At 44.9% G+C, this 68661-nt stretch overlaps 8 protein-coding genes and 1 long non-coding RNA gene across 14 annotated transcripts; 7 read left to right on the top strand and 2 right to left on the bottom strand.

The window, feature by feature from the left end:
- The first annotated feature begins 1927 nt into the window (after window positions 1–1927).
- On the top strand, window positions 1928–5352 carry LOC129599254 (uncharacterized). The gene is made up of 3 exons (XM_055497443.1): window positions 1928–2378; window positions 2470–3541; window positions 4678–5352. The coding sequence occupies exons 1-3, from the start codon at window positions 2021–2023 to the stop codon at window positions 5171–5173; spliced, it is 1926 nt and encodes a 641-aa protein (XP_055353418.1). The 5' UTR covers window positions 1928–2020; the 3' UTR covers window positions 5174–5352.
- An 81-nt stretch (window positions 5353–5433) lies between these two features.
- Window positions 5434–12027, top strand: LOC129599250 (presequence protease, mitochondrial-like). The gene is made up of 9 exons (XM_055497435.1): window positions 5434–6377; window positions 6934–7346; window positions 7806–8050; window positions 8399–8698; window positions 9073–9379; window positions 9624–9989; window positions 10388–10633; window positions 10873–11183; window positions 11389–12027. Exons 1-9 carry the CDS (start codon window positions 5806–5808, stop codon window positions 11710–11712), a joined length of 3084 nt encoding a protein of 1027 aa, XP_055353410.1. The 5' UTR covers window positions 5434–5805; the 3' UTR covers window positions 11713–12027.
- Window positions 12028–12496: 469 nt separating this feature from the next.
- LOC129599244 (uncharacterized) lies at window positions 12497–17988 on the bottom strand. Of its 4 annotated transcripts, XM_055497428.1 has the most exons (6): window positions 17973–17988; window positions 17846–17895; window positions 16985–17710; window positions 16139–16615; window positions 14369–15386; window positions 12497–14241 (listed from the first exon to the last, which is right to left on the bottom strand). In XM_055497428.1, the coding sequence occupies exons 3-6, from the start codon at window positions 17670–17672 to the stop codon at window positions 13686–13688; spliced, it is 2739 nt and encodes a 912-aa protein (XP_055353403.1). In that variant the 5' UTR covers window positions 17673–17710; window positions 17846–17895; window positions 17973–17988; the 3' UTR covers window positions 12497–13685. The 4 variants fall into 4 exon arrangements, with proteins under 4 accessions (XP_055353403.1, XP_055353405.1, XP_055353402.1 ...); XM_055497430.1 differs by lacking the exons at window positions 17846–17895; window positions 17973–17988 and having other exon boundaries at window positions 16985–17137; window positions 17225–17822; XM_055497427.1 differs by lacking the exons at window positions 17846–17895; window positions 17973–17988 and having other exon boundaries at window positions 16985–17822.
- Window positions 17989–18192: 204 nt separating this feature from the next.
- On the top strand, window positions 18193–20953 carry LOC129599252 (uncharacterized). 3 transcript variants are annotated; one of them, XM_055497438.1, is made up of 4 exons: window positions 18193–18461; window positions 18530–18600; window positions 18731–19064; window positions 19256–20953. In XM_055497438.1, the coding sequence occupies exons 1-4, from the start codon at window positions 18401–18403 to the stop codon at window positions 19840–19842; spliced, it is 1053 nt and encodes a 350-aa protein (XP_055353413.1). In that variant the 5' UTR covers window positions 18193–18400; the 3' UTR covers window positions 19843–20953. The 3 variants fall into 3 exon arrangements, with proteins under 3 accessions (XP_055353413.1, XP_055353416.1, XP_055353414.1); XM_055497441.1 differs by having other exon boundaries at window positions 19161–20953; XM_055497439.1 differs by having other exon boundaries at window positions 18193–18600.
- Window positions 20954–30808: 9855 nt separating this feature from the next.
- Window positions 30809–33003, top strand: LOC129599248 (uncharacterized). The gene is made up of 3 exons (XM_055497434.1): window positions 30809–31757; window positions 31854–32075; window positions 32174–33003. The coding sequence occupies exon 3, from the start codon at window positions 32174–32176 to the stop codon at window positions 32717–32719; it is 546 nt and encodes a 181-aa protein (XP_055353409.1). The 5' UTR covers window positions 30809–31757; window positions 31854–32075; the 3' UTR covers window positions 32720–33003.
- A 7624-nt stretch (window positions 33004–40627) lies between these two features.
- Window positions 40628–44963, top strand: LOC129599262 (uncharacterized). Its single transcript, XM_055497452.1, has 6 exons — window positions 40628–40885; window positions 40949–41171; window positions 41265–41531; window positions 42341–42434; window positions 42530–43285; window positions 44672–44963. The coding sequence occupies exons 1-6, from the start codon at window positions 40628–40630 to the stop codon at window positions 44880–44882; spliced, it is 1809 nt and encodes a 602-aa protein (XP_055353427.1). The 3' UTR covers window positions 44883–44963.
- Window positions 44964–45794: 831 nt separating this feature from the next.
- Window positions 45795–48269, bottom strand: LOC129599249 (uncharacterized). The gene is made up of 3 exons (XR_008691893.1): window positions 48105–48269; window positions 47559–48047; window positions 45795–46258 (listed from the first exon to the last, which is right to left on the bottom strand). It is a non-coding gene; the product is annotated as an uncharacterized LOC129599249 (long non-coding RNA).
- Window positions 48270–48468: 199 nt separating this feature from the next.
- On the top strand, window positions 48469–50710 carry LOC129599247 (uncharacterized). Its single transcript, XM_055497432.1, has 4 exons — window positions 48469–48670; window positions 48739–48923; window positions 49016–49082; window positions 49840–50710. Exons 1-4 carry the CDS (start codon window positions 48668–48670, stop codon window positions 50317–50319), a joined length of 735 nt encoding a protein of 244 aa, XP_055353407.1. The 5' UTR covers window positions 48469–48667; the 3' UTR covers window positions 50320–50710.
- Window positions 50711–55686: 4976 nt separating this feature from the next.
- LOC129599246 (uncharacterized) lies at window positions 55687–57291 on the top strand. Its single transcript, XM_055497431.1, has 2 exons — window positions 55687–56416; window positions 56591–57291. The coding sequence occupies exons 1-2, from the start codon at window positions 55894–55896 to the stop codon at window positions 57070–57072; spliced, it is 1005 nt and encodes a 334-aa protein (XP_055353406.1). The 5' UTR covers window positions 55687–55893; the 3' UTR covers window positions 57073–57291.
- Window positions 57292–68661: the final 11370 nt, after the last annotated feature.

Below are 68661 nucleotides of genomic sequence, written 5' to 3'. Positions count from 1 at the left end.
GGCGACGGGAGTGGATCCAATCGGAGCTGATGGTACTGGCATCGAAATTAATGAAGAAGTAATCTCCGTCAATATCCTGCACGTATCCCAGCCACTACTGACCGGTATCGCGCTGCACCAACACCGTGTTCCCGAAATTCAACTCACGCGCATCCGTAGGGAAATTTCGATAATACAGGGATGCTGCACTCATGGCGATGCTTATGCCGTGGCGTTAATGATAAGGTTATTGATACCGCACTTCGGTAATAGCAGTAATTAGGTGATTAATCCTACGATCACCGATAACCGATGTGCCTTTCGTGGTGGTGATGTTCTTACTTGACTGCAGGGTCTACACCTACTATATGCAGTAATGCATATTTATCAGCTGTTAGCAGCGCTACAGCGGTGCGATTCCATATTTTTTGAAATGAACTTTTGACAAGCTTTGTCTTGACAGATCTTAGAACAGAACTTAACTGTAAGGACGGGCCTAAGTCGAGGTTACGACAAGGAGGCAGAAAAAGAACGTTTGGCGCTCCGGTTTACATACAATGAATTAGGGTTGTCATCCCACCCTGATTTTTGAGGTGGGATGTGATGGGATTGTGAACGTGAAGTGATGGGAATAGTGGGATTGGTGGGACGAAAATAAAATGAATTATATTTCGGAAAAGAATTATTTTAATGTTTTCATAAAGTATAAATGTTGTAAAGACAGTTATCTTAATTGAGAAAGGCATTATCAATCAAATCAAATGGGCTGTGGTGGAAGTGGCGTAGCGTACCGTAATGACAAAAATGATAAAGGCCTTTCTTATAAAGTTGTCCCCTGGCACCGCTCGCCTGATTTTTAAAGGAAGAAAAGTTTGTAGCGCGCAAAAGTTATGCGGAATAACTGAAGTACAGTAAATTTTGGCACTTAAACACATATTTTCGGGTAGTGGAAAACCATCCCATCACTTCCCAATCCCATCATTCATCCCATCACATTATCACAGCCATAACTTTTCGGCATGATGGGATTGGGAACAGGAAATCGGCGTGATTGTGATAGCGTGTGATGACGTGATGACAACCCTACAATGAATCAGGATCTTTGACCCAGTCAAATAGCCTCTGTCAAAACCTTACTGAAGGGGCTTTTTGTATTACAAGTAACATGGTATTGCCTCGGTCTGCCCTTATTCATGCGTGACCTCATGCGTCTAAATCCTCAAGCTGTGCCGTATGTGCAAGCTTGTCGAGGAATCGAGGGCGTAAAGGAACAGGCAGCGCACACTTAAGACTATATTGGCGTTAGAACGATGGTCACTACACTTCAGTTATCGCGGTAACGATTATTTAAGGCAACACATCCAGTATTAACTCATCTTTTCACGGAAGTATATAGAAGTAAAACAATAAAGAAAATATAATAAATATGAATACACAAATATCTGACTTGTACCAGCCATGTCTAATTTAAAGTAAACTCGCAAAAACTATAGCGTGGCGCGCCGTACTATGGAGGTTGGCGCAACCCATAAATGTGCTTTCTTCGCTGTGTTCATGCGCCCATAATTTCTCGACAAGGCTGTACATCTGCCTCCACCGCAATTCACAGCAGTCCCCAGGAATTCAAAACGTCGCTTTTCTGTTGCAGCTGCATGAGTGTTGTTACACCTTGTCATAGTTATTTCGCGGCAATTTCGCCCAGTGCATCTACGAATAACGACGTAAATAGGGAACGCGTTCTGTGTTATGGCATTGTTGTTGCAGTGTAAAAGTATACGCTCATACAGGTCGCAAGACGAGCAGCATTTTCCTGCAGGAGATTTGCTGATAAAGCTTCATTGCAGATAAGCATTAATCTGCGCGATAATGTTATCGTTTGAAAAATTAGTCAACATGTACAGATACTGCTTTTGTTTTACGGCTGTATACGATCATACGAATAGAAAAGTCGATTTACGGGTACAGTGTGGTCACTGCGCTGATCACGGTGATACTATAAAAATTTGGTTTTCATTTTTCGGCATTTTTCCCTGTAAGTACGATGGAATCCAAAGGTGCTAGCCAAGCCGATCCGCTTGAAATCGAAACGTTCGGCAGCAGTTGCCAGTATGAATATTTGCCTTATGACTTTATAGGGAGAGGAGCATTTGGTGTTGTCTACAATGCCAAGGTTTCAGAACGCGGCAATTATACTGGAAGCGATATGGTGGCTGTCAAGACAGTTCACCTCGATGCTCGACACGACATCGTCTCGAACCCAGGAACCTGGACAAAAACGGTAACCCGACTGAAAAGGCTGCCGGAATTAGCTCATGAAAACCTGGTTGTTTGTCATCAAGTCCGAATTATTAAATCAGCTGGTGGAGCTACGGTCGAGATAATGATGGAGCGTTGTCACAGTAAGCCTGCTTGTTTTACAGAGTACTCATATCAACATAAAACCTGTAATTTTTCGTGTTATAACTCGAGTGTACAACAGCTTATGTTTAGGTGATCTCACAGTTTTCCTTAAAAAAGCAAAGGAAAACATTACCCCCTATGGGATACGCAAAGACGTTTACATCGGGCGCTATTGCAAAGAAATAACAGCAGGATTAAGCTTCTTGCATCAGCAGAAAATAATACACGGAGATCTGAAACCAGCAAATGTTTTAGTGAAAGACTTGCCTAACGGAAATAAAATGCTGTTAGTCGGTGACTTGGACGATTTAGTTCCCATGCAAGAAAGTGTCACCTGCTCCGGCGATATATCGCACCTGCGTGGCACCGTGCGCTACATGTCGCCAGAAATGCTGAAGAAATTCTGCCTATTTGGAGCAGAAACTCCAGGACGGATGACTGATATTTGGAGCTTAGGATGTATTATGCTGGAAATAGCCGAATGCTTCTCCAGTAGCAAGACAGATGAAAAGCTGCTCCAAAAGGATGGGAATCCGATAAATCTGAGCAATAATATTTCGAATCTCCGATTTGCCGAGTTCATAATGAATGGTTATGTACCGTTTGTGAGCGATGAAATACCGGGAAAGTTAGCGGCCTGTATTCGGCTTTGCTTACAAGAAAGTCCCAGTTCCAGGATATCTGCCGAGACGCTGCTGCAGGAATTCTCGGTATCGAACGTCATTGAATTTGATAACGGCACACCTGTTCAACGTGCTGACGTTGCAATTGTTTTAATGAACTGGAGTGCACAGCCGGGCACTGTTAAGGCGATAAAGTTTGACCCGGCGACAAGCCGAATTCGAGCTCTTGAAATTCCTATACCCGTTGGCATGCAGCTTATCTTTCCGCAGTTAACATTGCCGAATAGAGAAATAGTATTTCAAGCTGGCCATGGGGACAGCGAAGATAAACTGTTTAACATCTGGAAGGTATCGACTGGCACATGGCGTTCTTTTTGGGCGAAAAAAGTCGCCGAGTACGCAGCATCGTCACCTTGCTGCAGTCCAGTTGTAACCAGAGATACGATCTATTATTTTCAAAATAACAACTCGGATGACTACCACTTGGTGGCGAGAGACCTACGCAGAGGCCATATTAAGTTCATCAGACCAGTCGAAGGGTGAGCAACTCAAGTTATGGCACACCGACAACTCGCTGACGGTCATCTTGCTGACCGATAACTTGCTGACGACTATTTGCTGACCGACAAAATGTTGACCCGACAGTTAGATGAAACAACAAATCGCTGAACGACATTTTGCTGAACGACAGTTTGCTGACACCGACAATTTGCTGACGACATTTTGTTGACTGACAGAATGTTTACCCGACAACTTGCTTACTTAGTAAATTGTTGACCGACATTTTACTGACCGACGTTTTATGGAAATACCGAAGACTCGCTGACCACAAATTTAGTCTGTTACCCTCCAAATCCTTGTGAAACTCAATTTGGGTGATCGGATACCACAACCACTTCTGCTATTAACAGCTCCCGGCTTATGCAGCAATCTGACAAATCCAGTCGTCAATTTCTCCTTTTTTCAGCTCGAGCGCGCACGAGTGAATTTCATAAAACAATCTATCAAACGGAAGAAATTATGAAACCTAAGAAACCTAAGAAACCTAAGAAACCTAAGAAACCAAAGAAACCAAAGAAACCTAAGGAACCTAAGAAACCTTAGAAACCTATGATACCAATGAAACCTAAAAAACCTAAGAAACCTAAGAAACCTAAGAAAACCTAAGAAAACCTAAGAAATCTAAGAAACCTAAGAAACTTTAGAAACCTAAGAAACCTAAGGAACCTAAGAAACCTAAAAAACATTTTTAGCAGTTATTATTACATAGTTAATATTGACTGGGACAATACGCTAATGTGCGTTGGACTGGTCAGCAAATTATCGGTCAGCAAGTTTTCGCCTTCTACAAGTTGTCGGTCAGCGAGTTGTCGATTACCGACATTTAGCTGACCGACAAGTGAGCTGTCGTTCAGCAAATATTATTAGTTTCAGCAAGATGTCGGTCAGCAAGTTTGTAAATAAGCGAACTGTCGGTCAGCAGGTTGTGGTTGTCAGCAACAAGTCGGTCATCAAATTGTCGGTCAGCGAAATGAAGGTCATAGAGTTGTCGTGCTACCTCAAGGTATATACCTCTTCGTATTAGACTGTCACATAATCTGGAAGCAGCAGGAGATGGAAGACGTAGTTCGCATTTGCTTTGGCTGCTCCGAGTGTGATATCGTTTTCATTGCAGTTGGAATGTTGACGCAATAGCTGAATTCGAAAAGAAGATCGTGTATGCTCATCACAACGGGAATGCCGAATTCTCCGAGCTGGATCTCTATGATCCCATGGAGAACAGTTGGACATCCTTACCACAACTTTCACAGCAGCGAATTGGATTTAGTATGGCTGTCGTGGGCGGACATGTTTACATTCTTGGAGGAACGTTGAAACAGGCGGCAACAGCTTCATGTGTCCGCTTAAACATAAGCACTTCCACGTGGGTCGATATCCACTCCTTGCAAAAACCGCGGCATCGACATTCGGCTTGCGTTGTAAACGAAAGGATATACGTCTGTGGCGGTAAAAATGCAGCAGGCGAGGTTGAATATTCAATGGAAGTTTACGATACCACCCGCGACGGACCGTGGTCTACTGTCGAACTAGCCACACGCGATGAGAATCTCCTGCGCAGCACGATCCTTGACGTTGAAGATTCTATGATAGGCATATCTATAGCTCGTTAATATTACCCTGTTTGATAGCGATATTCTTCAGCTGCGTGTATAAGATTTTGTTTCTGTGTTTTCTATTATGTCATGCTTTAATATTCATGATCCAAGGGTGCACTTGCAAAATTAATGCCGTCATTTCCTGTTCTAAAAATTACCATGTAGTACCGGTATTGCCTGCGGTTATTCTTGAAATGCTGGTCCATGTTGCATCATGCAAGCTTTATGAGCGGTTATGTATAATAAATCTGCACTGCTGCGACATGAGTTTTTATAAATTACAAGTGCAACCTGTTATAGCACAGTGCAGGGAAAACAGTTGAACAACATTCACAGTCTGTGAATTGTAACTGCAAACAGTCAAAAACAATTCATGAATACTGTGAACTCAGACGCCAAACCTGTTCTTGATCTACTGAGTATCTGAGTACAGAGTATAGTATTAGAGTTTGATGCTTCGTCGAAACCAATCAATCAATGCAATCTTGGTCGTTTCCCTTGTATTCCTATCAGCAGAATTGTTGCTTTATTGGTTACCAAATTCTACATGCCAACATGATCGTCCCGCGTGATTATTCAGACAGGAAATAAAAGGCTGTTTGCCTGGAATCTAATTACTACCAAAACGTGTTACACGGTTAGCCAGAATGTCCGTGGTGCGGACGCTCCGCCAGCTGCCCGCTTTCCGTCTGCTGCACTGTCGAACGTGGCTTCAGCACAACCGCCTCGACCCGTACGTTCACTGGCCCAGTCGCCAGTCAAGCCAGAGCCTTACTCAGTTATCCGCAGCGCCGCTAGTCGAGTACCCCGCCGGGAAACGTATCGGCGGCTTTACGGTTCTACGCAACGAGACCGTGCCGGAGCTGGCGCTGACGGCAGTCCACTTGCTGCACGTCAGCACCGGCGCCCAGCACCTGCATCTGGCACGCGCCGACCGTCACAACGCCTTCGCCGTGGTCTTCCGCACTCCTCCCCGTGACAACACCGGTGTGGCACACATCCTGGAGCACATGGTGCTTTGCGGATCGCGCCGCTTCCCCGTGCGCCATCCTCTTGTACACATGCAGAACCGCTCGCTGGCCACCTTCATGGACACATCCACCAAGAGCGACCATACCATGTACGCCTTTTCCACGCCCAACAGGAAAGATTTTGTCAACCTCCTGGATGTCTTCCTAGATGCTACTTTCTTCCCCACTCTCAGGAAGGTCGATTTTCGGTCAGTTACTCCTGTCATGTTGTTGTTGAATCGGTTAATCACCATAAATTATTACTAGTACTGTCAAAGGTCAATCGGGATAAATAAAAATTTAATGTTTAATAACCATGCTCGTGCAGATAAGTACATATATGTAAAGAAATGTTTACAGGTACTCGTACGACTAATGAAATAACCATAATAACATTATGAACATCCAATGAACTATACTGAAGGCATCGAATTCCGAAATCGCTTTTTTCTGTAAAATTACGTATTGGATAATTATTTAATGACAATCAATGTTAATATGATTTTCGCCCTTAATAAAGGGACGAGTGATAAAACGAAAACAATATTATCGGATACCGTTACATAAAAATAGCATTACCAGACTTTCCTTTATTTAGTCTTGCCGACTGGAAATTGTGAAATTTAAAAGAAATAAAAAAAGACAAAACCGTGAACAGTTGCAGTTCATTTACCATACTGAATAAGGCACGGATAATGTTTTACCAACTGAATTGGATAATGCATGTTGTGAATGTTGTTTACCTTTGGGAATACTTTTTTGCAGGCAAGAAGGAATCCGTGTGGAGCCGTGGGATTTGTATGATCCAAGCTCGTGCCTGACCAGCTTTGCCTTCAGCGGCGTGGGTTTTATGGAGATGAAAGGTGTCTACAGAGACGCCGAAAGCCTGTACGCTCGCCGAATTCCGAACTACCTGCTGCCGTCGGGGACGTACGGCTTCGATAGTCACGGCGATCCCATGGAGATGCCCCACTTGACGTGGGAGCAGTTGCGCAGCTTTCACGCGGCCTACTACCATCCCACGAATGCCCGCTTCTTCAGTTACGGCAACATACCATTGGAGAGCCACTTGGACTTCGTGGAGACCGCTGTGCTACGCCATTATGATAAACAGCCCATCGATAGCCAGGTCCCGCCAGAGCCGCGCTGGGCACAGCCCCGGGAAGTAACCTTTCCCGGTAACTCAACAGTTAGAAATGAAAATTCAATATATTCATGTGGAACAACCTTGTTAAAATGAAATACGTTAAAATTAATTACGAGTATACAATCATTCAAAGATACGAATATCTGCTCTCCTGCGTGCAGAGAAATAAAAGTCGTGTTTATAAATTACTAGCCCTTGGTATGCATAGGATGTACGAGTACAAGATATGTGTATAAGATATTTGAGATGTATGAGATATGTGTCATGTACACTTTTAGACATGCTTTATAAAAAAATAATGAATTCTCTTTCGATTTTCGTTTTTCTTAATAAAACCGAATATGGGTTAACATTCACTTTAAACCGAATTAAATTAGTTCTACGTAGAAGGAACAGGAGAAAATTGAAAGACGAAGAATAAAAAGCCTCGTTTAAATTGAAGTACTGTTTGAGTGTACCACTGTACACTGTGCTGGTGAGCGTTTTGTAGGTCCCGTAAATTCGTTGGCGCCGGTTAACAAAAACGTGACGGTATCCGTATCGTATTTATGGCCGGACGTGCGGGACCCTCTCGAAACGTCATGCATAGCCCTGCTGGGAAAACTTCTCCTAAGCGGGCCGCAAGCGCCTTTTCAGGCCACGTTACTGCAGAGTAAGCTGGGTGCCGATTACTCACCGGGAACGGGAAATCATCTCGACGCCGTACGGGAAGGCTTCTTCAGTGTCGGCTTAAAGGTACGAATGATTACAGTACGAGGATGCGCGCAGTCGAACCGACAGTAAGTTTTTTCAGCGACACCAACCGACAACCACGCACACAAGCAGAATATTTTTTCACATTATAGCCGCCCGTGGATGGGAGGTACCGTTTGCACTGTATGCGTAGTACAGATGACAGCCATCCGTGGATGGTTGGCATTCGCTTGCACTATGTGCGCGGTTGTCGGTTGGTCTAGCTTAAAAAATTTACTGTCGGTTTGACTGCGTGCATCCTCGTATACGTATAAATCATCAAGCATTTTATGAATTGTGGTAAGTTGTATGGATGTGTGTCCTCATGAGGCAGCTGTGTTCGGTGTGCAGAACGTTGCGGAGGAAGATACACAAAAGATTATCTGTACTATTCGCTCGACAATCGACAGCGTCGTGAAGACAGGATTCAAGGCGGAACACGTGCAGGCTATCCTCCACGAGGTGGAGCTATGCCTGCCCCCAGTTGAGAAGACTTTCGGGCAGAACCTGCTACGCAGCCTGATACCGCTTTGCAACCATGACGCCGACCCCATCGACCACCTTCAAATCACCCTGCTCTTCGATCGGTTCCGCCAGGCGATGGCCGGCGATCCAGAATACCTGCAAAAAAAGGTTAAAGCGTATTTGCAGGTCAGTTAATTTACTTATGCTATAAATTGTGGTTTGGGGCGGGCCATCGCTCCCAAATTATTAGGCTTATTAGTATAAATTATGTATAAATATGTATAAGTTTAAATTATTTTTTTCTTAAATGACACAGAATTCAGATCGAATAAAAGACAGCTTTATTGCATTTGAGTATTACAGTGCGCAGGTCACTGCACACAGTAGCTGAAGCCTGAAGCCCAGAAGTGAGAAGCGGCTAATGCCGCAGCAGTAAATTGTATTTCAAAAAACGGACATTTGAATCTTAAAAGGATTATTCATTTACCAATAACGAGGACGAAAAAAACCCTTTAGGCTGCTGCAGGTGTCTAATTTTAAGCTGGAGTTTTTCTGTACAGGACAATGCGCACAACGTGACGCTGATAATGAAGGCAGATGCGGCGTACGGCGAGCACATGAGGGAGAAGGAAGGCCGATTGTTGGGGGAAAAGCTGTCGGTAAGCAATCCACCGCGGAGCTTGGTGCGTCGGGTAGGAGTGTTATCCCAAGCCAAGGAGTTGGAGGACGACCAGAAGAAGGTCCAGGACGTGTCCGTGCTCCCCACGTTGAAACTCTCGGATATCGAGCCGACGCTGCCGCGTGCCAGCATCCGGGAAATTAATGTGGAAAATACGCCGATATTCTGTGTGTCGGCGCCCACCAGTGGTAAGACAGCACAAATACCTACGCCATATATTGGTTGAGAAAAACAAAACCTAAACTATTTTGCACAGTTATTCCGTACTGTAATTGTTTTAATTGAAACGCCTGCTATCATGGTAAAATAGTTTATATACAACTGAGAACAAAGTTGCCTGTTGATTTGATCTTATGTTGAAACAAGTTTTTTTGGAAATATCGCACCTGATTCTGCTTTGTTGAGTATGTTTAGGTGTGCGTCAATTTGCAGGCATGACATATTTTCGCGCGCTGATTTCGACGGAAGGTCTGCCCGCTGAACTGCGCCCGTACGTGCCGTTGTTCTGTTGGATCGTTACGAGCATGGGCGCCGGCGAACTGGACTATCGCCAGCTTAGTCAACGCATTGAACTGACGACCGGTGGTCTGTCGGCGGCATTTCACGCCGCCCAGCGCTTCCCTTCTACAGGCAAGTACGAACAGGGCATCATCCTCTCCTCCCACTGTCTGGACCGCAACATCCCCGCCATGTTCGCGTTGTGGAAAGACATTTTCACCCGCCTCTGTCTGCAAGACTTGCACCACTTTGCAGTGCTGCTCAGGCAGATGCGCGACGAAACGATCGCCAGTCTCACCGGTAAGTTATTCGCGGTGCGCCTTAAGAACGGTAATTTAGCTTATTATAATAACAAGGAATTTATGGTTTTCGTGCATCGAGGTCAAGCCGTTTCGCACCGTTCCATGGAACAGCTGAACAGCTGACAAATTCAACGGCAGTCACAGTATATACTGTAATCGGCTTGATAACAACCGCGCGATCACATCTGGCGGGAAGAAAGCGTAACAACATAGAATTATAGCCGACGCGGTTGTGTTGTAATAATTATGCAGCTCTGAATTCACAACTTTGCAATTTACTGTTTCTTATACTCCGTATATTTTGAATATTTCTTGTAACTCAGTAACTGATGACTGGTAGCGTTTTTAGCTGGTGGTTACTGGTTGTGGCTGTGACTCTCATGATATTTTGTACAGGCGACCGCGGGTACTGGTACGCCGTCTCATATCAGGCTTCGCAACTGCAGTCCGTTGCGTGCCTGCGCGAAGAATGGACTGGTTTGCAGCAGATTCGTTTTCTGCGCCACCTGGTTGAATCCGGCGATCTGCGACCGACTCTCGAGAAACTGCGGCTTATTGCCAAACATGTCTTGACCAAAGACCGGATGTGTTGCTCGCTGAACACCACGCCGGAAATCATGAAAACGGCTATGGGCGAATTAGGTACCTACAAGCACATGAATATCTGCCATAGTGCGAGTTGGCTTCGCGTACCGCTTGATTCGCTTATAATTTGAGACTCACTCTAAGTCATCAGGCAAAAACACTTTCCCTAAAGCACCGAAGAAATCGTCTTCGCTGAGCTTTGACAGTTGACATAAGTCTCCGAATAAGCATGTTGTATGTACTATGTTGTACTCCTTTTAAGTCTAGGACACTGGTTAAGGTGACGTTTTGTGCAGGCGAATTTCTATCAGTGGTGGACGGTAACGGCAGACATCAGCCATTGGTACCGGAGGCGACCTTCGAACCGAGAGGCGGCCAGTGCACTTACGTAACCTTTCCATTCGAGATGCACTGTGCTTCCAAGTCCTGCCCGGTAGTACCGTTCGATCATGCCGATTACCCCGCCCTGCGTGTGCTGGCCCATCTGCTCACTGCCAAGCTTCGCTGTAATGAGATCCATGAGAACTGCGACAGAGCCTGGCTGGCGCACGATGGCTTGTTTCACTTTTATTCCTATCGAAATCCCAACTGCGTGCAACGTTTCGAGGTAATGAACAAAACTACCTATGTTCAAACACGTTGTGTTGCGTGTTGCCTTAAAGAATGGAAATAAACTTCAGAAAAAAATTAAGTAGTAAGATACCGAGCAATACAAATTCAACAACAGAAAAAAACACAAATATGTACCCGCTGAAAGCAGAAAATTCTGTAAGTGACAGAAAACGCTGCTGTTCAATGTGGGCATTCCCTAGGCGTTCAAGCGGTCAGTGGAATGGGCCAGTAACGGTGAGTTCAGTGACCAGGACGTGGAGGATTCCAAGCTGCGCATCTTCGGCGAAGTAGACGATCTGTGGCCCCCCAGCGATGAGGGCCGGAATCAGTTCCTCTACTCCATGAGCGACGAAATGTACCAGTGTCACCGCGAAGAGCTGCTGGCTGTGACCAGAAAGCAGTTGGTGCTGGCGACCAGCAAGTACTTAGGGGACGACCAGCAGGCCGTGTCGACGCTCTTCGGGCCGGCGGATGCCGTGGTGGAGAAGCAGGGATGGAGGGTGGTGAGCAGCGGCGTGGGGTAGACTGAGAAGCAAAGAGTGGTCTTACGTAGCCGTCGCCAGAGGAAGCGAATTAATTCAAATCGCTGCTTGTGCTTTCGTTTAGTTGTATGTTCGTGCATTAAAGGCTGCTTTTTTTTTCCTTTTTCATTTGAGCTTATAATTGTTAACCGTAGTTGTTGAATCCAGAGCTGTTATGCTAACCGTAAGACGTTAATTACGTAAATCATTGCTAAAGGTTTATTGATTGAAACCGTTTGCTATGAGCCTATGGCTAGCAGATTAATTCGTGCCGCTGTGACAGCGGCACGAATTGCATGCGAGTAGCGAAACACAACATTGGTCCATCACGTCATGTCAGGCATTGTCAGCCCGTTCATACCAGCTACACAGCCGCAAACAGTCACGCAATCGTAAAATGGTTTACCAGTCTTGTTATATCCACCCTACAGCCTTCTTCCTCCTGGCTCTGAATTGTTTCACCAGTTTAACGTACACCTAATGATGTCATCGGAACATATTGTTGATAATTTCAACGATGATATCTTTCTACACAAAGCGAAGCACACACGTGCAGGGTAAACAGGTCATTGGCGGTGTACAATCATCTCTGTCAGCGGTTAATTAATTGTCCTTGGAGATACAGCGGGAATCGCGGATTCAGTTATAGGGACAATGGATGCAGTTGAAAAGTTTGATGAAATCTTTCTGTTGTGACATTGAAACGCTTTGACTGTTTGGTTGACTTATACATGTTTATTGATTTGTACTTTGCAGTCGTTTACATACCCATAAAACACCATTTCTCATACAACAGCACACAGTACAGCTTGTCACCGAAAACAATTCTTCGAACAGTTTCCAAATACTGTATAATAAAACTGATGGTACACTATTTATAACATTTTCACAAAAAGCGCAGTACAACACTTCCTATATGCTCATATCAGACGAGACAATGTAGGCCATCACGACGGCCTCGGTTTCAGCGGGACAAACCTGCAGGTGTTGTTAGTATGACCGCTTTTACAAAAAATCAAAAAGCAATTGAGTGTTTCCAGTATTCAGCAACGCCTTCCGGGAGAAGGTTCCGCCGCGGGATGCTCGATAATCAGAAATCAGAATCATCGCTACTAGTGCACATCAACCCGCTTGTGGCAAGCATCGCAGCATATGGCCGGTCAGTCGGATTAAATTGCAAACACGTTGTAACGAAGCTTCGTATATTGCTCGGTATCCAGTTTGGAATTTCCGGCAGGCTTTTTGTGGTATGCAGATGATAAAGGACAGCCATTTCCAACTTGATAGGCTTGTCTTTATAGCGCCTTTATACAACGGAGGTTGACCACTGGCCAGATGCAGTGCACTACACCCGAGACTCCATGTATCACCATTGCGTCCGGTGTGCAAATGGTTTTCCTTATGGGTGTCTAGAATTTCCGGTGCGACAAATCGCCCATCCTTCCCAGCACCCTGATCCCGCCCATCCTTCCCAGGACGCACCCTGATCCCGCTTTTATGGGAGATTTGGCCCTCCACTTCCAAATGCCGTATTGGCTTTTTTATTCCAAATCTTTCAGCTTGTTCACATCGTAACCTTATTCTTATATATTTTCCCGGTTCTGGTTTTCAGACTTCAGACGTTTATTTGCATATGCCTCCGCGATCCAAGATTTTATTCGCCGCAAGAGTGTTGGTACTTACTAATGGACTCTGGAGGATGCTTTATGCACTACTTATTCTTTTCCAATCGTATCAGGCGTGACTGTCCGTAGAAACTGTAGGTACTTTAACTAGTTGTACCCTGACACAGCCATCGAAATAAGAAAAACGACAATTTGCTTCTCGAAAGGGGTAACCCAACACCAATGCATACTACAGCTACATTTATCGCATTTAGAGCTACCTTGCATCTGTTTTCCGTTTTTCGACATTTATTAACAGGACAAGAGTCTATAAGTCAATTCCGAAATAAGCCGCTTGATTAAAATCTAACTTTAACCGGGAAAGTCTATCACAATCTCACTTTCCATATCAACAGTTACTGCGGTTAATGATCCACACCACGGATCTCTGGGCTTAATAAGTGCTGCAAAGTTTGATAGCAACTGGATATCCTTCTCCAGCAAGTTGACGGTCGACCAACCTTCGTCGCGTTTGGTATCGTAAGACTCCGTTTCGAGGGCGTGCTGTTCTGCAGCATATCTGCCACCGCAGACGTAAATGCGATCCTGGACAACGCATGCCGCATGACAGTATCTCGGTTGCGCAAGCGGCTGTATCGTTTCCCAAGCAGGATCAGGAGCATCGAGATTTAGACGAATACAGTCAGCTGTTGCACTGCGCTCCGTATTGCCACCTACAGGCTCAGCTACCTTTCCGCCAATGATATATATGTAACCATTAATGACGCCAATTGCAAAATCCCATCGCATCTCTGGCAGATTTGGTAAAGACCGCCATTCGTGGTTCTTCGTGTCGTAACGCAACAAGCAATCCCAGGTAGCATAGAATATGTGCTGGTCACATTTTGCCACGGCAGTTAGATCATGACTACAATAGAAAAGCTTTATTAAAATCGTTTACACTCGTGTATCTATACCGTATCACTCGACTAGAACCGTATAAAAGCTGTTGAAAAAATGGAAATATTAAGCATAAAAAGGGCGTTTTGCCTTACTGATAAGCTTTCCGAGGCGGAGGTGCCTTCAGCGAGACAATCCTGCCAGTAAAAGCATTCATTTCCACAAAGGATTTCATTTTGTCCCAAAGATACACCCTGTGCTTCACTGCAATCGCTTCTTTGAATAATGACTGTCTCGAAGGCGTAATCTCACGCCATTTCCCTTCCCTCACATTCCAGAAGCGGAACACATCACTTAAACCTGCGTCAGTGTTTCCTCGTTGTACGAGCATCATTTCTGATTTCGGACCGGCTAGGACGGCGTATGGTTCCCGTACGGCTGAAGGTGATCCGGGGACTTCTTGAGTATTGAAGGAACTGGTGGACGGATCAAATATCAGCACCTGATCGATGTTATGACCGGGGTGAGCAAAAAACACCACAACCGGCTTCTTTTGTATCTTGAAGATGCGTACGAGCGCGTCTGCGGATATTCTGTCAGCATCAGCTCGACACAAGCATTGCTGAATGACCCGCGCCAAGCTTTCTTCAATTTCGCCATCCACGAACGGCGCATAACCGTCAACGATCAGATGGGCATAGCCGGTACTACTTACATCGCTTCCAACCTCCACAACTTTTCCATCCAGTATGACGCGCTTTCTGGGAACGTTGATCAAACTTTCAGCCATCTCCAGGATTATGCAGCCAAGACTCCAGATATCTGTTTTTCTTCCTGGTACATCTAGCGTTTCTCGAAACAATTTATTCAGCTTTTCCGGTGACATGTAGCGTATCGTGCCACGACGGTGCGACGTATCCGAGGAACAAGCGTGGCTTAGCTTCATTTGCATTACATCGAAAAAATCACTGATTAGAAGCTTTTCGCGGTCGTTTTCAGTGATTTTCACAAGGATATTTTTTGGCTTTAAATCTCCATGGATTATTCCATTTTTATGGAGGAACTCCAATCCACGAGCAATGTGCAGAGTGAATTTCATGATCTTTCTACAGGTATAATTACTTCGTAGCTCTGCATTTTTCTTTGTTGCTTTAAGGAAACCAGCAAGGTCACCTAAAAAATGCTCGTACGCGTAATAACAAGTGGAGTTACAAACCTGAACAAAATAAGTAATTCACACCTAACAAGACATCTTCAGAATACTAACATTAGAATACTAAAGTTAAAGGAGAAAGTTAGAATACTAACACTAGAGCAAAACCTGTGACTCGATCTCTCGCATCAAGTGAAAAAAATATGATGTGTACACTGGACGCTTATTAAAAAAAAGGGAGGGTGGCAAATAGTGAACACTTGTGCAAAGTGAACACTGAAAAAATTAACTGGAACGGATCTAATAATCCAGACTTCCTGGAAGTGAACAGATTGAAAAAACCAGTTCCAGGAACGAAGAAACACAGAGAAATCCCTTGGGTGCTCGGCAACTGGAATGGTCCATGAATCGCACCCACGGCTATACATCGCAATGCCCGTAAAAGTTCAAAATACAGTAGAAATTCCGTACCTTGAACACGAAGGGTTCACAAATTCTAGTTCAATGTAGCCGTATGATTGATGTACAGAATAGCAATCCCCAAGAAACCGCTCCTAGTGGCATTTGTTTATGATAAATGAGAGCCCCCACCCTTGAACGCTTGCGGGCCTGAGAGGGGCCCTCAACAAATTTATGTGCCTGTTTTGGGCTTGCTAAATCTAAGACTCTGACGTGTTAAAGTTGTTTGAGAAATGAATTCTAGTCTGTTTAGCACACTATGGTAATAAATTGGGGGTTTGGTCAACTGAAAGATCTGTTTTTTTTCATTCACCTTTATGGTAGTCCATTGCCAGCTCGATCATCGCTCCACCGGTAGACATGGTGACGGAAACTTTATGATAGGCCACGAGGTGCTTGTTAGTAAGTTCAATGAACTTTCTCAATTTTGTCAAGACATTCCTCCAGCTTTCTTTTTCATCAGCATCCAAAGAATCATTTGGGACGTGCATCAGTTGGACAGCGACAAACTGTTCTCCCGTGTAACTGCCGCGCTTTGTAACCTTGGCTTTATAAACAAGGCCAAACGATCCATATCCTATACAGTCCGTGTGTGAATAACGGTACTGCATGTTGCTCCCAATGACTTCAGCAGTACCGTCCTTGTCAGCGGCATCCACTGGATCGTCATATTCATTTCCTTCCGTAGCGTCCACGTTGCCAGTTATTTCGACTCCGTCGTCGGTAATTTCTTCATCTGTATTGTCCGTTGCGGAAACATTGTTCTCCGTTTCTGTTAGCAGGTGTACCACTAATAAATTACCTTGCCGTTTAGCGCAACTTGGATTTCTTAACCAGCTAAGCAGCAATTTTTTAGAACATATAATAAACATACTACTGCGGCTTCAGTTGGCAATTCGAACGGCTTTCGCTATTGCGTAAGGAGAGAAGAATAAACGGAGCACTAAACTGATATGGCAACGCTACGGTATCAAGTAAACACTACGAAAGAACCCTACTCATAACCGTTTGACTGTGAGTCTGTGGTGCACCTGTAATAAACTTTGCTGCGCATAATGTGGTGCGCATCCGTTTGTTCCGGGGAAAGGGCAAGCGCAAACATAAATTTTACCACTGTGTACTATACCTACTTTTCTACTGATGATACCAACTGTCTTACTTGAAGGCTGATGCACATCACCGACATCAGTATCCTTATTACGCGTGGACAAGCTGGAAGTATGGGTTCCCAGATTTTGCTGCGCGGCAGTTACTGATGTCACACAGGCAGGAAGGAAATCGTTACGAAGTGCCAAAAGGCTCTTTCGCTCAGCTGGGTTAAACCGGAAACAGGAACAAAACAATTCTATCAAAGTGGAATTATTACCGCAAAATTCCAAGTAGTCGGGCTGGCTTTTACCGCTTGCTGCCATTAATGTGATAGCTAGAAACGGATTTTGTTCGTTGTTCAGACAACGTTTTTCTTGATTTTTCAAGACAGCATAGTGTTGGGGATGGGCTTCGCTCATAATATATAGCATTAAGCATCCGAATCCCCAAATATCCGCCCTTTGCAAGTCGTCCACTCCCGTTAGCCCAGTTCCTCTTATGGTTTCGGGAGCCGCATATAGAAGAGCGCAAATAGCTTCCTCGTGATGGTACTTGACATAGTCCGAATCCATTTCTGCCAGATTAAGCGGGGAAAATGTTGCTGTCTGCGCCGTAATAAACACTTTTTGCGGGCGGAAATCAAAACCGCCTTGTTTGTCGCCATGAAGCTCCAAAATGGAACGCAGAATTGTTATGATTGCTTCTAGCTTTTCCATCATCTTGCGAGGAGACTTGCTAAATTCCTCAACGGTACTCATGATCTTTTTGCAGATAGTTGTATAATAAATTTTACCAACTAAAAAAATACAACTTTTGCAATAGCGTAAACTCGAACAGAAACGCTGGTGAGAGTAATTGTTTGTTTGTTGTTAGGCCAAAAGCCCATTGCGTACATTTCGGGTGCTAACTTGCTGTACGAGTATGTTATTACCTGAAAGCTATACTGTATCTACCACATGTCCACATACGACGAGTTATCAACTACGGTATGTAAACGATATTAATTGTTTAACATCAGTGTTTGCATTGGAAAGTGCTACAGCGTGTTCCAACCTTACCTGCAAAACCTGCTCTAAAAACGACAGTATTATGATTAAGCTTTCCATTTAAACGTGTGCACCGGAGCGCGTGCTTTTGTTTGCAGAGAATGATAAGAAGTCGAATAAAGCATACAAGTCATCATGATAGTTTAGTGATAAGGTATAGCGGAGCGCACTCAGCGCAGTGGATTTGCCTGCAACAAGTAATCGCAGATGTACAAGTACTGCACATGCTAGCTATAGATAAGTATTTTGCCGGCAAAGTTTCCAAAGTGAATTCGTATAGCATTTTACGTACAAAGGAAGCCATTTTTAGTTTTAGAACTTTGTGATTCTTAGACAAATGATTTATACTGGAAACAAGTAATCCAGTGTTTAGATTGGTTACTGATTTTCGCAACCGAAGTACAAAGTCATATTCTACATTAATTTATAGAACAGGTTGTATGTATTACAGTCTTAGTGAGCTTTCAGAAGGCATCTCCTCAGCCCCACATTTTAGTAAAAGTTACAGACCAGCGCCTACAACTGATTAATTTTGTGAGTACTTTATTTGGACATCGTCTTTCTGTTAGTACCACTGAATATGCCCGAGGAGGACAAAAATGGCTGCAACATTTCTCAGCGTCACAGCCCAGTGACCCAGGTACGCGTATTTTATTTTTACATTACTATACATATAAATATAAAATATATAAAAAGTACATATAAATTCATTTTTGCTCAGTTATTTAGGTAGTAGGATTTCTAAAACATGTGTTCTTCTGCTTACATAGATATTTCGGGTGGAAGATATGGAAGATATACTTCCGGATGGTGGTTTTATCAGTACGTTATCCATGGAGTGGGAGCTCATAAGCCATCGGGATCAGAAGCGTAACAAGCGTTTATTCCGTGTAATCCATCAAGAGCAACCAGTTTCTGTAAAGGAAGTGACGGAGAAGATCAAACGGAAGGTCTTCAACGCTACAGTGGTGCCAAGGCTAAAAGTGCTCCTCAACCTGAAGCACCGGAACATCGCACAACACTGTGGCTTAGCGCTTGTCAAACCTCGGGAACCCTGCTACGAAGGCTACCTCTGCCATCTTACAGCAAGTCATTATTACCCCGGTAAAAATTAAAGCCCATTAAAATTAAACGATTAGCACAGCAAAATCAACAGCGGACTACTTGTTACGTATAACAGTAATACCAGATTTTTCTTAGACTACGATTTGTGCGAGTGGGCCGGGAAAAATTTAAAGAGCACTGGCCGTGTTGCTCACTGCCAGATAAAAAAATTCTTTGTGACTTGTTATCAGGACTGCACTATCTGCACGCACAGTGCGGAGACGAAACACAAGTATTTCACTGCGACATCAAGCCGGAAAACCTGGTGTTAGCGCACCCTGACGTTCCTGACCGGCGTGTAGTAATCATCGACTTGGAAGGGGCTGCAGTATCTCAAAATGGCGAGTTGAACAGTGAAACAACAAACACGTACTGTACTTTACGATATGCACCCCCGGAACTGCTGTTTTGTACTGCACTTTCTAACGCCGAAGAAGGGAAGATTTGCGACAAAACTGATATCTGGAGTGTTGGCTGTGTTGCGATATATTTGGCAACAGGGAAGAAGCCCATGGTGTGCGAATGGAAAAGTAATACCGGGCCAGGAACACAAGAATGGGACGATTATTCATACGGAGAAGAATGTAGAGGACCTAGCGTAGTTTGTCATGTCGGTGGTCTAACAGGGAAACCAAAACTGCCCGAGCTTTCTGACTCCGAAACTGACCAAAGATTGTTGAACTTTATAAAATCGTGCTTAATTTTCGATTACGCACTGCGAAAAACGGCAGCAGAGCTTTTGCGAGACGTCTATTTAACGTCTATCGTTCAAGAATAAGAAACACTGGGGGGTTGTTAAAGGAATTCTAAAGCACAGTCGTGAATTTTTATGTTAATAATCTGCAAGTGCTAGTTATTAAGTCAAGATAATTATCATTATTGTGAGCAGTTTCACCCGTCGACAAGTTGTTTCGCGAAATTCACCTACTATTCAGTGCAGTTTTGTAGTCTCGTTTTTATCGCGGTGCTTTCAAAACCAAGCACGACTGGATAGTTAAACGTTTTTATGGCTGTGGCAGAAATCGACTGTAAAATGATCATTCTCGCGCTAATCGATCAACAAGATCAAATTCTTATGTGGCTTAGCTATTGGGAATTTTTAGTGATTTGCCGCAGTTCGGGTCAAAAGGCGGTTATCCGCCATCAGACGATCGAGCGTATAGCAAAAAGGACATCATTGCCGCAGTCTGATCCCAGCGCAACAATTTGCGCATGCAGCCGATGACGAACTCACATCCGCGACCTTTCGCATCAGGTCTTGGCGTGCGGCATGCTTACTTTGCCTTTAGACTGTCGATTGCAGAATAACATGCAAGACAGCTGTGCTGTTGGTCTACAAACAACGTGTTGTAAACTTTCAGTTCAACATCGATAAACTTTGGAAAACCCGTTATGCATCATGAAGTAACGGTGACGGATGGTTAGCTAATCGTTTACTCACTATCGAGTATCGACCGTAGGAGTGTGCGCTAGCATTGCAGAGCACAGAATGTGTTGTTGTTTTACTGATTACGTACATACATCCGAATGTCCAGATGTCCAGTATTATCTCGGTCTCCATGTTCTGATATAAATTTACTGTCGGACAGAAACGTTCTGATGCAAGTTTTTTTCAGCTGGAAACTTCCGGGAATAGATTTATCGTGCAGGCCGACATGTTCCGGTTATGAATTTACAAACCTGAAGAAAGATACAAATGCACCCTACTGTTAGGCAGAAACGTCTGGTGAATCCTTTGTGTTGGGATTCGTAACTTGAAATTACCACCGGTACACTCGAAAGGAGCGTTAAATTTCGAGTTTCCCCGTATCGAAAAAATTATTTTACTCATACTTTACTCATTTTACTCATAATTATTTTACTATTTTACTCATACGTCTACAGCTCATATCAGCATTTTGCAGTTTCTTTTTGAATAAACAGTACAGAAACAAATATACCGTGTACTGTGGACATACAGTCTGTACTCTGTACAGATACAGATGCTGACTTGGCGGACACTGGAAAGATTGTCTGCGGCCACAGCAAGCTTTGCCCGCCTCGGAGTTGAGGCTGTTTTACCGCATCACCACATTCGTTGTTCTGGGTTGCTTAGCAGCAGATATGTGAGCCGGGGTGAGTGGTTCTTGTGGCAGTACCGCAAGACGCAAGTACTGTCCCCACATTGCGAGCGATCTGCCGCATTCATTCGCGAGCAAACTAAAGCAGACGCGGCAGCATTCTAACGAATTTCACAGGGTGCCTTAAAAGTCTCCCAAGTGGAGTTTGGCTACTGTTGGTTCGATAATAATAATATTATTAGGGTCGGAGTCGTGTGACGACATCGTCACTAGTCGCACTGCACGACCATTAGTCACCGGAAGCCTACGTTCTGGTATGCCCTGCACATTCCTGCGCGGTCATATGACGTAACGCTGACCGCATATTACATCATCATGCCGTCGTACTCTGTCATTGGCTTGTCGCCATACCAGCCCCTCCCATGGCAGCCGAGCCCATCCAGACCAGGACAATATATAAAGCACCCCTCCACAACGTACCAGTCAGTAGTCTGACAGCAGTCCACCAGCAATCTACCACTCGACTACCAGCCTACACCTGGCTTACCTAGCATTAGTATTGTTATTGTGGGCATAGTTGTTTATGAATAAAGGTCACTATCATACGGGTGCGTTGCCTAATCGTTATAGGGACACATAGGTAACACGTAAAGGTCATCGTCGACCTGCACAGGTGAAGCACAGGTGCGCTTACAGGAGAACTCTATACTGCGACAGTCGATCGTCATTGGGTCAGTGGCGGAGCTACTGTGTGAGGATGTGGCGCTATCGGCAGCTGTACGCTCGTCGCGTGGAAGTATTCACTCCGTTTGTATGCTTTCACTCCACGGAAAAGGTCGCGGAACAGTGCCGCACGTTGTTAGCAGCGGCTAACCCCAGTATCCGCAGTCAATCAGCGAAAAGGTCGCCGGCATGTATGCGCGATGGGTGCGGACGTTGGTTTATCCGGAAGGACCGGAACAGTGAAACGGGATACGAATTTTTCCTGCCAACGTATGGCTTTTTCTCATGGTCAGTGAATAAGCAACCATAAAATTAAAATAATTGTGTGGATCGAATAACTGGAATACTTGTTGATAAGGTTCAATAGCCTTCACCCGGATGCCAACCCGCAACCTTGGGACAAAATGGATCTCCGACAGCTGAAAATTTTCGCTCCGAGCAACGTGACCATTGCAGCCCTGGCTGGTTGCTTCGAGAAATAAACCAATCGTCGTATAGAAACAGACAATACGCCAGTTTGCTTCCTTATATTTCAGTAGAATATTTTTGAATACTGTTGTGGACTGGCTATTAGCATATAAGTTTTCTTCATCGAATGATCTCGATAGAAATCCACTACTCAACCACTGACGGGAGCAGATTTCGAAATGTGACCTCAAGCTCAGTGATAATCCTGCGGCGAAAATGAGTTTACACCGGTCTGAGTATTGTTCATGGTTTTCTGCTTTGACCTTTTGTTTGAAAGGCGGAGCCAGCGGAAATTTTTATTTTTACCAGAAACACATGCTGTAGTTGGTGTCAATATAACCATGCACTGCCTTATCTCTTTCGCCGTTTCGATGGATGTAGTAGGATTTTGTTTAAAAAACAACACACCGGTAAGGCGTTCAAATACGTCGTCCGGCAATGGGGAATATTCTGGACGGGTATAGGTGGTTTATGGCGGAATCTTTCCGATCTCGGAAAGTGTTAGGACTTCACGGCAAACATGTCTGGTGAAAGACTACTCCGTTTTAATCCAACCGACCGGCCATATGCTGCGATGCTTATTGTTAATACAAGGTTAATGTACACTAATATCGATGACTCTGGTTATCAAGTAACCCGTGGCGGAACCCCTCTCCCGGAAGGCATTGCTGAATACTGGAGACAGTCACATGCTTGCTGAGTTTTTTGTGAAGCGTGGGGTAATTTATTTACCCTTTCGATACGAGGATGGCACGCAGTCGAACCGACAGTAATTTTTTTCGGCGAGACCAACAACCACGCACACAAGTAGATTATTTTTTTCACATAACAGCCACCCGTGGAAGCGAAGTATCGTTTGCACTGTATGCGTGATACAGGTGACAGCCATCCGTGGAGGGTTAGCAGTCGCTTGCACTATGTGCACGGTTGTCGGTTGGTCTCGCTGAAAAATTTACTGTCGGTTTGACTGCGTGCATCCTCGTATGGTTAGTATGAAGCGTCGTATTGCGCTTTGTGTTCAGATACTACTGCTAGAAACAGCTTTGTGTTCAGATAGTACTAGAAACATTGTGCCATTAAAATTTATAATGCTTCGATAACTTTTTAAAGAAGCGTTTTCGCTGACTGGTTCTGTACTCGTATTGTTACCATCTGTTGTTCTCTTTGTGAAGTGTTATGGCATAATGTGGTGTGGGAAGCCTACTGCATCATTGGTGCGCTGCCTACATGTACAGCATGGAACCGCGTTAGCAGCATGCCAGTGTCGTCATTAAATTTATGTAAAATTTAGGTGGGTTTTTCTGTGCTCTCAGTTGCTAGTAATATGTTAAAGAAACTACCGCTACCCTCAAGTCGTGACAATTGTTCAGTGCAATGCTTTGCGCATGCCGTCGCAGCACATTGAAGTGATTGAACAGATATATGACTATTCGCAACAGCAAAATGCCGCTACTCAAGTTGTTTATTTTACTATAACCATATATATACTGTGAGCTAATCAGTTAACAGCCAGATTCTGGCTCACCTCAAATAATTTAGAAACCTTAAAAAAAAGCTGGAAAGGTAAGAAAGTAATATTCAAGACAAGATAATATTACTGTTTTAGCAGATGTAAGAAAACAATCGTAATTAATTGTTTTTTATTATTATAAGTACATCGACGATGTCCGTTGTGTGGGCCACAGCCACTTTCGCAGAACATACGAATACTACCGCGTCCGGCGGCGTTCGGACTTCTTAATACCTCTCATTGCTGTTTCCTACCCACGTCTATTCCTTACTTTTCCCTTCTGCTGGGGTTTGATTCGGAATGATTTTTCTCTAACTCGGTGTTAATATGAAAGTCAGACACCGGTTCAATGTCGCCGCAAGGCTTAGTGTGGTTGCTATCTGGGGAAGGTAAAGCCATAAATTCCCTCATAAATTTACTCATAAAGACACGGTTTGTCTCTTCCTGTCATCTTGTGCGAAGAGTTTGTGGCAAGCGGCGCAGCCAGGCCCTTCAGCGATGCAGGCAGTGCATTACCATCATCCGTGGCAAATATTTTACCCATTGTCCCCGAACACTGGCCACCGGTCAGTCTCCACTCAATAACCGTGTTGCGGCGATCTTTAAAAGTTACATATCACAGAACGACCGTTACATCGCAACCGCTGCCGCGTGATATGAAAAAGCATCTCTGGCCTTCTTTTTATCAGATCCTTGCGAAACGAAATCACATATAATCAGCACCATCACATACAGCAAAGGTAGTAAAAGAAAGGAAAGTAGACTGTCCCATTCATGTGGCAACTTAGACCATATGCATTTTGACCAGTCTGACCAACTCTGCCCTCTCCTGTGTCTTTTGATAGGAATTAGAGAGGTCTCCAGGTGATCAGGACGTATCGGTTCAAAAAGGCGAATTGGGCAGGGATGCAGAGCTAAACAGCGAACGGTTATCACACAAGAATGGGTCTGATTCAGACCGCTTGCCATTTTTATAGCACTTGCGATGATAAGCATCCGTGATATGTGACGGTTCGAGAATCATCGCAACACGGTTAATATCTCTCACGCCACTGACAGAAGACATAAGCAAGCGAAGCAGTTGCTACCGTGCATTCCTTATCCATCGCCTATTATGTACGCTAGACCATAGCATTTTGCCAAGGAATTTAGAATCTTCCATCGCATTAGCGAGGACTGAGAAATTAATTTCCCTTCGGAGTCCTGAATAGTGCGAGTCGAAGCCGGTACCATGTCCCAATCATTTTTGCGCCAGAAAACTTGGCGCTATGCCGAGATCCTGTGTGAGAGCATTGTCGTGCTGTTCATGTGCGCGGACTTGTCGCGCTTTTTGCTGCGCTTGGCGCTTCCCGACCTACGCGAATGCCGCACGGACATCCGATGGGAAATGATTGGACTGGATTCCCTAACATGGACAGATCTCCAGCAGGCAAGGCATTTCAATTTTTTTCGTATCAGTATGTTCCAAAATTAACACGGATCAGTACCAATTTTCATACCAGACAAGCGTAATTACGGATCAAACTGACTTCTCTATATCTGTGCACAATCGGATAATCATTGCGAAATACGTGATCCGCTGAAAATATTAATCCTTGGTTGCGTAACTGTTACCTCATAAAATCAAGCCAAAAAATGTACAATATTTCAAAATTAACAAAAAAACTTTCCAGTAGCCGGTCAAAGGCTCTCTTAATGAGTTTTGCTACTGTAGTTGCAACCTGCAATATTAAAAATAATATTACATATCATAAAAAAATAATCGTAATTTAAAAAATTTTGAGCCCTGTCAAATTAATAATGAATTGTGTAATTCCTGGGGTACTAACTACTAACTGCACTGGCATTTGATTATAATTAAATTTATTTTTTAGTTATTTTGTTTTAAATCTTAATAATTATAATATTATTCAGCAATGTATGTCCTTTTAGAATTTCTGCCATTAAATTCGATTCATTTTTTAATAAGAGCATCGGATAAATGTTCCGTTATTCTCGCTTATCTCAGTGATGAATATCACCACTAGTCATCCCATGTTAATACTTTAATCGCATTATGTAACTTGGCGAGCTTCGCTCAATAAAAACACTCGCTCAATAATTTTTATGTCATAATTTACTTTCCCAGGGCGACCACTTCCGCTGCTATTGGCTGCGCAGTGCGGGTACATGGTTTCCTTTTCTCGATATCATTCGTGACGCCTCCGTGTACATCACCAAAAATCCCGCTTCGGGCTTCGACATAGCCGCTCCGATGTTTCTCCTGCTAATCTGTGTCGCGCCGACGGTGGCGCTGTGCATCCTGCTGCCGTGGAGTCTAGTGGTGAACACACCCACCTGGGCCATCCACGACACACCCGCGGCCCTCCTAACCGCCTTCCGCTGCAATACATGCTCGAGCGGCTGCGGCCCGCTCCTAGCTATGGTCGCCTTTTGTGTGTACGCTGCGTCCGTGCTTCTTCCACCCGTTCTGACACTGAATCTGGCCATCTGCGTATCCCGGGCGGTTGCCGGAGATTCCGCTGTTTTGTCGGCCAGCTGCGTGGTGCTGGGAGGATGGGCGGTGTTCTGCGTGTTGAATCTCGCGGGGATGGTCGGAATTCCATCGCGAATCGGGATGTTCTTTCGACCGTCGTTGTAAGTCGCACATGCTGCATTTTCTGGAAATTCTAGCATTAAAATTTGGGACATACCTATGCTTCGTTTCCGCCTGGCCTCCAAATTTTAGTGATACATGTCGTCGTTCTCTGTGGTCATCCGGGGCTTCTTTAATTTTCTCTCTGAAGACTGGTTTTTGTCTGCCGCAAACGCAGTGCGCACGCTTGGTGTGGGCATAAATTCCCTCATAATTTGTGGCGGAAAAAACTGAAATTTCCCCGAATTGTATATGCTACAAGCCTACAACTAATGAATCCGTTAAATTTCCGCTGCAGAAAAACCCGCGGCGTAGTCAACAGAAGCGAGACGGAAAGGACGGAAGCGGTCGCTCCAGCGATTATGATGCGACGATGGCTGTTCCTCGCTCTGTTGTTTTGTCTGGGATTCGCACTTCACTTGAGCTATCCCAACGATGTTGTCTCCCTTTTTATGGAAGCTGTGTTCCCGACTTCGCCCAAAGATTTAAACGGGCCGACCAATGGAACCGACGGTGTTAACGTGACCGGAAATAAGACCAGACCCAGGGAACGTATCTGTATGTAGATATTTTTTACGGATATTTTCTATAGCACTGTAAAGTTCGTATCTGTGTCACGCATTTATTTGTAAACGACTGCAGAATACAAATCAATAAACATCGGTTAACCGAACAATGAAAAAAGGAAAATTTTATTATCACAACAGAAAGAGCTCAATTAACTTTGCAACGCCATCCATTGTTCCGAAAACCGATGCCGCGTTTCCCGGCTAAATCTCCAACCACAGCCGCTGCCGGACAAATTCATGGGAGCGAGCTTTTCCGGAATCCAAAAATAATAATACTCGTTTAACACTTCTGGAACCGATGGGTTAACTTTTTGACAAAACAATTTCTAAATTCGTAGAGAATTGACATAATTGGGATTATGTTGTATGACTTTACTGTGCGTTTGTACGAGTGTTCCCTGTTGTACTAGCGATGACGTATGATCCGTGTTCTTATCGGTAGCCTCCGATCAGAAGCTGCGCTCCGTCGTCGGCTAGCATTCAGTAGTTACGGTGTGACTGAGTTGGAGTGAACATCAATAAGATTAAAACGAGTAACATCATTGTGATCCTGTTGGTGTTAGTGTTGTGAGTGACCTTCGTTTAGGGAAAGCGGTAGTGTGTACCTAGGCGGAAGTTACTGTGTGGTATTCCTGTAGTGTGGTAGTGAGTGTGGTGAGAGTGTGTTTGTGGCACCGGTTGTCTGCGGAGGTAGGCAACAGGAACAACACCAATCTCCAGAGTTCCTTCTCTGCTGACTGCGGTCAGGTTGGTAATACTACACGCGGTGCGTGTAGTATGTCATGGCGCCCACCGGATATGAACGACCCTAAGGAAGTGGGAGATTGGTGAGTGGTATGTGAGTTTCTTGGTTGTGATTGTGTGTCCGTAATTTCCTTAGAGGAATTTACGAGGTACTGGTTCCTAAGTGGGACTGGGAGGCAAAGCCTTAATTTGGTTTGTCCGCTGCGGGAGTTGCGATCCACAGATTCCTTAGTGGAAGGCTGTGAGGTACCGTTCCTAAGTGGATACGGGTGAAGTACTGACCTTTGTGGTCCGTAAATTAATTTGGAAAAATTAATTTGTTACGGTGTACGTTTGGCGCAATACAGTGGGTCACTGTATTTGTGATTGTGTTACTGTAGAATTGTACTGAAAGTCGTGGAAGCGGCTTTGTCAGTGTTCTAGGTAACATCCGGGTTGAAGCGAGCGCTGATTGCTATCAGTGCTGTGGTGGAATCTGCTGAGTCAGTGGATTGTGAGCTGGGTCATCCAGTCACTGTCTGTGCAAGCGGTAAACAATGGACGGGTCAACGACTGAGCCAACCGTCGTTACTGCTGAAGGAAGCAAGAGTGCCCTGGAACAGCCGTCCAGTGGTAATGGTACTGTAAAAAGTCATCGAAAAGGTATGTTAAATGCAGCTGATTTTGGGGTAATGTTGCAGAAAGCACATTACGTTAATCCGCCTGTTATTCAGTGTCATGTGCCAGAAGGAAAAAATTTGGAAAATTTTTTCAGTAATTGGAAAATTATTTTACCGAGATCTGGTGAATTAAGCCAGGAATGGCTAAATTTTGATTCTGGTAAAATTAGTCGAAAACCTCCTGGTTTTGATGTGTGGATACAGAACGGTAGGAAGATTCCTACGCGTTTAACTGTTCATTTAAACTTGGTTGATTATGATGAAGAATTTGGCACGGATTTGCATGCCGTATGGATGCAATATGTCGATGCAAGAATGCAGGTTTCTGCACCCGGCATTGGTGCAGCTGTAGGTGAGTCAGCAGTTCTAAGAGGCAGTGCTTTGGTAGCGCAGCTTGATCAAAACGGTGATAAGCGGCTTAGCGCAGTCAGTGCAGATAGCCTTCTTGCGGATACTCAGAACAGTCAGGTAGCTGATCAGTTCGCATTAGAAAATGCCGATGATCCAGGCCTAGATTTTTCTGCAGCTGAGTTTTTCGCACAACAATTAAATGGAAGTTTAATTGATAGTGAAAATGTGCATATTGAAGTGGAAGATGATGGCAATGTTTTGGACAAATCATTGTCAGATGCGATTGACGCTTTGGACAAGTCTAATGCTGATTTAATTAACATGACAGTTATCAATCAGACAGGTAAAGCGGATGTGACGTCAGCACAGTATGCTGATCTTGACCGAAAGTATAATCGGGTGGTATCTGATTATGTGCAGTTGAAGAATGATTACGATTGCATTCATGCAGGTGGTACTGCATTGAAATCTGAATTGCAGAGTACTGGTAAGAAGAATTCTGATCTGGTTTCTCTGAATGATAAATTTATCGTTAAACGTGATACTGCTAACGCATTGTTGCAGAAGGCAGAAAGAGATTTAGCAGCGGAGCGTGCTAAGTTTAAAGCGGACCGTGATAAATTGCAGAAAGTTCTCAATGATAATTGTGAACTCTTGAAGCAGACGTATGATAAGTTTTTGTCGGAAAAGAAAACTTTTGATGAAAACGTATCGAAATTTAACCGTGAGCGCAGCCAGTACGTTGGTCAGGGAGGAGTGGCCAATAAGCCTGCCTTATCGGTTATAAGCCAGTTACGTGTGCATGGTGCACCTGTCCATGATGTACAGCCGGAAGTACGTGTACATGGTGAGCTGTCGCCAGTACATTCGGATGTTGGTTCGGTAATCTCAGAAGCAGTGAGACTACAGCTGAACGCTCTGGAAGAGCGAGTGAAAAATGTTGAGCGGAAGCAACAAGTTCAGAATGATAAGCTGGAGAGTTACAGGGTAATGCGAAGTCATGTACATGACTTGCAGGTACGGCTCGGTGAGTCGCGTACTCCCTCTCCGACTTTGTCTGAAGTGAACACTGTTGTATTTCATAACCTGCAGTTGAAGCTAGAACAGCTGGAAAAGCGGTTGAAGGAACAGGAAGAGAAAGGCAAAGGGACTTTACCTTTCGATATGGATAAGTTTGCAAGTGCAATGAAAGGTGCATTTAAATCTGATGTGATGTATCCTGAGAAATTTGACGGCAAAACCGATACGAATAAACTTGAACATTTTATTCTCAGTGTAGAAAATTGTAAGAATCATAATGGCTGGGAAGACAGTGACGTCATTCACAAGTGTTTGTCACGTTGTCTGACCGGAACGGCTTTGACGTGGTATCTTGATAAGCATGCCAGTCATAAAGGCAAGAAGTGGTCTGTTTGGAAAGAAATGTTACGTAATCATTTCTCGGATGAAACAGATTTGATGGCAGTGCGGGATAAAATTAGCAATAAGAATTTTGCTAATGATGATACGCCTAATTCTTATGTAGATTGGTTTACGACGTCATTCAAGAAGTTAAACTTGAGTGAGTCAGAGCGCGTTTATTACCTGAAGCAAGGTTTGAAAAAGTATCGTTTTGCTTGGTACAAGTATATGGAAGAACACGATGTTAAAAGTGTTGAGAAATTCCTTGATGGATTAAAGTTGCAGTATAAGTTGCGTAACAATGAACAGAATCGGTTCATTGTTGACAAGTCGAAAGGCAATGCGGTTGCTGACAGAAGTGCAGTAACTGCTGATAAGTCTGCTGGTGAAAGAAACAGTGGTGCATCTGGTTCTGATGCCCCAGTTAAACCAAAGATTGATTATGCGAAGTGGTTTTTCCCCGATGGAAGTCCGATATGCTTCAAGTGCCATGGTGCACATGTAAGCAGTAAATGTACCAGCACTGCGGCGCGTAAGCCTGTTATGGCTGAACCGCCAGTACAATTGATTAAGGATTATATGCTGAAGAAAGTAACGAAAAAAGAAGTAAATCGTATGGAACTGGTGCGTCCAGTTATTGAGATTAATAACGTAGAGGTGACTTGTGCATTACGTGGTAATGTACCAGTGAGTGGGCAAGACTGCATTAGAGGCGTCAAGCCCCGTGTGCGCTTCGACAAGCTACGCAAAGAGAGCAAGAAGCCGCTTTGCAGTGGGGGTGCCACGAGTAACCAGTCATGTACCGGTGGTACATTGACTAAATCTCGGTTTGAAACGCGTGTTTACTGGCGTAAACAGCAAAGTTGCGTGAAAAAATGGGAATGAGCAAAGTATTGGACTGATTGTACTGAGCTGCAGCTGTGATATCAACAGTACTGTTGATTGTCATGTTCCATCATGCTCATACAATTCTGGTAGATTAATCAGGGTCTGATTAATGTTGTGATTTTAATTTAAAAATGAATATACCATGTCATGGCGTATTTATGTTTTTTTGGTGGAAAGTGCTGTGGAAGCAGTACTTGGTGTGTTCCGGTGGAACGCACTGGAGGGCAGTAAGGTGAACCAATGAGGCAGTGCAGTTCATTTAGCTGTGTCTGCTGACAGTTTGCCAGTGGCAAATTGTTTGGATTTAAAATTGCAGCAGTGTTGCAGTTTTGTGTGATAAATTCAGGAGTCTTGAGTTTCTGATGAGCCTGTGAGTTTACGACTGCAAGTGAACACTTGCAGTGGGGGTAAACTGCCCTGTGAGAATGGATTCTGTGTTGTGTGTGTTGAAGGCATTCAGTTCTGATGCTTTCGTGAGGCCTGTCTGGAGTTCGTGGATGGACTGTCTGGATGAATGATGCGTGCGTGTGAATGCTTGACTGGAGGATGAGGATGGATGGATTCGTAGATCGAGACGTGGAATCGTTGGACGCTAGAGGACCTGCGGTGGACTGACATTCTCGTTCTGGAACGGACCACCGATGGAGTTCCTCGCGTTGGCGTCTGGATCCTGCGTGGAATGCGTGTACAAAATGAAACATTTTACAATAAAATTAATTAAAAGACAGCCAAGATATCACGCAGTAACATGGGAGCATGTAAAGTGCACTTCCGATTGCAGAAAACTGGCTCTCGAACGGATCAGGCTGCGTGCGGTAGCGAATGAGTAGCTGCTGACGTGGCTCTTTATTTGGGGCGGTTGCGAGCTATTATTAGCTATATGCTAAAACTTGCACCCGTAATATTAAAGACTGAAACGGCCAGAGTTGGATGGTAGAAGAATGGTTAATCCTTTCTGTGCATATGTTCAACCGTAACGGCCAAACTTGCGAACGCCTCGAGGGTTTGTCTGCTCAATGAATAAAAAAAGCTCAACTAAAGTATATGTGTAGTCGTGTGGAGATGCTGAAAAAAGCCCTGAATCCTCTGAGTGTGTTGCAGATGCTGGACAGCATGGAGGCCCGTCTGTCCTACTGGGTGGATCTACGCCCGTACTGGGACAACAATACGTACGCGGCCTTCTTCCCGGACGGCATCAATGACCTGTCCCCGGACGCACTGGCTGTCGGCTGGCTTGGATATGCCGTCTTGGCGCCGTTTGTTGCCATCGTCTTCCTCGTATCCACAGTGGGGACAATCGTTATCATTGGTGTCTGGATCTGGATCTGTTGGACCGATTGCCACAAAACAACCCGCGAAACACGCCAACCGCTGGTCGGACAGCAAGAAACAGCGTTCGCCAGTATCTTCTATATAGTAGCCGGCTATGGCATCCTGTTCTTTACCTGGAGCTTCGCGGCACGGGCCAGCTGGAATGTCCTTTTTCCCGAACGTGCCTCCCTGCCGCTAAGTATCTCGGCGATATTGGCCTGCATCCCTGGGACCGTGTGGCTGTGGAAGGCGGTGCGGCCGGCGGGATACTCGGGCAAGGGTCGTGCGCGCGGTGGTTATGGGGCGATTTCCAGCGACGACGAAATGGGCGCTTAAACCGTCATGGGATTGCCGGCTTCTGTTATCCATTATTTTTCTGTACTTTTATCCATCGGTTGCAGAAAATAACCACGCTGGTACGGTAATGGGGCCTGTATTTGATCCATGCTGTTACGTAGCGGTAGCAATTTTGCCATTCATTTCTCATTCATTCATCATGAATTTCTGTTTACGGTTCGGCTAGTTGTCCATTTACGGCATTTATACAGTTCAGTCTTGAACCCCTTTATACTGGTTGCTTTCATTTCTCTCAAAACTTGCTTCGAATCTCTGTTCTGCCGAGTATAATTCTTGTGACAAAACATGCCGTGAGTAATCTTGTTTCGTATGATGGTAACAATGCCGTGGCACGACCACTTCCGCCAAGTGCTGCGGCAGCTGGTATGCTTCGTGCCTGCAGATTTTATTCAATAAACGGCAGCATGACCAGTTTCTGAAACACGAGAGTAACCTGCTTGCTGTGGTCGGTAATGCCATGCAGTGCTTTCCGCTGAAGCAGTGGAGCGTTTGCCGCGTTGAGCCGAAGCCAAAAGTGCACAATGATCTTACAACAGAACAAGGTAGCGATCATGAGTCACGACCACCGTCCAGTAAAAGAGATTTTCGAACGGTGTTAACTTTATCGCAATGTTTTGGCGAGCGAGGTTGCTAAGTAAAGAGTAACTCTCGACTAGAACACCCGGACAATAAAGATTCCCTAGAAAAACCTTTGTGACGGGAACTAATTATTTGAAAAGCAGCGCGACCCGTAGAATAATAAATGCGTCACGCAGTCAGCCGCGCAGTCGGAAAATGGCATTTCGGTCCCGTTAAATCGATCCGACAGTCTGTTTCTCCCTGCCGCTGAATCGTTTCACCAGACAAACGTATCTGTTCACCTTAGGATCTCATCAAACGACGTTGTAGACCATTTCGGCGATAATATCCTTCTCAACAAAAAACGAAGCCAACACGTGAATAAAGAGGTCATTGGCAGTGTCCATTGTGATCCGATTTGCCGATCCAATCTCTACTCGGTAATTTGCCGATCAAATCGCTACTCACTTGCTCATCTAGAAAACAGCAGGCGGGTGCATGGACGCTTCCGCCGTTCACCGTAAACGTTTCATTAATTTTGTTAGCAGACAGCTGATTCCCGGCAGAATTCTTCGGTGTGCTACTGCGCATACGCGGCAGTTTATTACTGCATCGCTGTTCATCAGTGGTCTGACAGCATTATACGGCTGAAATTTTTCGGTACCCGTACAAGACCTATGGTGAAAATTGTTAATCGCTTTTTACTCGCCACTACTGAACATCTGTCTAAAAATGTTGCCGGCTGCGAACGGACGGCGCTTTATGCTTGCAGTTCTTCTCTGTGTCGCAAATTCAGTAAGCTTATTAGCGCACTAAGTTTTCCTTGACGAAACACCTGTATGTCATATCATGGTTACGTACTATCCGCCTTTGACTGTCTACAGTTTGAACCAAGCTGCTGCCATTAACAGTTTCTGCCATTCTCATCATGACCGGAATATGTTGCAGTTTTCCTGGCCGTACTTTTGTCTGGGTTCTTCAAGAAGCCAATTAATAAATTCTGGCTGTTTCCCAGGGCTCCCAAGCCAACGTATTGCCACGGTACAGGGATGTCATGGATCAGTATCAAATTCAGCCAGGAACGGCACTAGGCACCGCCTACTACGCCAGCCCACAGTGGACCAAAACGCCATTTAAAGTCCCATATCGGATGCGGGCGGCCACGCCCTTTCACGCTGCTCCCAGATTCGGTTCACCGCGTTGGCGAGGCCAGCATGTGTACATTCCATTGATTCCAAAGGGTAATTGCAGTCAGCGCATTCAACCCACACCCACCAGCAGCTGCTGCACCGCTGCGTCGTCTACCTGCCCCGTCAGCGCCCACTGGCGGAGCGTTACCGAGACGGTAACAACCTGTGCACTAACGGTGTGCTTAGCACCCTGTCTCACACTTTCCACCGCCATCTCGGAGACCGTTGTCAGTGCCATGTGTATTCGTTCAACGCTAACGTCTTACACAGCTAAAGTCAGGATCGTCCACCTGGACACATTTACGGATATCAGTTCGCAGGTTTCACCGGGAAGTTGCGATTACATTGACATGCAGACGCCTTCCTTGGGCAGCGGTGTGACGCTGTCGAGCGATGGGAATCCCAGCCACAGCGTCGCCGTCACGCCCACCGTGGTAGAGAGCAGGACCTATACTTTGGAGGTGCAAGTGACCTCCTATGATCTTGGTATTACCACAGGACAAGACGGGTCTCTAACATCGGATGAGGGATTACCGCAGTTAGCTCCGGTTACATCCAGCGGAAGTATGTGCTCTTTTTAAACGCACTGGCTTTGAAACTTGTCTTTGTCTTTTGGCCGTAACTAACCCGGCTTATTTTCACATGTTTAACGGACTTTGCTAGCAGCTGGTCCTGATTCCTTTTCAAACCGTATTCCGCATAAGAAAGGAAAATTTTGACGACCATGGTAATATATACATATACGCTTCAGTACAACTTGTTACATATACGAATATTAGATTAGATAACAAGAAGTGCAGCTAGGTTTCTTCTGCTGAGAATGTGCCGCCTTTAGTAATGAGTAGTAAAAATTTTATCTGTGATTTGTGTGGAAAAATTTGTTTGACGGCGCATGGGATAGCGTCACATCGCGACAGTGGAAAATGCAGAGAAGCTCAAGCCCGCAACTTACGAAACAAACCCGGGCTCCCCACTGCATCCCCTCAACCAGTTCCACACGACGAAAACTTGCTGGACAAGCTCTCTCGATTGCGACGAACCAATCCTATCCTCCCGCATGTTCCAGTAGGTGCGAGAGATGCATGTGCAAATGCGTTTGCGGAACTACTGACCGCATGCTGCGCGAAAAATGACATGGAAGCGTGGAGCAACTTACTCTTCTTTGCACCAAGCATCCTGACAGCTCCTCCTACGAAGTCTGGTAGAGGCCCATCACTCGCTACGTCGGTGAAGAAGAACTTGTCAAGTAAGCAGACAGAAGATATCATCCCCTCGAAAAAGAAGCAGCCAAAGCCAAAGACCGCAGCAGCATTAAAGGCAAAACTGGTCAACGCCAAACTGGAAAGTGGATCAATCGGACGTGCGATGAACATTCTCGTTTCACAAGAAACCATCGCGCCTTTAACTGACGAAGTCATTGCGATTTTAAAAGAAAAACATCCAGGTCGACCCGTTGACCTGGATGCTACGGTGCGTAACGTCGACGCGATACCCTCTGAAGTAACACATAGAGAACTGATAGCTGCTGTAGAGTCGTTTGATACAGGAACCTGCCCTGGCCCGGATGGATTACGCGCTGATCATCTTAAGGATCTGCTATCCACGCAAGGAGAAACACGCAGGAAACTGTTAGACGCCCTAGTGAGATTTGCGGATCACATACTGAACAAGGAGATTCCCGCAGAAGCAAGGAAAGTGTTCTTCGGAGCAAACCTGTTCCCGTTCCTTAAACCTAACGGTGGCATCCGTCCCATTGCATCAGGATGCACGTTACGCCGCCTTGTAGCGAAGATAGTTTGTTTCCGGCTGGCAGAAGAAATGGGTAATTATTTTCGCCCGGTCCAGTTCGGATTTGGAACGAAACAGGGAGCAGAAATCATCGTGCACAGTGCCAGGGAGTTTTTACAGACGCCGTCGACAAAGCCGCGCGCATTTTTAAAGTTTGATTTTGCAAACGCTTTCAACACCGTTCGGCGGGATAAACTTATGGAAAAAGTATTCGACCGGATACCTGCATATTATAATTTTGTTCGTTCTGCGTACGGAGAAGACTCAGTTCTATTCTGCATTTCTCCTGCCAGTGGTGTCACCATACCTTCCGCTAGCGGTGTCCAGCAGGGCGATCCATGTGCACCAATGTTCTATGGTTTACTAACACAAGATGTTTGTTCCCAGATTAAAGCCGAAACTAACCTGTGGTTTTTGGATGACGGTGTGTCTGCTGGAGACCCTCAAGTTGTTAAAGACGATATGGTAAATCTCCAAGAAGCAGCCGCCGCAGTGGGCTTAAGACTAAACACGGCAAAGTATGAATTATTCGTGGACGGCGGAACACCTACAGAGCGTGAAAACGTAGCCCAGTTATTCCTAAACGCGGTACCGGACATTCGCATTTCTAAACCGGAGGAAATGGAACTGCTAGGCTCACCCTTGCTGAGCGAAGCGATTGCGGGCGCGTTGATGAGGAAGGTCGGTCAAGCACAAGTGCTTGCCGACCAGCTCGGTATATTGCCTTCACATCAGGCGTTTTTCTTGTTAAAGAATTGCTTGTCGCTGCCGAAATTGTTATATAAATTGTTATATATTCTTAGAACTTCTCCCTGCTGGCAGTATCCTGAAGAATTACGGAAATTCGACGATGTCATCCGATTTAAAGCGGAACAGCTGACCAATGTCGCAATGTCGGACACAGTATGGAACCAAGCATCGTTACCCACGAAATTTGGAGGCTTAGGGTTGATCAGCGCAACAGAAGTGGCGCTAGCTGCTTACACCTCATCAGTCCATGGTGCTGTCGACATGGTGTGTAATGTTACCCGCAATGAATCCATCAAGGATCGGTGTAACCACCTGACAGAAGTGTGGACATCTCGCTTTTCCACCGAACCCCCTCGCACAGAAAGTCGCCGGTTTCAGACCGCGTGGACTACGCCACAGCACACCCAGACAGCATCCCGCATGATGGAGAACGCCGACGTAATTACCTCTGCCCGCCTGTTGGCTGCATCCTCATCGGAGTCGCGCGCCTGGTTGTCAGCATTGCCAGTATCCCTCTTCGGAAACCTGTTGGAAGATGCCCACTTACGCATAGCCGTTGCGCGACGGTTGGGAGCCCCAGTCTGCGAACAGCATGTATGCCGTTGCGGTAACGTAGTGGACAGCCTGGGACACCATGGCTTGGTTTGCAAGTTAGCGAAAGGAAGGCATGGCGTTCACGCCGTGTTGAATGATGTGACAAAGCGAGCCTTGAACTCTGCACGAATGCCATCGTCCCTCGAGCCGCCGGGACTGGACAGAGGAGATGGGAAAAGACCAGACGGAGTTACCGCTTTCCCTTGGAAAAATGGAAAACCGTTAGTATGGGATGTGACAGTGGCAGACACGTTCGCTCAAACGTACATCGCCCGGACGTCACGGGTGCCGGGAAGTGCAGCGGAAGCACGCGAAAACCATAAGCTAGGGAAGTACGATGGACTTGCAGACCGAGATGTAGTACAGCCGATCGCATTCGAAACCACGGGCACATTTGGACCACTCACAAAGAAATTCTTCAAGGAGCTGTCGCGAAAGATCAGCGATTGTACTGGTAATCCTCGGTCAGGAGAGTTTTTGCGCCAGAAAATCAGTATTGAGATACAACGGGGAAACGCTGTCTCTGTTCTTGGAACGTTTAACGACATGGTTAACAACGAGGATGTGTTTTTTGCTTTTAAGCTAGCTAAACGGGAGTAATGGTTCTTTAAACGTGTGAGTACATACCCTGGTAGATAACTGGTTATTGTTGCGACAAAGAGACAAATTTAAAACACAACTTGTTACTAATGTAACGAACTTGATTCCTTGGTGACATCACAACGCAGCTGATGCTCTGAAATCTGTGATTTAGGTTTCTAACACAGATACTTTTTGCGTCCCTTTTTACGTCACGAAATGTTCTGCGTGATTAGGCCGCCTATCTCCGTAGTCGGCTGGGGCTGTGTATTCACTGCCTATTCAGTACAAATTTTTCACTTTTATAGGAAACTTGTGACTGCATCGTATCGTCATTCTAAATATTAGTCATTAACTATAATCTTGTAGAAATGTAGACCTAAATATCAGCCAACTTTTAGTTTGACTATAGTAGACGAAACACAGCAACAATGATTTCCTGTGCGACTTAGGCCTCGTCCCGAATCTGTAGCGAATCTCGTTACGGTACAGGACACCAACGTCCCAGAATAGGAGATGCGCGATACGGTATGTCGGTTTTCGCTTCGCGTATCTCGTTACCCGTGAAAAAATTCGGGACGGGGGTATGCTCCGTATCCTAATGCGTCCCGTATTCACAACTCTCTGATACAGTACCCTGCGAACCGTATCTCAAAACCCGTACTAACCCCGCGTCTCATAGCAGCCAAAAATTTTACGCGCGCTTTTTACGCATATCCTGAAATACAAAGAAAAACGATACGGTACGCGAAGCCACCTCCAGAGGTGGCTTTCCCTGGTATCTTTTACAGATGAGTGAGAATTTTTGAATATTGAGTGACGATATCTTTCTCGAGAGTTATGCTTATTATTATGTCTAATGAAAACGAACGATGCTTTCGCTCCACATCGTTTTTCTGTTCATTTTAAAATCTCAGTTAAATGCCCATACGAAATCTGATCTTCTTAAAATTAAAACAATAAAAATTCCACTTATTCCAGCTCTTCAATCTTATTAGATAATAACACCATGCAGAATTATTAGCTTCAAAGAAGGAGAGTGGAGAAAACAATTTTCATGCCGAGTGTACTATCGAACACAAAACTGAATTTCCATTCATTACCACATAATAGTGAATAGGAGAAAAAAGCGAGACTCGGAAAAGAAGATTTGATTTTGCGAATTGTTATCCGTATGTTTTGTAAGTTAGCCATGCGCGAATGGTGCAGCTGATCTGTCTCATCAGTGCATCACTAACTGCGGAGTACGGAGTCTACGGACTATGATGGCAAACAAAAATGTTCAATCCAGGAAACAAACATTTCACAATTCAGACTTGGAACTAATTAGAACGATGGCATAAAAACAATCAACCCAAGAATCGAAATTCCTCAAACAAACTTCGAATTTTTCACCGAGAACACACATGAAAACTGGTAAGCAGTCCGATATGCGATCGGAGCGATGGGACGCAAATAAAGCGATACGGGGCCAAAGCTGAAGATTCGATACAGGAAACCGATAGCGAGTTCCGTTTCGATATGCGCAGCCTGTACTGTACCTTGGTGGCGCGCACCAAAAGGTGTCCCATTTCTGTACTGCAGCGAAGCTAGCTACGGTGCTGTATCTTAACGCGATGCGCTACAGATTGGGGACGAGGCCTTAGAAAGACAACTTTCTGGACCCTATACGACGATACAAAAAAAGCAGGCCTTAAACAACTGGTGTAAAGAACAATGGCCGTAATGTTTCCACGCTGTATTTCTAAACTACAACACTGCATTAAAAACTAGTAATGATAGGAAGCATAATTATAAACAGTGCCTGTTCATACTGTACCTTTGACAACCCTTATGGTAGATAAATACTGAGCGATAACTGCGCCAAATAAATCAATACGTGGACGGTCTGGTTAGCCGCATGCATGCCGCATGGTGCTGTGTTGTGATAACAGCATGGTACGGACAGTACACCATCATACTTCAACTGACCAGGAGAAATAAATCGATACCGGCAGCTTTCTAAACTCTCTCATGGCCAGGCTTGTCCCGCCGCACGCTGTACTGCCTTATTTCAACTATTCTGAACTCAGCAGAGTTGGAAATGCAATGATAGTTGACTGTTGTTGTTCGAAACGTTGCAAACGGTAGACTGAAACGCTTGCATAAACAATATTCTGAACGTTCGCATCTGATATGATTTGATTCGCTATTCTGAACGTTCGCATCTGATATGATTTGATTCGCAGGTACGTTCGCATCTACGTTTAAATTTGCATCATTTAGAGTAGTATGCACTTTACGCGCGTGCACTTTCTGTTACATTGATGGCCTTTGCCCAATAAATATCTTATACGTATGATTTGATAAATAAGTAGCTTCGCGGCGATTTACTGTAGATCATTTGCAGCAGCAGCTGTTCCTTATATCTCTACAGTTCTACACCAGCATGAACGCTACACCACGATATCTTCGGCATTTGCTTTCCGGTGCACGCCAAACCAGTTACGGGAATACGGTGCTGGTAAAGCGTGATAACGGGCAGTGGTGGCTCGGTTACGTGCAGGATATCGAGGCCGACAATTTCTTCATTGATTTCGATGCCAGCACTATCAGCGCCCAGTGGATTCACACCAGCCATTTGTGGCCCCACCATATCCCGGGGATGTTCCGCGGCCATTCGGAGATGGTGGCGCTGCGCGACGAGGCAGGCGGCCCGATGATAATCCGCCCGGCAACCGTAATCCGCTGTCTTCGCTCCATATTCTAGATCGTGCGTGTGAACGAAGAAAGTAGTGATACTCCGGAGCAGAGTCCTCAGACGTCCACTCTTCACCTTGTACATCATACGCAGTTCGCCAGTGCGCCATATGAAAGCGACTGCTTCTTCGGAAGGACTACCTGGATTCTGTACAAGAAGCATGTCATCAGTTACCCCAAAGCTCATCTGCTGCGGGAAGTGGATTTCCTACCGACGTTCCTGGCCAATGAATGTCAGTTAAAGTTGAGAAAAGACGCTCTGTGTACTGCCCGCTGTCGACATAGTAGGCAAGAGTATACCGACGGGTTCGATTTCGTTTGCACAGCACGACACCGAGGGTGTGACGAGGTGTACGGTTTCCGTGTCGGTTGCCGGGTGTTTGTGCGAGCGGACAGTGATACGATCACCTTCATTTGCGCCGAAGTGCACGGTGAAACCAACCGCAACAATGTGTGGGCGAACGAGAATGCAGCGCACAGTAGTATGTTCTGGAATGAAGACGCCCTGAAGGAAGCCTGCGAAAATTACCTCACTGCGCAACTGGCGGAGCAGTCAGATCTTGTACAAGTACCTCCAATCTCGCTTCCGCAAGGTCAGTACGACAGCACCCATTTCATACCAATAAAATTCTACCAGTTTTTCGAACGTTATTGTGTTAGCTGACGATGCTTAACCCGGCAACGTCTGCTAGGTGGAAAAACCACCAGTAAAGTTCGCCAATTTGTACAACGCGAGGACTACTGTCATTGCCTGGGTTACATATGCATTAGATAGAGCAAAGATAACTCCTTGCACAGTGAATTTTAGTTTTTTGATTAAACACACCGTAAAAAACCTACATTGCTTAGAAAACACTGAAAAAATAACGTACAGTTCTATGAAGTGTATCTAAATCGGCTGTTATGATAAAAATTTGGGACTAAATTAGTGATACCTTCATGTGAGTATCTCACAATTTCAGTATCATACAAAAGTCTGCACTCTGCAGCTCTTCTGTAAAAAACTGTGGATTTTCAAAAATAGCTGGTAGAAATTCCAAAATACATAGGTTGGTGGAAATTCCACCGCTTGGGCATTGGCGTAGGACAGTAGCATGCTGCCTGAACAGGAACAGTGACCATAGCCGGACACTTCATATGATTCAGCCGTTGCACACTAGGAGAGTTGTCAAGCATAACACTGTCAGCTAACTGATCAAAATGTCAAACAAATAAGGACCTCTGAGTGCGTTGATAATAGCATAAATGGTAATAAAACATTTTTCTTATCATTTGAAAAAAAATAGTTTAAGGTCGTTATGTTATTGTTATTCTATGGTAAGAATTTCAACTTCGACAAAAAATTCCTTGATACCTCGGGCATTGCCGGGTTAATTAAGTTATTTTAGTGAATGTTCCGCAGGTTTGGTTGAACCGGTCATCAATGATTTGCCGCATCCGATCTTGGCGTGGATTCTGCTAAATCTGGATGTCGATTCTCAACTGAAAACACACCGGTAAAATGTGATTATTGGACCACAATAATCCGCGTTGCAAAAAGTTAACTACGTAATAACTATGTAATAAAATATGTACGCTGGTGTCTCCCTAGGGTGTGCGCGCAGTGGAGGCTTCTTTTGTTGGAACAGGACTGGCACCGGCATATCATTTTCGACAGCCCAGGAATGTGCACAATAAAATCATACGATGAACAGCGTGTTGTGGACAAGTATTATCGCTCCTTTAAATTCATGACAATTCTGAACCACACCGTTAATGAGAACACGCAAACGCTAGCGCTTATTGACGAAGGGGAATACGGCCGGAGTTCTAACTGTAGTTTTGATATCCAAGATAAAATGTGGGGTATCAAGATATTATTGAAAACCAAAAGCATTTGCTTGCCGCGGATCATTATTTTGAACGGTTCGGACGCTGCCCGTACATCATCGTTTTCCCTTTTGGCACTTAACCGCAATAACGATACTGGGGAGTACGAATGCCATGCGCTGTCGAAGCTCATGAAGGTCTGCGAGGAGCTCCTGCTGATCAATTACAACGCATCAGAAGCCATCAACGGATCAGCGTTTTCCATATTATGCAAAGACCAAGCACACATGATGCTTCGCGAAAGGGATTTGATACGACTTCGCGATTACGTGCGGCCAGATGTTATCATTCCGTTTTTGCGCTTTCGCTCCACGGAAACGGCCGCTGAACAGTGCCGACGCTTTTTGGCCGCCGCGAATGACAATTGTCCGCCGATTACGCAGCATGTGCGTGAAAAGGTCACAGCCATACATGCGCGCTGGTTGCGAACGTTTAAATATCCTGAAGAATGGAGCCGTATACCCATTTTCCTTGAGATGTGAGTAAAATTTACAGCATTTTACCTTCCGTCATCAAAAATGATTTGAACGGAAAGAAAGTTGAAATTTAAAAAAAAATAATTCTAATGTTGCTGTACCCGCTTTTGGCACAGATTAATTTATTAGCACAAGCCTGCGAGAAACAGATAATAATTATTTAGTGAAACAAAATAATGCATGGAAAATAACTGGAACTTCGAGAAAAAAACAAATTTTCTGTTTAGTCCAGCGTTGTATTTACTATTGGCCCAAAACCTTACTTACTTCTTACTTTTCGTCTCGTCATTGACTTTACTATTTACTTTACTATTTACTTTTCATAATCTTTCTTCTTTACTTTTACTTACTTTTTACTTTTTTTACTGTACGTGTTTTGCGATAAATCGCAGTACGCAACAAAAGTTTTCAGTTTTTTGCCATATTATTCGTTTCTTAAGTATATTACGTATCTAAAACAAAAATAACTTCTTGTACTCTGGGACAGTGTGCACACCGATTAATTTTAATTTGTTTTCAGAAATTATTTTCAATGAAGCGATTTGGTTATGTGTAAAATTATAGTACTTATTTTTTGACAAAAATTAGCAAAAGTCATTACACCGTATCCGGTGCCAAGGTAAGTATTGCAGTGAGTGCAGCAAAATTTTTGCAAATCAGAAGAAAACCGGTACTGCCAAACGTAACTGCTATGGCAAAAAGCATGCTCACAGAATTCTCTTGATGCCCTTCACTTTTGTCTGTTGCGGACGCTTAGTAAACGACTGATTTACTAATTAAACTATTCCCGTTTCGTGCCTCTTACTTTTACTTACTATTTACTTCTCAACGGCTGCTCTTACTTTTACTTTACTTTTACTTTTCCGTTTTGCTGCTTGCTTACTTTTTACTTAATTAGTTAGAGGCAAAAACGGCTTACTAAGTAAGGTTTACTATTTAGTTTTACGTTTTACTAAGTAAAGCAACACTGCTGTTTACCTTATATCTATACTGTTCTGAAGTGCCATAAATAAATTTTTAAATCTTTTCTCGTCTAAGCCAACTTCGCTTTTATTTTATTGGAACTATTTTCCTGTATTTGCAAGCGCGGGCACACTACTTCATAGTAAAATTTAAACATTGAAAAAACAATGTTTTTTTTCAATATTTAAATTTTAACTATGAAGTAGTGTGCCCGCGCTTGCATTTTGTTGTTTTCATGGCTATTGCCTATTAAAATTATTTTCCTGTATTTTAAATCATTTACGAAATGATTTGAAACGAAGAATGAAATTCAAGAAGTATGAAAGTGGAGTTGCAACGATAAAATACTCGAACAGGTCTTGCGAAATAAACCTATTTCCAAAGTTTCTTTATGATCCATAAAATGGTCGGTTGTTGTTTCCTAGTTTCAATAGTTTCGGTCCGGATGAAAATCGCGTACGATGGGACACAATGGATCTCCGTCAACTGGACATTTCCGCTTTGTCCAGGGTAACATTCGCAGCTTTGGACGGATGCTTGCAAATCAGACAGATTACAACAAAATCAGAAGAAGCCGAGGAGGATCCTGGCTTGTTCAGTTTTTTCTGTTGTTTCTTAGGCTGTAAAAAGGAATAATTTTAATTATGCTTTATTTTCTCAAACTGATAACCTTAATCCTTGAACTGCTGTTAATAAATTCCTATGGTTGTGTTTTCGCTGGCCAATGACAATCATGTGCGTACATGATGGCCGTTTGATGGCCGTTGGCCGGCCGTTCTTGGATTATTCTCGTTATTTCTAGCTGATAAAGTAAACTAGCGCATCCGTAACCGTTCTTTGTAATGCTATTCGTTTCTTTATGCCACGCCCATTTTCCTTGGCTTGTTGCAAGATAAGCCAGGTGGTCATTCGTTGGAATCGTTTCCACTTGCTGTAATAGTTAATACTACATAGTACATGCGCTGCAATTATGTACCACAAGTTGTGGGCCACAACCACATCCAAAATGCAAAAATACAACTATTTGCAACTAGTGCTGTAATACTAGCAATAAAAGTAGAAAAAAAAGAATACCGAGCTGAGCTAGTCGTATATTAAAGCGAAAAGTACAGTACAATTAAAAAGGGCGTTTCAAAAGTAACTCTCCCTATTTTATACTTTAGTACTTTTTGTATTTTGTACTTTTGTTCTTTTTATTAACACCATCCATCACTTAATCAAACAATAAGGTTATTTGGGCTCATTGCGATCTGTCTGCAAAACGTTTGGCAAAAAACGGGCGGAGGTATTTAACGGCTTTCGATCACTGCGGCCGTTTTCATTTCGGCCGTTATTCATTTAGCGCTCACTTCGGCTTCCACGCATTTTGGCCATAATTCTGCTAGCCAGTGCATCACATCAGCTGACAGTGATCGAACGAAGATTCTTACCATTAAGAATAAACCAAGAACATAATATCTGAGATGTTCATTTATACAAACATTCATGAAAACCATAGAAGTGCGTGAGCGCACTATAAACGTGTAGACGCACGAAGTCGAAGGTGAAAACTACCCATGAAACCGAAGAAAAATATGAAAACATGAGGAAAATTATGAAAACTTAAAACATAAAAGAGCATAACACATTTAAATTTAAAATCATCAAAGAAATATAAGAAAATAAAAAAATACAATAAACAAACATAAGAACACATACACAAAAATGAGGAGAGACAAAACAGGAAGAGAAAAAAAAGAAAAAAAAGATATATAAGAAAAGAAAACTACGGAACCGAAGAAAATCTTGAAAACCAAGATGGCTGAAATGCCCAGTTGGCAAAATGAGTGTTGGCCGAATTGAGTGCTGGCCGAAAGAAGCCGCGGCCTAATTGAGCCTCGGCCGAAGTGAAGGCTAGAACGGATTCAACGCGGCCGAAGTGATCGGACGCGGCCTTACGGCCTAACTCATTGTTGTGAAAGTGACCGGTACAATGCTCCGTCAGGCTCAGCGTGAAGCTGTGTGATTATGATCTGGAGAAGATAAAAGTCATAAGTTCACTCATAAATATAAAGACACGGTCTTTCTCTTCCAGCATCATCTTGTGCGAAGAGTTGGCATCAGCGTAAACAGGCCGTTGCGATGCAGAGGGCATTACCCTTATCAGCAAATATTTAACCGTTGTCTAGCTGAACACAGGACAGAGAGAGATACAGAATCAGAAGGAGGCAGAGAGTTCAGCGATGCAACCATTATCTCCGACCGCTGACCAACGGTCAGTCTCCACTCAGGCTATCACCCCGCTGACAGAAGACATAAAGCGAAGCAGTAGCTACTCGTACCTTGCATTCCTTATCCATCATCTAATATGTACGCTAGACCATAGCATTTGCTAAGGAATTTATGATTTTCTATCGCATTAGCGAGGACTGAGAAAATAATTTTTCTTCGGAGTCCTGAACAATGGCAGTCAAGACCGGAGCCATGTCCCAATCATTTTTGCGCCAGAAAACTTGGCGCTATGCCGAGATCCTCTGCGAGAGCGTTGTCGTGCTGTTCATGTGCGCGGACTTAACGCGCTTTCTGTTGCGCTTGGCGCTGCCCGACCTACGCGAAGCCCGCACGGACATCCGAGCGGAAATGGATGGACTAGATTCGTTAGTATGGACAGATCTCCAGCAGGCAAGACTTTTCGAAATTATCATATTGTTCAAATCGTTGTCTTCCAACATTACCACGGATCAGAACCAATTTTAATACCAAAACCAGCGTAATTTTCGATCAAACTGACTTGTTTAGCTGTAGATATTGTATGTGACTGTATACGTACAACCGGAAATTCACTGCTGAATACGTGATCCGCTGAAAATCATTCTTTAGGTTGGGTAACTTTTATCTCATAAAATCAAACCAAAAAAACGTATAAAATTTTTATTTTTTTTATTTTATTATTTCAAAATTAGCAAAAAAAGTTTCCAGTGATGAAAGTCTCCATTAATATGGGGTTTGGCTACTGTAGTTACATAATTCCTGAAGTCCTAACTGCTTGGGCATTTGATTATAATTAAACTGGTTTTATAATTATTTTTTGTTTTAAGTCTTATTAATTTTAATATTCGATTTTTCAGTAATTTATACGTCTTTATAAGATTTCGACCATTCAGTTTGATTTATTTTTTGATTAGTGCGTCGGTTAAATTTTTCGCGATTCAAAGTTATTAACTTATTACAATGCTGAATGTCAGATATTATTATATCACCGCTAACCTGTGACCGTTAATAATTCACTATTATTATTATTAATGTCGTAATTTACTTTAGGGAGACCATTACCGCTGCTACTGGCTGCGCAGTGCGAAGCCATGGTTTCCTTTTCTCGATATCATCTGTGACGCCTCCGTGCATATCACCAAAAATCCCACCCTGGGCTTTGATCTCATCGCTCCCGCGTTCCTCCTGCTCATCTGTGTCGTGCCCACGCTGGCGCTGTGCATCCTACTGCCGTGCAGTCTGCTGGTGAACACGCCCACCTGGGCCATCCACGACACCCCGGCGGCCTTTCTAACCGTCACACGCTGCATTACACGCTGCTGGAGCGGGCACCTAGCTGCTATGGCCGCCTTTTTTTACTACGTTGTTTCCCTGTGTTATCCCGTTGTAACACTGAGTCTGGCCATCAGCGTAGCCCAGGCGGTTGTCGGAGATTCCGCTGTTTTGCCGGTCAGCTGCGTGCTGCTGGGAGGATGGGCGCTGTTCTGTGTGTTGAATCTCGCGGGAATGGTCAGAATTCCATCGCGAGTCGGCCTGTACTTCCGACCGTGGCTGTAAGTTGTGCATACTGCATTTTCTAGAAATTCTAATATTTCGCTTCCAACTGACCTCCAAATTTTAGTGATATATGCAGTCTTTCTTGTTGGTCGTCCGAGGGGAAATCGGCTTCTTTAGTTTTCACTGTGAAGACTGGGTTTTGTTTCTCGTATTCGAAGTACGCCCACTTTGCAGTAGAAAAATCGCTTGGTAGCGCTTTAAATGCTCATAATAATCTGTGGCGGCAAAAATTTAATTACCCTGAACTGTATAGATATCTATTGTTTCTGTGTGTGCCAAGGTGCAGCTCTGCAGTAATCATGTCACGTAAAGATTTCTTTTAGCGATATTCGCATGCGCTAGCCTTTTTCTGATTGTTAAGGGCGATATGCCCGTACATGCTGTTATCTGATATACCGTTCCACTTGTTGCTCTTTTATACCGCTGTTTTTGCGCTTTTCTGACACAGTTACCGCCATACAGTCTGTTTTCCTCCAACAACAATCCCTGACTTGAATTGCCGTCTCGTTCGTTGCCGTTTATGCATATTTCCGTAATCACCGCATATTAGACTACGATACCGGCCGGTCTTATGCCGCCGTGACCTTTCCGTTTATTTTGCTCTGCCATAAATTATGTAACAATCATGATAAATACGTTTGACGAGTGTTGCGACGAATAGTTATATTAAGTTTCTACCACAGGGGAAACCCCCGGCGTCGAGGAGAGAAGCGACACGGAAAGGGCGAAGGTGGTCACTCGTGCGCTTATATCGCGACGATGGCTGTTCCTCGCTGTGATATTCTTTCTGGGACTATTCCTTCACTTGAGCTATCCAAGGCATCTCCCTTTATATGGAAGCTCTGTGCCTGACTTCCCCCGAAGACTTAGGTGAATTTCTACTCGATTAAGCTCATGTTTAATTACACACGAGCCGATAGAGAAATCATATCTCAATCAGCCGATGTATTTATGATCTTTAGCAAAAATTCGTGTGGAACCGACGGTGTTCATGTAACCGGCGTGGCTGGAAATGAGACCAGAGCCAGGGTACGTATGTTGCTATCTGTTTACGGATATTTTTCAAAGCATTATAAAGTTCATACCTGTATCTAAATCGTGTCAACAGCGATCCTGTCTTCTCTGGTCTCTGAAAATCGCAATCATGAATGTGTGATTCAACAAGGTCGGTGCTTCGTTTCAACGCTTAAACAAGCAAACAAGCGCTTTAATTCTTTTCAAACCCCAATTTTTGAAACCCGGTGATTTATGCGCACTGAACCGGTCATTCCTGCAGTCATTATTTTATTAACTGTATTAAGAAATTTTGTTCCGTGGACGGTGTCACGTATTTACTGAGCGCTAATGCTTGTACCGTACGTTGTTAGCAACTCAGGAGCGCCGCTATAACAGACTAAACAACAATAACACAACTGCGTACGTATAAAGATTATTATAGACTACGCCAGTTGCCAGGTACAACATTCATACAACACAACATCTTCACATGGCATTCACGAGAATCTTTAAGTACTTTACGCTACACACCGGTTAGCCGATTTGTACTAATTACTTCTACTTTGCCGATTAGTTCTTTTTTAATTTTACACTGTAGATGAGATACGCTAATGATCTGAGTATCATCCTGTGCTAGATCAGATGAATCTCTCGGTGTTCTGCGTACGCAGTACGAGTGAAAATGCAGCAGCTCAGATGCTAAGTCGTAAATCTACTGAATTCTAAATCTACATCTACAGAATCCTAAATCTAAATCTGATGAGGCCTAAAACTGCTGAGTGTGTTGCAGATGCTGCGGGAAAACGCCGCACGCCTGTCTTACTGGGTGGACCTCCGTCGTTACTTCGACAGCACCACCTATGAAGCCTTCTTCCCGGACGCCACCAATGACCTCTCCCAGGATGCACTGGCTGTCGGCTGGTTGGGCTACTTCGTCTCGTTGCCGTTTGGTGCCATCGCCTTCTTCGTATTAAAAATGTGGCCAACCCTCATCGTTTTTATTTGGATGTGGTTCCGTTGGACCGAATGTCACACCGACGCCCCCGAAGGGCGCCAACCGCCGGTCGAACAAGAAGACACACCGGTGTCCAATTACCTCTATATAGCAGCCGGCTATTGCGTCCTGTCCGGTGCCTGGATCATGGCGACACGGACCAGCTGGAATGTCCTCTTTCCCGAGCACGCCTCCCTGCCGTTGAATATCGCGGCGATATTGGCCTGCATCCCCGGGACGGTGTGGCTGTGGAAGACGGTGCGACAGGCGGGATAAGCCGACAAGTTTCGCGCGCGCGAGGGTTACGGGGTGATTTCAAGCGACGATGCAATGTGCGAATACCACCGTCATGGGATTGCCGGCACCTGTTACGTAATATTTTTATTTTCACCATTGGTTTCAAAAAATAACCAAGCTGGTACGATAATCTGGCCTGTAACTTGATTCATGGCGTTACATAGCGGTAGTAGTTGACCATCCAGTTCACATTGAAATTATTATTATTAGTTTTATTAGTTGAAATTCTGTTCACAACTTGCTGTCCTTTTTCGGCATATTTGTACAATTCGGGTTTGTACATCTTTGTACCGTTTGCTTCCATTTAGCTCAAATTTTGCTGCAAATCTTGTTCCGCCTTGTACGATCGGGTATCAAAACATGCCGTGAATTTTCTTGTTTCACACGATGTAAAATAGTATGGTACTGTAACAGTCTGCCGGAACTAGATGTTTACGAACAAAATCAATGCTACGCTTAGGCTGAAAGGTTGAACCATCTATGACGTGCTGCTTACTAGACGAGCAAGCGAGTACAGATTTAATCGGCAAATATGTCAAAGTGATCTACTTTGGAACATAATATTATCACAATGGACACTGCCAATGACCTGTTTATCCACGTACGTGTTTGCTTCGTTTTTTGTTGAGAAAGATAGCATCGCCGAAATTATATACAACGCCTTTCGAATTTCGATGACCTCTGTACGTTAGACTGCGGAAACAATTCAGCGGCAGGAGAAAACAGGCTGTCCGGTAGATGTAACGGGACTGTAAGGCGATTTTCCGACTGCGGGCCTGCTTGCGCGACGCATTATTCATTCTACGGTAAACGCTTTTTTAAAATTCGTTCCGGTCGCCAAGGAGGTTTTGGGGTATCTTTGTTCTTCACGTGTTCTAGTCTGGAGTTGTTTTCATTATTCATTTCGGGCGCGAAGGATACAGGATACCAGCTGCCGCAGTACTCGGTGGAAATGATCGACTAAGAAATGTGTTACCGCAATTCATCAGTGCGCAACTGCGCATACGCCACTCGCAACCAATTTACTACTGCATCGCTGTTTAATGAACATCTATTGAATACTATGAGCTCGCCGCTTTTGAGTTTTTTTTCTTGTTCGCATATTCAGTAAGCATTAACCATTGCCTGTATTATGTACGGTTTGAAACAAGGAGTACGAGACAGTGGGAGACTTCCACAAGGGAAGTTTCCACACAAAAATACAGTTTTTCTTTTACTGAAAGCTATTTCCAAGTTTCTTTATGATGTCCATAAAGTGGTCGCTTGTTGTCAATCAGTTTCAACCGTTTTGGTCCGGATGACAGTCTCCAGCGATGGGAAACTATGGATCTTCGTCAACTGGACATTTCCGCTTTGTCCAAGGTGACCTTCGCAGCTTTGGATGGATGCTTGAAAATCAATAAGATATCTACAGAATTTACAGGAGAATAGGGTCCTGGATTGTTCAATTTCTTCTGTTTTTGTTTGTGCTGTAAAAAGAGGAAAAGCTGAACTAATGCAGTAGATATACGTAATGTGCTGTACACACAACGACCTGCGCCATTGCGCGTTCCTGTTTCTCCAGAACATACACAATCAAAGATGGCGCTGTGCACTGTGCAGGATGCGCTGTGCACCAAAAGACCTCCAGCCGAAAAACCACTGTAATCTGAACATCAGTTTGAAACCGGGGAAATTTCATAGTACGGCTCCCAACCGCCACAGGGCGCCAATCTGGTAAGAATCGTCAATATGAAAGGCGAGAATCGTCAATACTTTTGCCTTGCCGGCTGCCCTTTGGCATGCTCGTCGTGGTTCTGACCTCTTCAGTTGCTGTAAGTAGTAGCCTAATAAAATTTTCTTGGTCTGCAGAACGAGATTGTTTCTGTGTTAGATATCTCTCCAGTTTCTCCATGGCCAATGTTTGATTACTGATCTTTTATGCTTCAAGTTTAACAATATTAAATCCTTTTTAGCGATTAAACTGCGAGCATTTAACTAGTCCAAACTAAAGTTAGTGCAAATTATTACGACAGGGTCGTAATAGTACCGTTTTCGGGATTACGCATTAGTTTGGCTCCTCTCCACAACACCATGAGTACCAACCCGCTAAGCTATCGACAGCTGTGTTCTGGAGCACACCATTTGAACTATGGGAACACCGTATTAGTGCGCCGGGACAACGGTCAGTGGTGGCTGGGATTCGTTCAGGATATTGACGGCGATAACTTCTTTGTGGACTTCGACGCCAGCACAGTCCACGCCCAGTGGATTCATTCTAGCAATTGTTGGCCACACCGTTTTCTACTTTCTTCACTACCGTTATCCAGCGGCACCTCTGTGCAAGTGGCACTGCGTGATGAGAAGGACGGTCCCATGATTTCTCGGAACTGCATTATCGTCGACAATTTGCATGGTATGTTCTACAGTTTGCGCGTTAATGATGCTGACTACAGCGGTTCGGTTTCTCGTCTCGCCCATAAATGGCTGGTTATCGGGAAACTACCCTTTCCACTCGGCGAACCAAGTTTCTGCGGGCGAGTCAACGGACATGTCTACCGTAAACATGTCATCAGCTTCCCTGAGGCTCCTGCACTACATAACGTGAATGCCCTGCCCACTTATCTGGTCGGAGCGTGCCAGTTTGTTTTGGGTAATGCGGGAGTGTGTGATGCCAATTGCGCATTCGAAAGGTTCGCGACAATGGAAGTGTTTGGTTTCCGCTGTGCGGGAGCACATCAGCTGATGCATGCGCCGTATCACTTTAACGTCGGTTGTCGGGTTTTTGTTCGAGTGGAAATGGACTCGGTCATCTTCGTGTGCGCCGAAGTGCACGGTGATGCGGATGGGTGCAGTATGCTCTGGAGTGAAGACGCTCTGAAGGCAGCTTGTCACCGCTATCTTATGTATCAACAAGCGCAGGAAGGCGGCAGTCTTATCGCTGACAGCAGTTCCATGGTGACCTCTCAGCCAGGTTAGTCAATCCAACTCAGTTCGACTTTGAATCTTTTCATACGGTTCGGCACAGCAATGCGCTATAAACGTTTTGTCAATTTGAATTTGCGTCATATCTGAGTCAGCGGATGTTGCGCGCACAAACAGTGTTCACGCCAGATTCTACGAAGTGTCTGGCCTCTGTTGCGGCGGAAAGCTGCCCGCAGTGGCACAGCGTGCGTACTACATATATTTATGAACTTAAGGGCAGTACACACGCTGTGAAGGATTTTTTACCGTTACACACTCTGTGGTTTAACTTATGCGAGCCGCTACAATTCGTAACTGTCGTAAAGCAGTTCAGATAGAAATAAAACTGGCGATCGTGACGGATTGTGTTACATCCAGATATCGAGAGCGAGCGGATCAGCAACCTTGCCCATCCCATCCTGGCGTCGACTTTGCATAGTCTGGATATCATCACGCAATTACGGATGAGCCGGCAAGTTAACTATTATTTCCAAAATATGCACAACTTTAGCTACGGTATTTCAGTTTATATAATCAGAAACCTAAGAAAAAGTATAAAAAGCAAAGAACGTGTTGTGTTGTGATCAGTCACCAAGAGTTTTCTGATGTTGTGTTTGCCGTGCAATCGTTGACCTTTCATACGGTCTCTTAGGGTGTGTGGACTGTGGAAGATTCTTTTACGTGACGATGCCACGAACCGGCGCAACATTAGCGTGGAAATAGCGTTCTTGCGCTCCATTGCCGAAACAGAGAATGAGATTCGCCGGCTGATCGCCATGTTCGACTGCATCGTAACACCGGGAATGGAGACGCTGGCGATGACAGAAGTACGAACAACGTACCAGAAACTATGGTGGAAATGCGCCTGGAGGATGCCCATTGTGAGAGAAACACTGCAGGCCAAAGGCATTCGTTTGCCGTTGATTATCATTAGGAACGGAATGGATGAAGCGAAGAAACAGACGCTTCTGGGGCTGCAGTGCAGCGCAGAACAGGAGTACGTGTGCAGCGCATTGATGCACTTGACGGCCGTGTGCGACGAGATGCTGTTCATCGACTACGCGGCAGCGCTTCCTTTCGGTAAAGGTTCGCGCTTGATGGCGTTGTTTGACTCTGCCGATGCGCCGTGGCCGGATGTGGGCAACGACTTTCCTCAGCAGCTTGCTGAAGAAAGCAACAATAATACGGAAGCTTCTCAGCAGAAAATTACCATTCCGCTGTTGCGCATCCGATCCACAGAGACAGCGACGCATCAGGCTCGACGCTTTCTGTCTGCGCTCAACGACCATTGTCCGGTCGTCGGTGAGCGAGTCCACGCAAAGGTCACGGCCGTGCATGCCAAATGGGTGCGGGAATTAGCCTATCCCGACCGTTGGACGGCCATCCGCGCTTTCATGAACGTGTAAGTAATCGAATTTCTTCACCATAATATTTTACTTTCGGAATTGTCGGTCTTTTGCTCATCAGGTTCAGCAGTTTCCGTCCGGATGATGGGGCACGGCCGTGGGATGCCGTAGACCTGCGCCAACTAGACGTCTCCAGTCTGAGTAAGCTGTCCATGGCTATGCTCGATGGATACTACCAAGGCTGATGTCAAACTTTTCTCAGTGAAATACCAGCTAACAGTAATTGAGACTCGGGGAAATTGTTTGACGCATACATCCGCATACGATGTCCATACGTTTATTCTTCTATGTCGCCGTGTAATTACTAATCCTATGCGGCAATCCTGCTCCACCCGTTTTCAGGCGAACTGCATGTTTCAGAATCTTGATATACATATTGCGGAAGTATAATCTATCTCTCGGCTCGCTTTCTTTCCGCCAACTTCTCTAACACGGAACCTTCTCCTGCCGGCTGATTAAAACAGCGTCGCAAGGGAGGAACGTTTCCAGAAGTAATTCATTAACATCATTTTCATACACGCGACCGACATTTACAATGGCTTGCTGTGCAGATAATGAGTTCTTTAATAATTTTTTGTCAACCTTCTTTTCTTATGTTCGTCTTTCCATCTTCTACTTTTTGAAAACGAGTAAAAATATTTTCGGTGGCACGTATCCTCATACCGTAGCTTATTTGCATTTGCAAAGATCGTTGTGTGTTTCTTGCGGCATAACTACCAAGTATCCCGCAGGCACTAATCGCCGTCTTCAGGAAGGCTGCAGCGGAACCAGAGAACAGGTTAAAACACGAATTTCACGATTAGAAAAAATCTGAATAGACATCAGCCATCATACGGTCGTAATATAATAACACAAAAAAGCTGCTCTACTCGTTCTGGTATCTATACTTACAGCCGACAGTCACTTCATATCGCCCGGGGCATCACTGCACGGAGCAAAGAGAAAAATTGTCATGCCAGGCAAGTGTGCGCTACCTACGTACTAAAAGGCACTGTGGTTCGCTTATGCCAGCCTTGTATTCGACGTGGCAGACCTTATTGACGCATACACAGCCGTCTTCACGAATCGCAGCATTGTTTTTGACGCAAAGTGATCGTTATAAATTCAACTAGTATACTCTTCGTGAGCTAGGGGCATCCAGAGGATAGGATATACCGGTATATCCAGCCCATCCTGTTGTCTACAGTTTCGCAAGCAAAGTGCGATGCCGTCACCATCCCGTGAGTCAGCGTCCGATATTGTGATTTCGGGGTTCGATCACGATGGCGGTACAACTTTTCGCCGGTCTAAATTCAAGACACTCCTTCCCCGGCTTATTAATCGGACGATGAAGGGTTTCATGAAAATTTGCAAATCACGAAATATTTCTGGAGTTTGTAGCAGTTTGTGGGTGCCAGCAATCCAGTTGGTACTGCGCCCATTTCGCGGTCCGCTGACCATTAACGCATTCGATATCAAACTGTCAATAATGTTTTCTCTATGCACCGTGTTTTATGCTGGTCTCGCAGGTTTTCTTTACAGAAACAGATCCCCTTCCAAATCAGAAGACGATGCAGCAATCATTTGTTCGAGTGTTTTTGCAATTTTGTTTTTCTTTGTGCATGTATCTCGGGTCTGGTTCACTTCACGATGTTATCCCTCGTACTATAAAATTAGACTTTTCCTCCAACACATAGTGACAATTTCGCCCATAGAATGTCGGCAGCATATTGAGCGCGTCCGATCAGGTTAGTGCACTGCTCAGTGCGTTTGCTAGTTGCATGAGATATTTTTGTAAAGTGGCCTGGTACACGGAATTTGCGTTTATTAACGGTAAGTATATACTTTTTTCGGAGTTCAACAAACGAAATGATGACAGATTTATTACGAACAAATATTACAAAACAACAACGCTTTTTCAGGGCGCCCCTGGCTGGGATGGCAGATCGAGTGTGGTTATGACGCTCAAAGCGGTGATGCACCAATGGCGAAGGTGGTGACTAGCACCTTTCACGAGGAGTTTCAGTTTTCGTCCTGTGAGGATGTTCGTGACCCAGTGGAACTGGCCGGTCTCGAACAAGACAAACTGACATGGATTGACTTTTCTACAGAATTCGTGCTGGCCGACGCCCACACCGAGAAAGCCTTCAAAGAAAAACAGGAGCAGTTTGTGGAAGCTCATCGCCGTCGTGAAAGGCAGTATGAACTGAAAACAATTTTGTCACTTCCTGAATTCAGGAAAATCGTGGTAGTTTCGCCTTCGCGCAAAAGGCCGTTGTTGTTCCACTGGTGGTGCTATGTCGTGGCAACTTGGCTCATGCTGGATCTGCCGTACCTCTATTTGCTCAATATGTGCTGGTCACGGATCGTTGCATTTAAGTATGTTAAACGCTTTCAAATCTGACACCGTACGTCGTGAGCAAGGCTGTCTTTTGCATAAATTTGAATTTTCCCTTTTATCGCGGATTATGATCGTGAATTTGTGTGTCGGACCGCAATGCCGAAATCAGTTTGTTCTGTTCATAATATTTCTACTTCATGTTTTTGCAAGCCGAAGTGAGTCAGGCACCATTTTGCACTAAAAGAGCGGCTTGGTGAGCAGTTACGCTTTCCCTTCAATTAAAATCAGTTATTAGCGTTCGATCGCGGCATCAAACTAGCAGTCCATCAATGTTGGTCCACTGCAACATGTTCTCACGCATCCAGTTAATGCGGAGCCAGCTTCAGAAAACGCCGTACTTTGCAGTTGATATATTTTATTAAGTTTGAGTTTTATAATTTACAACTAAGAACATTTATGACATTAAGAAGCAAACGAGAAACTGTTACACAAAAGTTGCTTTCAGCAAAATACGTTACCTGCCTGATGAGATTGCGCTACAGAGTCGGGTACATGGAAATTGCCGCGCACGCTGCTCCATATTCAACGTAACGAGCGCGGTGCTCGGCAACGGGAAAGCAGATCTTACAAGTTTTTGGAAAAACTTAACGGAGAAGCTCTATCGTATTCTTTATTTACCTGTTGCTTATTTGTTTAAGTTATTATTGCTGTAGCTAATGTTTTGCGTATTGTTATAAAGGGAACGAAACCAATGTATTTGATAACCGGAACTCGCTTAGCGAATCAAAATCGTAGTAAATCAGCTATAAAATTTAATGATGGCTGCGACTACACTGCAAACATCCAAGCGGCAATCGATATCCGAAGTTATGGTTGTCTTTACGGTCTGTACGCACATTCACACTGTCTCAGTTTGGTGAGCGCACCGCCAATCACGAGTCAGCAAGTTACTAGTAACAATTCATCGAATGGTTCAATTTTAACAACCCAAACACCCTTTCCAGTCCACAGGAAGCAAAAGGCACAAATGTGTTAGAGACTTCTGCAGAAAGAAGATTCAAAAATTTAGCGCTGTGACCAAAGATCCAGATGCTGTTATTCATGATTAGGTTATTTTCTTGACTTCAGCGTCAGTCTTTGAAGCATCCATCAAGAGCTGCGAAGGTCACATTTTTCAAAGTTGCAATGTCCAGTTGTCTGAGATCCATCATATCCCATCGCTGCGGGTCATCTCTCTGAAGGCTACTGAACCTAATTAAAAAAAACGCCTTCACAGTTGTACACACATTCATTATGCAGTATCTATTGAGGCCTTACAGCTGCAGGAATGTTCGAATCGCGGTCCACTGATTCGGATACGCTAACGTCCGCACCCAGCGCGCATGCATAGCTACAACTTTTCCAAACACCCTATGGTTCGGCGTCGGGCAGCTGTCGCTAACTGCTGCCAGGAAAATTCGACACTGTTTTGCGATGGTCACTCTCGAAGAAAAACGCAGCAGCGGAACGATCATTTCAGCGTCGCATTCCGGAGCGCCGAAAGGCCGCATAAATGCCTTTTCGAACACCGGCAAACCCGCGTCACCAGAAGGACACAGGATCTGCTGCGCTGCTCCGGTGATGGAAGCCGACGCGACGTAATTGATCAGCACCAGCTGTTCGCATACCCTCAGCAATTCCGTCAACGGCCGGCATTGCAACGTCACGCCAGTGTCACTACCTTGGGAGGTGCTCAGGAATGGCGCCCAAGACGACTTATCGCGGGTGTTTTTGGCAATGATTAACGGCAGACGAAGGTTCTTAATTTCCCAGAGTTTCTGCATCGTCACTAGAATACGAGATGGGTAGGGATGATCCCCGCCCTCCAGCAGCGTCAAGGAGCGAGTGCGTTGCGGATGTAAGCTGTCCAGCATGGTGACCAGTTTGTTTGCGAGATACTCCGAGTGCACGGATGCCAAATCCTTCTCACGTGGCCTTCTTCTACAGGTTTCGCGGAAATCGAAGAGCAAGTGCCGGCGGCCGACGCTGTTATGCCAGATCAGCCTCCATAATACGCATACCCTGTAGTAATTATGTAAACGAAAGTTCAACAGAATGCGAGAAACTGTGAACGGTTACAGATGGCAGTGTTAGGGCGTTTAAATTTCCGGGCAAACAAAAATGCCGGAAATGAATGATTTTCATAGTAAAAACTTCGCTCATGAATTTCGAAAGCATAAACGAGAGAAGATTTCCATAAAAACAACCAAATGAAAAGCAGGAATTGGACCGGGTGCAATGTAAAATTACCGCTCTTCCACGTTTGGAAATTTAAGAAATTTGAAGTTCCATTTTTCAAATTTTAAGAAATTTGAAACTCCATCAATTTTGTTTTGATGATTACAGACAGGTGAAAACAAATCTATCTGTAAAAGAAAGTTGTGCGATCAGCAGCTATTCGTGTAGCGCCACGTGGGGGATGGTGTGTGCCAGCGGTGATAAAAAAATTTGAAACCGCACACGTAAAGTGACCAAAATATGAGACAAAACGAAGTAGTTATTATTTCAGTCACAGTTAATACTACAAATGTCAACAATAATTCTCATTCCCTTCAAACCTAAATAACCTCAATGAGAAACAGTTGCGAGTAATGAACTATACGTGCCGAGAACCATACAGAACAGTACTTGGTATAGAACACTATCTGTACTTGCCGGCTTATCCATAACTGGAAGTCCACATCTAAGTTTTGTATCATGAACGTCAGGATGGGATGCGCAACTTCGTTGATGGTCATCTCTTCTTGATCTATCGAATATAGGTAACTTAAAAATCGTTAAAGACATAAAATCGTATACATAATGAGAAGGAAGCAGCAAACTGCGTTGCCGTTTGATTTACTTACTGAGACGCTGATCAGCCCCGGCGAAATTCTGAGCTGGAGCAGTATGAAGTGGTTCTTCCCTCCGTTTCCATTCCAAGAACTGCTCGCAAGCGGTATTCAGGCCCTCTTCGCTCCAGAATGAGCTGCGACCCGTTGCGTCGTCATGCATCTCGGCGCAGACAATACTGACTGTATCAAGTTCAGCTCGTACAAACATGCGACAAGCATCATCGCCGTGCCGATCGCCTGTGGCCACCGACCGGTGTACACCGGTACATGGAACCGCTATCCCGTCAACTGCAACCGTTCTGCCGAATGGACATATCCCTTCACGGCGGTCAGATATCTCTATTAGCCTCTTGCGGCGCACAAACGGCGGCAGGTAATGCAGTCCGGACAATGAACAAGCTTAGAGGAACCCGATGACGTGCTTCTTGTACACGAACCCGGTGGATCGCCCGACAAAACTTTCACAATCATCCGGTACCGGCAGTTGCTCCACAAACTGATTAAGCTGCACGAAACGACGATCCGATGGGGGAGGATCATTTGATGCAGAGGGAGGATCCTTTGATGCAGAGGGAGGATCCTTTGATGCAGAGGGAGGATCATTTAATGGAGAGTCCCGACGAAGTTGGTCACTGCTGAACAAACACTGGATTTTGTCGCTCTTCCCGCCGACGTCGGTACAAGGCTGGAAAATCATCGGCTGGTCATAAACATCCTGGAGCGCCACGGGCATGGCGTCGGGAAATTTTTGAAAGGAAGGTAGATGGTGCGGCCAAAGATGTTTCGTATGGATCCATTGCTTGGGTAGTGCGCTGGCATCGAAGTCTACGAGAAAGTTGTCGCCGTCAATATCCTGAACATGTCCCAGCCACCATTGACCGTTTAGGCGATGAACCAATACGGTGTTAAGGAAATTTACCTCACGCGCTCCCGAGCACCAGTTGCGCAAAATCAGAAAGTTCATAATATTATGGTAAAGCTGACGAAGCAGTTGCAAATGGATGGACCAACGAATAACTTAAAAAGAAATTTTGTGGTTGAAATAAAATCTGTAACGTTCTAAGAAGTAAAAAACGTAGGGCCTTGTGCTGAGAAGTAAAAAAATTACAAAAAACCACACGAATATTGAGTTGGATACAACGAGCTTCACTTCTTTAACCCAACAATGTCCGGAATCTCAAGAAACATTTTGCCGAAGTACAAACTAACAATACTGCAGTGGCTGCTCAAGTTCCCGAAATTTTCGTACAGTGTGCAAACGGCAAAGGCATACGCAGAACGTTCTCTTCAACACCAACTGGACAGGCTGAGCTGGCTGTTAACCCTGCCAGTTTGAGTCATCGCAGCGGCAGAGTTTTGGATTCAGGTGTCATTGAATTACTGTGACGATTTCAAGATACAGCAAGCAGACAAATGGTCAGTCGGACTTTAATCCGGAACAATATACACTGCTGACCCACAATCAAAATAATCAAGCAGATTTAGGTAAATTTTTGTGTGTACATCTACCACTGGGATGGAATACGATCGTGAATGTTAAATGAGAAACCGCAGATGCTTTCAATTTCCATGCTCAGTTTTCCTTCACGCTGATTTTTTAATAACCGTGTGCACAGCATTATGAACGCTACATCTCTTTTTCTGCGGCAACTCCACTCGGGTTCCCGGGAAATAAATTACGGGAACACGGTGCTAGTGCAGCGCAACACCGGCCAGTGGTGGCTGGGATACGTGCAGGACATTGACGATGATAAGTTCTTCATTGACTTCGATGCCAGCAGCGTCCCCGCCCAATGGATCCATACCAGCCAATTGTGGTCGCATCGCTTTCTGAAGAGTGCACCCGAAGGCTCCTCTGTCGAGGTGGCCCTACGTGAAGAAGACGGCGGACCAATGGTCTTTCGACCGGGAACTCTGAGCGGAAAAGTGTACGGCGACTTCTTTACTGTACGGCTAAACGATCCAGTCGGCTCCTGCATCATGCATCCCTGTCGGATGGTCAAACGGCTCCCCATCCGAAAGCGCAGTCTATTCGCCAGTGACAACGGGTTTCGGTACATCAAGCACGTGATCCAGTACGAACAGGCACACCTGTTGCGAGATGTGGATTTCCTTCCCGTGTTTTTGGCTCCATGGTGTCGGGTTAAATTCTTTCGGGGTGACGTCATGTGTGAAGATTCGTGCCAACTGAAGATAGCAGTGAGAATGGACAGTTCTACAATATATTGCCTGTGTGGAAGGATGCGCGTGGAATTAAGTATTGGTTGTCGAGCGTTTGTGCGTGTGACTGGCGATACGGTTACGGCTGTTTGTGCTGAAATTCACGGTGAAGAAGCCGGGCGATGGATGTTCTGGGACGCAGATACTGTACATGACGCTTGTGACTTTTATTTGGAGGCACAGCGGTCCCGTCGTGCATACAGCAATATCGTCGATGATGGGTCAATGGATGTCATAAAACCAGGTAAGCGTGAGAGATCGGATCACCGGCATTTCGTTGCTAACACTTTGTCGACCGCACTACATCGACCTTCACGAGGGCGACGGCTAAGAAAGTTAAGAAAACATAAGAAACCAAAGAACCTAAGGAACCCAGTTAAACCTAAGAACCCTAAAAAAGCTGAGACGGTTTAAAAATACGGCAGTTCGACTTTGTTATGGGTCGATGAAATGGCGGGTGATCAAGAAATCAGGGTTCATTAGGAAATCTCTGTGGTCATCACAAGTAATGACTGACCAATCGGATTGCTTGACTACGTCGCGCTAGCTCAACTTTTCTACAGATGTCGAAGAAATGTCCATCGCAAATCTACCGCCGCCGATCGTGGCATTCGTCCTTCTGAGTCTGGACTGGAGTACCCAGTTTTGTGCTAGCCGGTAACTTAGTCGCTCTAAATCGGTGTAATGGTACCAGCAAGAAAATAAATTGTCCTTTAATTTTTGTCAGGGTGTGCCCATTGTGGCGTCTGATTCTCCAAGAATACGGCGCCAAACGGCACATGATCTTCGACATCAGCCAGATATACGCCAGACAAAAATGGGACAGGAATCTGCCGCTCGAGTTTGACTACCTCAGCGCGTATAAATTAGTGGCCACGCTAAATGGGGACATCACGGATCGGACGCGTTCGGTGGTCCTGATTGACGAGGATGGATTCTGGGATGACGGGAATGCCTTTTGCAGCAAACTGCTGCTCATCAAGGACATCCTGGCCACGAAAGGTCTGCGCCTGCCGCTGCTGATCGCAAAGAACGGCTACGATTCAGTAGGGGAGCGTGGCGGCTCGTTTCTGTCTCTGCGCTGGATTTACGAGAAGGAGGAGAACTGCAAATGCAACACGTTAGTGGCTATGATGAGCGTGTGCGAACAGTTGGTGCTGCTCAACTATACGGCATCGGATGCAAATGGCAACAAGTCGTGCATTAGGATGCCTTCGACAACTTTCGATCCACCGTGGCCGGAGTACATCGAGGGGATCGCGAGGGGTGCTTCGGATGGTCAACTGGACGTGGTGATTCCGCTGCTTCGCTTCCATTACACGGAAACGGCCGCCGAACATTGCCGACGCTTTTTGGCCGCCGTTAACGACAACTGCGAGGCTGTTAATGAGAGCGCACTGGAAAATGTCAATGCCGCCCATGCGCGTTGGGTCAAGATCCTGGCCTATCCCGACGAGTGGAGATACATTCGCCGATTTCTTCAGCTGTGAGTGTGCGTGCACTTTGATAGGAGACTGTATGGGTTTGCTTGAAATTTGATTGTTCATCAGGTTCAGTTTTACACAGTCACGGCAATGGGATGGCATGGATTTGCGGGAGCTGGACGTGGCACAGCTGAGCAAGTTGGCTGTTCATTTGCTGGACGGGATCTACAAAGACTGAAAAGGATTTGAGTGAATAAATGAATGCACAGATGCAAGCCGTCGTGCTTGTTAGCGGTCTTTAACCTGTTCTTTTTTATTTGTAAAAATCTCCATTTTTGTTTCCATATCTGCAAAACAATTCCCGCTAATGCGCGTAAATGCTGGGGAATGTTTTATAGGGAGGTTACCGGCGCAAAACTGAAGAATTCACTTACTTTCACTTTGCGAGATACTACGATAGCGTGGGAGAAAACAGCCATAAAAAATAACGTATTTTATTAGTCAGTGACCTGCCCCGATTTAGAAGACCTCTTCGAAATTCTACATCCATGTCGTAACGAACTTATAGTGAGTCGATGATCCACTCTGAAATAAAGACACCATTGATCCTGGTCTTTTTACAAACAAATTTGTGATACTTATACCTTGCGTAAATGTTGCGCATCACCTGCAAATTACTGAACTCATTTACTTCAGCTCAAAAGAAGGCCCATCATCAAAAACATAGATATCAAAACGATTTTATTATAGCATCTCAACTGTAATCGCCTAATTCAGCGCTTTCAGGGAATGAACGACTGTTCAGGTTGGAAAAGGGAATCAGCTATAATTACGATTACCAGGTTGGAAAAGGGACGCGAGGTCGCAAATTAGCTATGATTACGATTTCCAGAAAAAAAACACCAGTCAACTGTTCGGCCAGATCGCGGGCTTATTTATTAGAACGTCCCGTATGAACGGAAGAACGAAAACTGAAATGAGCTGCAGAAAGAGCTTGGTCAGCTTCTGATAATGTGCGGAGTTACCTATATGCGGAAAGCTGGTCAGCACGGTTAGGGCACAGGTCAGCACAGTTAGACACAACATGGTGAACGGGTTAGACAACATTCATCTGCTATTCATAAAAAACATACTATTCATTTTTATTTGATTTATTGTTTTGAAACAGTGATGTTACCGCTTCTTGTGAAATCAATAAAGTACCAACTATTCATTCATAACATTGATAACAACATACCAAAAAATTAGCGCAAACAGTTGATAGCTGACATTACAGGTTTACGAATTATTATTTCATGTATTATTCTGGCAGCTATGTTTGGTTAGCGGTCATTGTTTCCTATCAGAGAGTGTGTTGAGCATTCCTGTCACAAAAACAAAAGTAGAGTACTTGCTGCTGCATCATTTATAGTACGCGTCCAGGGCGGCGAAAGTTAGACTATTCAGCAGTGTCCAGTCCAGTTGTCGCAAGTCGATGTGGTCCCAGCACTGTGGACGGCCGTCAGCACGGACACCGTTCAACCTAATGAAGCACGAAAAGATACACCACTTTGCTATATTTCGACGGGTAATGCGTGGGCCTACTCACAACTGAAGGAAGCTGCGAATCCCCGCCCACTGATCGGGATAGGCCAACGTCCGTACCCAGCGCGCATGCACTTCCGTGACCTTTTCCAGCACCTGCTGCGTGACAGCCGGGCAACTGTCGCTGACCGCTGCCAAGAAGCGTCGGCATTGCTCAGCAGCTGTTTCCGTGCAGAAGAAGCGCAGGAGCGGAATAACTACATCCAGCCGTCTGTCATCGGCATCCCACATAAACGCCTCCTCGTCGGCCGGCCATGTCGCTCCGGCACCATAGAACGACTGCAACACGCGGCCCGTTCCATCGGAGGCGGTGTAGTTAATAATAATAATAATGAGTTTATTGTCCTTGCACGGAGCGGTTGCCCCCTTTAAGCTTCAGACAGCGAGACAGTGGTAAAAAAAACATACAGAACGTCACGAGAACATCGTGAATCAATAATGACATGAAAAACATGAACGTCAGTATGCAGCAAACAAAAATTATATACGTAACAATTGAAACAAAACCAGCACAAGCTGCTCGCATGCGGGCATCCAATCAGACAGCGTACGGCATTCGCGCTGTCCAGATTGACCTTTGAGAACTAGCATCAAAAACGGCACCGTATAGTAAAATGGGTTCTCACTGCCGCTCTTAGCGATGAGCAAGGGTAGGCGAAGAGCTTTTTTTCCCATTATATCGACGAGATTCTGCATTCGTGATGCGAACTCGTCATCCTGGGAATCGAAATTCCGTTCTTCATAGGTTCTTCCGTCAACCAGCGCCACGGCTCGCGTGTGCGATGAAATTCCACGTTCCATCAGTGCTGAAAATTTGTACTCCTCATTGGCATTGAGTTCCGAAGTTATGCACCAGTCCCATGGATTCCTTATGGGTATCGGGCGAATGACGAAAATCAGGTGGCGATTGCCGACAGGTTCCTTGTAACATGGTTCTCCACAATGCGCACACTCTGCAAGCGAAGTAATTTTCATGTCGACAAAAACAGGAACTATACCGTAAGTAACTGACGGAACATAAGACTGCTTTGCCAAATGAAAGCGTTTCAGGTTAGAAAGGTTTCAAGGTGCTCGCTATAATTATCATATGTTCGCTTTACATGTTTTCAATGCTGTAAAAATCAAATTCAAATGTTAAATAGTTCGTTCATTTGGTTGCACAAGCATAACGTAAGAAAACTCAGAAAGTTAAGAAACCTAAGACAGACTTTTCACCAACAAGCTGTTCCATTTAACTTGCGCACTATTTTGGCAATTGACAGCACAAGACTTACTGGCTTGTCCGCAGCTTAGTAAAAGCATCGAGATCCCACAAAAGACAGCCAAGAACCACGATCGACAGATCGGTAATGGGCAATTCGCCTGGCTCTGCAAAGATAGCTTATAACGATTCGGACTGATGACATAAGATGAAAGAAACATTGTACATATTAAACTGCTAACTAACCATGTTTCCCCAACCACCAGTCCTCAGTTGTTACTGGGATTTTAGACAAGAGTTCTCCCGGCTGCTGTTCAGCGATATAACGCTGGCATGCTTCCTTCAAAGAGTTCTCTGTCCAATACACACTATACCCGGCTGTGTCAGCGTGCGTTTCGGCGCAGATGAACGTCACAGTGTCGATTGCCGGCCGCACGAACACCCGAACACTGAACTCATACTGGTTCCCCGTTCGGTTATGCTCGCCTTTACAGCGAAAATAAAAATGAGCAATTCCATACCCAGAGACTCCAAAAGGACAGCCGCCGCTGCACAGCTTGTTACCAGGAGCCCATTCCACTTGGCATGCCCAAATCAAAAAAATTGGCATAAACTTCACGTGACGCAGTACATGCGGCTCGCCGAAATCGACGATATGCTTCCGGTAGACGAGTCCGTTAACCCGTCCGAAGAAGCTCGGCTCACCGTCCGCGGTCGGCAGCTGTGCGGTGAGCTGACGCTTCGGCACGATGCGGCGCTCGGGTGAATTGTCCAAGCGCACAGCACAGAACATGCCCGAGACGTTCTCGATGACGTTGGCCCTTCGGAAGATCAGCGGTCCACCAACTTCGTCTCGCAGCGCTACATAGACGGATGAGCTAGACAGTGCCCGGCGATAAATGTCACAGATGAAGTGGTGCGGCCACAGATGCTGGGAATGGATCCATTGATGATATCGTATTTTACCGGGCGCAGCCGATTTGACCGTTTTGAGGAGTGAAAACCCAAAACAACTCTTGAAAAAAAGTTTTCAGAAAATGCAAAACAAGCAATGTTATGCTCTGGCAGTGCACTCAAGCAAGTCTGTCCATGCGTTTGGTGTAGCAGCCAGTAGCTGTCGTTCGAGGAGCGGTTAGCCAGACCGCACCAGCTTTAATTTTGTTTTATTTCTAACTCGTAGATTTCTTTTAACTTTTTAATGTTCTTTGGTTTCTTAGGTTATTCTTAGGTTTCTTAGGTTTCTTAGGTTTCTTAGGTTTCTTAGGTTTCTTAGGTTTCTCAGGTTTCTTAGGTTTCTTAGGTTTCTTAGGTTTCTTAGGTTTCTTAGGTTTCTTAGGTTTCTTAGGTTTCTCAGGTTTCTTAGATTTCTCAGGTTTCTTAGGTTTCTCAGGTTTCTTAGGTTGCTCAGGTTTCTTAGGTTTCCTAGGTTATTCTTCCTAGATCCATTGGGCGCTGATCGCGGTGGCGTCGAAGTCAATAAAGAAGCGATCGCCGTCAATATCCTGAACGTATCCCAGCCACCACTGGCCGTTATCGCGCTGCACTAGCACCGTGTTGCCAAAGTTTACTTCCCGCGCTCCCGCACGCAACTCCCGATAATAGCGTAATGTGGCGGGCATGTTGGTAGAACGCACGTATTCAGTCCAGACTGCTGTGCGTAGGCTGGAGAAGATAAATGGCGTGCTCACTTAACACTTGAAAGAATCTGCCACTTCGAACCGTGCCGTTTATCGAGTTTAAAGGGTATTCAAACTTTGTAAACCGAAGTTTTTCTCATAAAAATGATCTTCTAGCTCAGGATTACGATGCACTGACACGTGAAACACATACGACGACGATTTGAAATTACCAAAACTTCCGCAACTTTCCAGCGATTTGAGTCATCTGACAATACCTTATCGACACGTCTCACAAAGCGATCTCAACATTTTTGTGTCAACCGCCTTTCTTGGCGGATGACCCAACGCATTCTAAGTAATTGCAACAGCTTACGGATACTCACGGGACACGGATGCAAGAAGCTTGGCACACGAAGATTGTTCATCGCTGCGAGAACTTTGTGCATTTTATAATAAACACAATACACATCGAGCGCGGCAAAAGTTAATTTATTGAGGCATCCCAAATCCAACTTCCGCAACTCCATGTAGTCCCAGCACTGCGGATTGACATCCGGATGAACGCCGTCGACACTAATAAAAGCTTCCAGTTATTTACCGTTAAACTGTAAAGGCCGCTTAATGCGGGTTGCTGCACGTACATTTGCAAGAAGCTGCGAATGCCTGTCCACCGATCGGGATATGCCGACATCTGCATCCAGCGCGCATGCCCTGCCGTGCCCTTTTGCAAC

This window comes from Paramacrobiotus metropolitanus, unplaced genomic scaffold (assembly GCF_019649055.1).
Source record: "Paramacrobiotus metropolitanus isolate TYO unplaced genomic scaffold, Prichtersi_v1.0 Parri_scaffold0000141, whole genome shotgun sequence".
NCBI lineage: Eukaryota > Metazoa > Tardigrada > Eutardigrada > Parachela > Macrobiotidae > Paramacrobiotus > Paramacrobiotus metropolitanus.
This window is presented reverse-complemented; position numbering and strand designations above follow the sequence as displayed.

Bases quoted from the DNA above. Each gene is read 5' to 3' on its own strand.
- LOC129599254 (XM_055497443.1), top strand. From the start codon at position 2,021: ATGGAATCCAAAGGTGCTAGCCAAGCCGATCCGCTTGAAATCGAAACG. The intron at 2,379-2,469 runs GTAAGCCTGCTT...GCTTATGTTTAG, and splicing joins AATGATGGAGCGTTGTCACA to GTGATCTCACAGTTTTCCTT. The intron at 3,542-4,677 runs GTGAGCAACTCA...TTTTCATTGCAG, and splicing joins TTCATCAGACCAGTCGAAGG to TTGGAATGTTGACGCAATAG.
- LOC129599250 (XM_055497435.1), top strand. From the start codon at position 5,806: ATGTCCGTGGTGCGGACGCTCCGCCAGCTGCCCGCTTTCCGTCTGCTG. The intron at 9,990-10,387 runs GTAAGTTATTCG...TATTTTGTACAG, and splicing joins AACGATCGCCAGTCTCACCG to GCGACCGCGGGTACTGGTAC. The intron at 10,634-10,872 runs GTACCTACAAGC...CGTTTTGTGCAG, and splicing joins AACGGCTATGGGCGAATTAG to GCGAATTTCTATCAGTGGTG.
- LOC129599244 (XM_055497428.1), bottom strand. From the start codon at position 17,672: ATGAGTACCGTTGAGGAATTTAGCAAGTCTCCTCGCAAGATGATGGAA. The intron at 16,616-16,984 runs GTAAGACAGTTG...GTAATTTATTAG, and splicing joins TGATGTGCATCAGCCTTCAA to TGGTACACCTGCTAACAGAA. The intron at 15,387-16,138 runs GTGAATGAAAAA...AGCATTTTTTAG, and splicing joins GGCAATGGACTACCATAAAG to GTGACCTTGCTGGTTTCCTT.
- LOC129599252 (XM_055497438.1), top strand. From the start codon at position 18,401: ATGTATTACAGTCTTAGTGAGCTTTCAGAAGGCATCTCCTCAGCCCCA. The intron at 18,462-18,529 runs GTTACAGACCAG...TCTTTCTGTTAG, and splicing joins AGCCCCACATTTTAGTAAAA to TACCACTGAATATGCCCGAG. The intron at 19,065-19,255 runs GTAAAAATTAAA...ACTTGTTATCAG, and splicing joins AGCAAGTCATTATTACCCCG to GACTGCACTATCTGCACGCA.
- LOC129599248 (XM_055497434.1), top strand. From the start codon at position 32,174: ATGCTGGACAGCATGGAGGCCCGTCTGTCCTACTGGGTGGATCTACGC.
- LOC129599262 (XM_055497452.1), top strand. From the start codon at position 40,628: ATGAACGCTACACCACGATATCTTCGGCATTTGCTTTCCGGTGCACGC. The intron at 40,886-40,948 runs GCAGGCGGCCCG...TCCATATTCTAG, and splicing joins TGGTGGCGCTGCGCGACGAG to ATCGTGCGTGTGAACGAAGA. The intron at 41,532-42,340 runs GTCAGTACGACA...AATGTTCCGCAG, and splicing joins TCCAATCTCGCTTCCGCAAG to GTTTGGTTGAACCGGTCATC.
- LOC129599247 (XM_055497432.1), top strand. The intron at 48,924-49,015 runs GTGAATTTCTAC...TATGATCTTTAG, and splicing joins GACTTCCCCCGAAGACTTAG to CAAAAATTCGTGTGGAACCG. The intron at 49,083-49,839 runs GTACGTATGTTG...AGTGTGTTGCAG, and splicing joins GAAATGAGACCAGAGCCAGG to ATGCTGCGGGAAAACGCCGC.
- LOC129599246 (XM_055497431.1), top strand. From the start codon at position 55,894: ATGCCGTCACCATCCCGTGAGTCAGCGTCCGATATTGTGATTTCGGGG. The intron at 56,417-56,590 runs GTTAGTGCACTG...ACGCTTTTTCAG, and splicing joins TATTGAGCGCGTCCGATCAG to GGCGCCCCTGGCTGGGATGG.